This window comes from Rutidosis leptorrhynchoides, chromosome 2 (assembly GCF_046630445.1).
Source record: "Rutidosis leptorrhynchoides isolate AG116_Rl617_1_P2 chromosome 2, CSIRO_AGI_Rlap_v1, whole genome shotgun sequence".
NCBI lineage: Eukaryota > Viridiplantae > Streptophyta > Magnoliopsida > Asterales > Asteraceae > Rutidosis > Rutidosis leptorrhynchoides.
Window position 1 is genome coordinate 517587309 of NC_092334.1, and position 72089 is coordinate 517659397.

The following is a 72089-nucleotide window of genomic DNA, read 5'->3' on the forward strand; positions in this document are numbered from 1 at the left end:
GTTTTTATAACTGTTTTACGAAATAGACACAAGTAATTGAAACTACATTATATGATTGAATGATCGAAATCGAATATGCCCCTTTTAGTCTGGTAATCTAAGAATTAGGGAACAGACACCCTAATTGACGCGAATCCTAAAGATAGATCTATCGGGCCTAACAAACCCCATCCAAAGTACCGGATGCTTTAGTACTTCGAAATTTATATCATGTCCGAAGGAGGATCCCGGAATGATGGGGATATTCTTATATACATATTGTGAATGTCGGTTACCAGGTGTTCAATCCATATGAATGATATTTTTGTCTCTATGCATGGGACGTATGTTTATGAGAAATGGAAATATGAAATCTTGTGGTCTATTAAAATTATGAAATGATTATTTATGTTAAACTAATGAACTCACCAACCTTTTGGTTGACACTTTAAAGCATGTTTATTCTCAGGTATGAAAGAAATCTTCCGCTGTGCATTTGCTCACCTTAGAGATATTACTTGGAGTCATTCATGACATATTTCAAAAGACGTTGCATTCGAGTCGTTGAGTTCATCAAGATTATTATTAAGTCAATTATAGTTAGATATATTATGAAATGGTATGCATGCCGTCAACTTTCAATGTAATGAAAGATTGTCTTTTCAAAAACGAATGCAATGTTTGTAAAATGTATCATATAGAGGTCAAGTACCTCGCGATGTAATCAACTGTTGTGAAACGTTTATAATCGATATGGACTTCGTCTGGATGGATTAGGACGGGTCTTCACAGTTAATGTCGGTTACCAGGTGTTCACCATATGAATGAATTTTAATTCGCGGGTTACGCGTGTTATTATGTACTCGGGTTACGTGTACAATTAAATATCTGAAATCTTGTGGTCTATTAAATTGATTAAAATGAATGATTTTGATAAACTAATGAACTCACCAACCTTTTGATTGACACTTTAAAGCATGTTTATTCTCAGGTATTAAAGAAATCTTCTGCTGTGCATTTGCTCATTTTAGAGATATTACTTGGAGTTATTCATGACATATTTCAAAAGACGTTGCATTCGAGTCATTGAGTTCATCAAGATTATTATGAAGTCAGTTATAGATTGGATATATTCTAAAATGGTATGCATGCCTGTCAACTTTCGATGTGATGAAAGTTTGTCTTTTAAAAATGAATGCAATGTTTGTAAAATGTATCATATAGAGGTCAAGTACCTCGCGATGTAACCAAATGTAATGTATTCGTCTAGATGGATTAGGACGGGTCTCTACACTGCTGCTCTCTTGCCGATTTTAATCTGCTAATCAATTCCTTAACTGCTGCTGACTTTATGCTTTTAAACTGTTGTGTTGCTGCGGTTTCATTGTTGTTTACAACTTCTGATCTTCCTGCTTTGATCATAATGTTGTCTGCTTTTTTGCTACGTTTTTTGACTGTTGTCTGCTGCTAATGATCACTCACTGCTTACGGCACTTGTGTTTGTTCTTCTTGCAAGCTGATGTTGCTTTACTGTTGTGCCTGCTGCACTTTTCTGAAGATCATACTGTTGATCTTACTGCTACATTTTTGATGATCAAATAGATCATCCCTACTACTACCTGATGCGCTTCTCTGCTACACATTCTTTTGTTTCTTTCCACTTTCTATCTTGCTAGGCTCTGGAATCGTGCTGCTTTAGATACTAATTGTTGGAACATATCTTCACATACTCAATATTAAATAAATATAAATAGTAAAAGAACAAAAAAAAAAAACTTCATGGACTACATTGCTAATATCTCTGCTATTTCATAAATTAATCAAACTACAATTTATAGCAACAATAAGGGGAAAAACGTGCGTGCTAACCAATTAAACATGATGTTAACCAACTACATAATATAAGGGAAATAATGCAATCATGCAGCTACATCGTGAGAGGTGGAAGACTCCTTCCAACTGCACGTGCTTAATTTATTCTCTTGACCTAAATGCAATTGTTACATAAAGCCTTGACTTGTGCCGATCTCCTTCTATTTAATTTCTGTGGGACTTCATTCCTTTGGACCCAGACTTCATTCCTTCAAACGGGCCTGGTATCACCTTCTTACAAACGAGCCTGATGTTAGAGTTGTATGTACGTAATTGGGCCATCAAAATTACCCAACACATTGTATATGCCAATATATATGGATACATGTATACAACAACCCTAGTTAGATTGTGATTTGTATAATTTAACTAGATAAGGATATCTCGTAGTAGGTGATTTGTACCTTAATCTCGTATTTCGTAATCCCTTTGAATTTCTAATCAACTCTCTCTTCAATTGTACTTGGGGGACGACGAACCGGGCGTTAATCTTCCTCAAGTGGATGCATTGCAAGACTGTTATCCTCTGTAATCATATTGTATTAAACGACACGAGTATACATAATCAATGGATTTTTTTGCATGTAAAACAATTTTTCCGGTTTTTTTGTTATTGCAAAACGACCTTGTAAGACACCGATTTCTCGTTCAATATCTTTTATTTCCGATTCTTGATATTTTTTTGGATTTCAAGGACTTTGGGTCAATCGTGATTTTAGAAGATTTAACAATTGTTGCCCAATCAGGAAAAATTCCATCGCCCAAATAATAACCTTTGTTGTAGTTACACCCGTGTACCATAAAATTACAAGGTGTAGCTCTATCTTGTTTCAAGTCGTCAATAAATTAGATAGATCTAGTATGTTGACGTCGTTGTTCGAACCTGTGGGGCCGCAAAAAAAAAAGCATGTCAAATTCACAAATCGCAAGAAGCCACAACTTCTAGCATAATACTCGGGTAACCTTTGCCACCTAGAGTATAATGTCATTGTCAAGCAGTATGACTAATTTCCAACCCAACCCAATGCATACAATCGAGGCATCTTAACGTCCCTGGAAAATCATGCAGTTCTTGATGTTCAGATATCAAGCGTTGCACATCTTGTACATTCGGTTTTCGCAAATAAACCAAAGCATACAACATAAACACACATTTACAAAAATTATCCAAACAATCATAGAAGGTTTGTTCGCTCATATGTAAATACTCGTCAAATAAATCGGGTGCATTACCGTATGATAATTGTCGTATAGCCGATGTACATTTTTGAAGACATTGAATTTAAGTAAACCGATGGCACCACATTTTTTTTATGAAAAGAAGTAAAATGAGGTGGAACGAGTTCGTTAGAATAATTAATTATACCTTGACAAATGCGGATAAAGAGTGACTTGTTCATTCTAAATCTTCTACCGAATTTATCATCGGGAAAAAAGAGCGTCTCGGAAAAGTAATCATCCCACAACCTTTTCGTGGTACCTTGCCGATCTCTATAAAAATACCTTTTTGGTGCTCTTGGTATTGGTGTGCGATTTTAGACTTCATCATCACTTACTTGATCCAAATTATAAATTATGTCAAGTGTACCGTATAATCATAACTATTAGATAACGCGTTAATTTCTTCCGCTTCATCGTTACGATTACAGTTGTGATTGCGACTCATGTTATAAAATATATAAAATTATAGAGAAAGATTTAGAGAGAAAGATATGAAGAAATGAAGATTGTGTGTGTAAAAATGAATGAAAAATGGATATATTTATAGATTAATTAAATATGTTAAAAAAAATTAAAGAATTAAAAACTATCCGTTGCAAAAAGCAAACGGTCGTTTTTCCCTCAAATTCCCTGTGCTCGAATCATATATTAAAATGACAAAGTGAGCATGATGCTCGGGAGGGCGACGAGGACGGCAGGCTGGCTATTGCCGTCGTGCCTGGGTGACGAGCTGGGCAACCTAGGACGATATCGCGTTGAGAATCACCTTATACTTATACTCGATGTTGTAAAAAACTCCGATTAATCCCATTACTCATTTTTAAGAGTAGTTCATTTGATTTTTCAAAATCTGTCTAATTAATCAATCAACGTAGGGTTAATGTGTTAAAATCGAATTTAGTAATCATAGTTGGGCAAAGTCAAAATTTGTCAACATTTTAACATGAATTTAAATAGAATTTAAAACCTTTGAACAAAATGAACGATTTTAAACAATTATGTTAGAGTATATATGTTTATGTTTACGGTTTTCTTTTATATCTACACATATAATTTTTTGAAATACAATATTTAAGTGTAGAAAGTATAATCCAATTAATCCACGATTCACTCTCGAATTACCGATTACTCTACTAAGTACCGACCGATTATTCCCGGAGTAGCGAGTTTCTGCAACATCACTTATTACTATTACATTTTAGTCTCTTCTGTATTAGTTTTGTCACTTTCAACCCTTTTGACTTTTAGACAACTAAGAACTTTCTCCCTTTGTTCCAAGCTCACTGTCACTAGACCAACAAATACCATTACCATTACCATTACCATTACCATTACCATTACCATACAAAAACAAAAGTACCAAATTTAGATAAATTCCAAAATCTCCTTCGTTAGGGTTTCTAATCTTTATGGAATTCTACTTTTAGAAGGTAATTTTATACTTTATTTCCGATTGCATATGTTTATCAATCTGATCACTTCGATTTCGCTTATTCTATATATAAATTTGTTGATCTAATGTTTTAATAGTAGTACCTACGGTTTCTTCAACCGATGCTTAGTTATCTCCGGTTAGATCGATTAATTTTGTTATTTTGTTGATTGAATTTCTACTGCTGTGATTTGTTATTTTGTGGAGATTATACTTTAGGTTATCTACCGTAACTTTGTAAGTTAATTGAATTTGTTGCTGATAATGCAATATGAAGTCTAAAAGGTTTGATTTGATTTTTCATGTTTGCTAAGCAAGGTGTATATATATATATATATATATAGGGGCAGCATCAATGGGGAAGTAACCAATCGGGGGAAGCGGGGGAAGCAAAATTTTTTTTTTATTTTTTTTTCGTTTTTTTTGAAATTTTTTTTTTTCGACATCAAGATCACACGAAAATATGAACATTTAGAAGAGACACTTCATGATGAATGTTATTATTTAGGCGGGAAAACGATCGACAAACATAACATTCAAGATAATATTGTTCGTGAAGAATATGAACGTTTTTTTTTCATGTTTTGTGAAGTAAAATTTAGCCCGATTTAGAGTTTAGGGTTTGGTGTTTTGGGTTTATTCCATAAACCATAAACCCAAAACACCAAACCCTAAACCCTAAACTCTAAACCGTTCGTGTTAAAAACTCAATCTAAATCCTAAATCTAAACCCTAAATCTAAACCCTAAACCCTAAATTTCTAAACCCTAATATCTAAACCCTATAAACCCTAATATCTAAACCCTAATATCTAAACCCCAATAGCTAAAACCTCAAAATACGCTCGAAAAACACGATAATTGATATATATTATTTCTTCGAGCGTTTTCCCGCCAAAATAAAAACATTTATCACAAAGTGTCTCTACTAAATGTTCATATTTTCATCTCATCTATAATGTTCGTGAACAAAGTTTTTTCAAAAAACGAAAAAAAAAAAAGTTTTTGCTTCCCCCCGCTTCCCCCCGAATGGTTACTTCCCTCTTGATCCTACCACTATATATATATATATATATATATATATATATATATATATATATATATATATATATTGAAAATTTGAGATTGTAGAATGTTTATGAGATCATTGATGCCAGCTAGAACATGATTATGATAATCTAGCATTTTGAGCTGATTTTATTTTATTTTATTTTTGTAGTCAGTCACTGGATATCTTTTATGATAGTTTTCTGTATCAAGATGCAGGGTTATAAATGGATTTGCTAGTTAAGTTGTGAACTTGTGATTGTCCATGATGGACATGGATATGTAATACAAGTGAAATAATTGTTACAATTATGGTCCTTACGTTTTCCATGTTTATATTCTAGGAATACAATAATATAATGGAGGACTCAACTGCCAAGACAATTGATTACCTTCGGGCACAATTGCTGGCCGAGAGATCTGTCTCAAGAACCGCAAAACAGCGAGCTAATGAACTGGCTAAAAGGGTTGGCTTAATTTCAAATTTGATGTTTGAAAACTTACTTGCACTCATATACACATATACAAAATTTCGTTAGTCTTTTCTATCCACAATTCCTCAAGTAATGTTATCTGGTATAGTTGATACATTAGGGTGGTGAAACGGGTGAGTCTGGCTTGTTGTCGTGTCAGGTTGACAAACAAACAATTATGGGTCTTTTCTGTTCTTGAAGTTCATAAAATAAAAAATGTTATCAAATATGTTTTACATAGAATGATTTAGGAGGTTAGGGGATATTTGACCTGTATATGCAGTTACCAATGTAAATATTTTAGGTTCATTTGTTTTAACAATCAGAGGAAAAATATAACCCAAATATAGCCATACATGGGTCTAAATTGTATTGTATATTATAATGTTGATGAGAATGAGAATCTTATCACGTTCTTCTGCATTTTGTAATTTAAAAAGGTAACGGAGTTGGAAAAGCAGCTGAAGTTTGTGTCCTTGCAAAGAAAGAAGGCAGGGAAGGCAACAATCGATGTTCTTGCTATTTTAGAGAGTCATGGCAGAAATGATCTTTCTGAACCGTTTGATTCGAGCACTGATCAAGAAGGAACGTCGAGTGATTACAAGGATGGTAATCATGTGGAAACATCAGAAAATGGAAAAGTTCGGGAAAGTGATATGGAAGGTTTTTCAGGTTCCGAGGTTGAATCTTCGTCGGTTAATGGCAGGAGCCTGTCATGGAAAAGCAGTAAAAATTCATCGTCTCGTTTTCTTGAGAAGAAGTACATGGATGCTTCTAGAAGAAGACGCAATAGTTTCACGTCAACGGGTTCCTCTCCGAGACGTGTTGGTAAATCTTGTCGCCAGATAAGACACAGAGAACATAGGTGAGCTTTCATTCTCGTCTATACTGGGATTCTTTATTTGAAGTTTTGAAATATATAATATGATCCATTAATTTTGACCCATCTGAAGTTTTGAACTGTTAATATAAACAGGAGGTGACAATTTTGACCCACTGATTCATGAATGGGTTGACTTGTTTAGACTTGGGTTGAGTTATATCTATAACAGGTCAAATGAAAAAACTAGCTAATAGGGGAACATGTCAAATGAGTTACTAGTCACTCAAAGTTTATCTATAAGGCATTTAACCTTGTAAATCCTTTTATTCATTGATTTTATAATTATAATTATTATGTAATGTATATATGCATGTTTACGTTAAAACCAGCTAAACGTCTTAATTCAACTTCAGTGTTGATATTATCAATTTAGATATAGGTGTAAATTTGATGACATATAGTTTTCCAGCTAATGCTGAATATCATAACATTTCTACTACGTTTTGTAATGCTTTAACAAATTCGTGTCTTTGAATATAAAAAATCACATGTTTCACCTATTTTATGTATAGAGTAATATCATGTTTTCAGACTGGCAAGATCGACAACATATTATTATTTATTTTATTATTTATTAATAAAATAATATCAAACTGTTGTGCCAGGTCAAGAGTAGATGGTTCTCAAAATGAGGATTTGACTAATGGTCAAAATGAAGACCCAGGGCGAACCAATTCAGAAGATGTTCAAAACTCTGCTGATGTCGGTGCTGATGTCGGAGCTGAGACCTCACTAGAAGAACTCGATATTTATGAGAAGAAAGATACATTGGAAGTTCCTACTGCTTTGTGTAACGGGCGCCCTGTTCAAGTTTATGAAACCGAAAGAGCCATGGAAAAAGCTTTAAAACATCAAGCTCAATTTATAGCGCGATTTGAAGAAGAGGAAAAGGCTCAAAGAGAATGGGAGGATAAGTTCAGGGAAAATAACGGATCACCGCCCGTATGTTCTCTTGTTTCTTACACATGCAAGTTACTTTTTTTTTATCTAAAACATAGTCTAAAGTTGGATTTCGATCCTGTCGATCTTGAATGGTTTCAGGATTCATGTGACCCTGGGACCCACTCAGACGTAACAGAAGAAAGAGATGAAAGCAAGGCTCCGGTCCTGGCTACGCCTCCACTTTGCTCTACTGACAAATTTGCCCCTGAAAGTCAAGAAATTGATGCCAACTTTAGTGAACAACCCAAAACCAACAGTGAACCCATACCAGGTCAAACGAACAGTTACGTGATCAGTGAAACTTCAGATATTCAAAATCGTCCATCAGACTTGCAGGGTACCTTCAGAAAATTCAGCCCAAATCAAGTTTCATCTTCTCAAGACAGTAGCTTGTTATATAACGAAGAACAAACTTCAGGTAAGTTGTATGAACCCACTATTGGAACTCGGGAAAATTCTGCCGAATTAGGATCTGTTCTCGAAGCACTTCAACAGGCAAGATTATCACTAAAACAGAATCTTGACAAATTTCCATTATTACAAAATGGTCCTCCTACTCCCACTTATAGATCCCAGGACAACTTCACCGTTCCTTTTAACTCTGCTGACCTTTTTAAGTTGCCAACTGATTACGAATACAGAGGAACCACACCTCGAACCAACTCGTTGACTTTTGATCCTAGATTAAGTTTGACTAAATCTAGCCCATATAGAGAACCCCTTTCTAGATCAGCTACTTCTTTGGATGATCGTTATCGCATGGTCCCCACCTTCCCGTATCATGAAACCATGCCCAAAGTTCCTAGACTACCCCCATCTAGCTCTATACCAAGATCCATTATGCCCCCGTCTGCCCTTGACCCAAGAAATGCTATGCACCCATCTGCGCGTGATCCAAGATTGGATGTGGGTATGCCCTCGTCTTCCCTTCATCCAAGATCAGGTGTGGGCCCGCCCGTTGATCTACAATTAGGCGTTGATCAGTCTGCGTTTGATCCAAGATTGGGTGATGGGCCATCTGTTGATCCACGATTAACAGGTGACAGGTACGCGAGGAGTGCTGATCGCTTGCACCAGAGTGCAGGACTACCACCGTATATAAGATACAGTTCCCTTCCAGGTGGTGACGTACCTATTCGAACTTGTTCCTTTTATGATGATTATACCAGACCAAGTACATAAAGAGTAAAATTGTACTATAAGAGTAAAATTGTAGTATGTATAACCGAGTTGTATAGTTATATTTGGTAGGTAAATGTGGTTTTTGTGGGGGGTTGATCACTAAATATAGTTATTCACTGTGTCAAGCTATAAACAAACCAATTGTATTGTATATCGTAGGCTGGTGAGATTGATCTATTCTTGTAGTTTTTTGAGGTTCTCTTTACCAATTTTATATATTTTCAATTTTTTTTTTATGATACTAAATATTATTATTATTATTATTATATTACTATTTAGTTTATTTTTAATATTAGAATTAGATTAGAAATAGAAATTAGATTGAGTAAATAAACGCGGAGAGAGTAACAATTTAAAATAAAAAGTGAGCCCAAAATGTTTGATATAGCTCAAAGTGGAAGGTTTTGTTTTTGTTAAAATTATTGCTTTTACTTTTGTTACTTAAAATTATTATTAAATTTAAGTTTAAAAAAAAGTTATAATATTAATTAAATCAAATTAGACTTGCAATAGAAAAATAGAAAAATATTTAATATTCAATATAAGCATAAAATAAAGTTACTTAACTAAGAAAAGAGTTGAACAAAATACAAAATCTCTCTAAAAATCAAAGTTTGTCAAAGTGTAATCTATTGACCGAAATTATAATTTTATGTTTTTTTTTTATTGATAAAATCGATAAACTTTATAGGATCTAGGGATTTCCATAAAAATAAAAACACCCTTCAAAAGAGCACACAATCAAGACTAGTGAAAGAAAGGAGGGGCAATCACCCCATTGCCCTAAATCTTCTTAGTAGCATTTGATTGTGATTATTTACCATTTTTCAACCTTATGTATGATTTGCCTTAAGTTCAATCATCTTAAGTTCAATCACAAGAATGCCCTTTCCGAATTCAATTTGAGGGTTTTATTTAAGAGCTTTCAAAGCTTTTATTTAAATGCTTTAGTAGTCAAAATCTAATTTAAGGGTTTCTATATATTTTATGACGTTGAAGACGATTTAACTCTTCTATTATAATGTTTTTCACTAATTACTCCTAAAGTTATATAGTATTTACACTTTAGTTCTTACACATGTTATACTTGATACAAAACTGAGATTTGATATTTTAGTAAAGTAATACAACACAACTCTTATCTTAGAATGTTTTAAACAGTATTGTATATTACAATTTTACAATTATTACAATATATGTAATAAAATGTATACAACGTTGAAATCTATACATAAAATTTTAATTAATTAATTAATTTATTGGCATTTATATCTGATATATTTCATATAAGTCTATTTATCGTTTATTTTATTATATATATATATATATATATATATATATATATATATATATATATATATATACATACTAGCCTTTAAGAGTCCGTGCGTTGCACGGCGACCCTTAATCAAACAAAATGGAAACGTACATGTTATATTAATTGACGGTATGATAAAGAGAGTATGAAAACTATTCTTGTAGATGAACTAAAGATAATATGTCTAAGTTTTTTTGCTTTACACATATCACATGTAAGGATTACAACTGTATGTGAACAAAAGCACTCATGTCGCTTCTATCCAACTCCATTCTTTACTATAATGATAGTTGAAATGTCCCGTTCTTATTGATTAAAAACGTTCCATATTAATTGATTTCGTTGCGAGGTTTTGACCTCTATATGAGACGTTTTTCAACGACTGCATTCATTTTTAAAACAAACCATAACCTTTATTTCATAAATAAAGGTTTAAAAAGCTTTACATAGATTATCAAATAATGATAATCTAAAATATCCTGTTTGCACACGACCATTACATAATGGTTTACAATACAAATATGTTACATCGAAATCAGTTTCTTGAATGCAGTTTTTACACAATATCATACAAACATGGACTCCAAATCTTGTCCTTATTTTAGTATGCAACAGCGGAAGCTCTTAGTATTCACCTGAGAATAAACATGCTTTAAACGTCAACAAAAATGTTGGTGAGTTATAGGTTTAACCTATATATATCAAATCGTAACAATAGACCACAAGATTTCATATTTCAATACACATCCCATACATAGAGATAAAAATCATTCATATGGTGAACACCTGGTAACCGACATTAACAAGATGCATATATAAGAATATCCCCATCATTCCGGGACACCCTTCGGATATGATATAAATTTCGAAGTACTAAAGCATCCGGTACTTTGGATGGGGTTTGTTAGGCCCAATAGATCTATCTTTAGGATTCGCGTCAATTAGGGTGTCTGTTCCCTAATTCTTAGATTACCAGACTTAATAAAAAGGGGCATATTCGATTTCGATAATTCAACCATAGAATGTAGTTTCACGTACTTGTGTCTATTTTGTAAATCATTTATAAAACCTGCATGTATTCTCATCCCAAAAATATTAGATTTTAAAAGTGGGACTATAACTCACTTTCACAGATTTTTACTTCGTCGGGAAGTAAGACTTGGCCACTGGTTGATTCACGAACCTATAACAGTATATACATATATATCAAAGTATGTTCAAAATATATTTACAACACTTTTAATATATTTTGATGTTTTAAGTTTATTAAGTCAGCTGTCCTCGTTAGTAACCTACAACTAGTTGTCCACCGTTAGATGTACAGAAATAAATCGATAAATATTATCTTGAATCAATCCACGACCCAGTGTATACGTATCTCAGTATTGATCACAACTGAAACTATATATATTTTGAAATCAACCTCAACCCTGTATAGCTAACTCCAACATTCACATATAGAGTGTCTATGGTTGTTCCGAAATATATATAGATGTGTCGACATGATAGGTCGAAACATTGTATACGTGTCTATGGTATCTCAAGATTACATAATATACAATACAAGTTGATTAAGTTATGGTTGGAATAGATTTGTTACCAATTTTCACGTAGCTAAAATGAGAAAAAAATATCCAATCTTGTTTTACCCATAACTTCTTCATTTTAAATCCGTTTTGAGTGAATCAAATTGCTATGGTTTCATATTGAACTCTATTTTATGAATCTAAACAGAAAAAGTATAGGTTTATAGTCGGAAAAATAAGTTACAAGTCATTTTTGTAAAGGTAGTCATTTCAGTCGAAAGAACGACGTCTAGATGACCATTTTAGAAAACATACTTCCACTTTGAGTTTAACCATAATTTTTGGATATAGTTTCATGTTCATAATAAAAATCATTTTCCCAGAATAACAACTTTTAAATCAAAGTTTATCATAGTTTTTAATTAACTAACCCAAAACAGCCCGCGGTGTTACTACAACGGCGTAAATCCGGTTTTACGGTATTTTTCGTGTTTCCAGGTTTTAAATCATTAAGTTAGCATATCATATAGATATAGAACATGTGTTTAGTTGATTTTAAAATTCAAGTTAGAAGGATTAACTTTTATTTGCGAACAAGTTTAGAATTAACTAAACTATGTTCTAGTGATTACAAGTTTAAACCTTCGAATAAGATAGCTTTATATGTATGAATCGAATGATGTTATGAACATCATTACTACCTCAAGTTCCTTGGATAAACCTACCGGAAATGAGAAAAATAGATCTAGCTTCAAAGGATCCTTGGATGGCTTGAAAGTTCTTGAAGCAGAATCATGACACGAAAACAATTTCAAGTAAGATTTCCACTCGAAATAAGATTGTTATAGTTATAGAAATTGAATTAAAGTTTGAATATGATTATTACCTTGTATTAGAAAGATAACCTACTGTAAGTAACAAAGGTTTCTTGATCTTGGATGATTACTTGGAATGGATTTAGAAAACTTGGAAGTAAACTTGCAATCTTGGAAGTATTCTTGATTTTATGAAACTAGAACTTTTGGAATTTATGAAGAACACTTAGAACTTGAAGATAGAACTTGAGAGAGATCAATTAGATGAAGAAAATTGAAGAATGAAAGTGTTTGTAGGTGTTTTTGGTCGTTGGTGTATGGATTAGATATAAAGGATATGTAATTTTGTTTTCATGTAAATAAGTCATGAATGATTACTCATATTTTTGTAATTTTATGAGATATTTCATGCTAGTTGACAAATGATGGTTCCCACATGTGTTAGGTGACTCACATGGGCTGCTAAGAGCTGATCATTGGAGTGTATATACCAATAGTACATACATCTAAAAGCTGTGTATTGTACGAGTACGAATACGGGTGCATACGAGTAGAATTGTTGATGAAACTAAACGAGGATGTAATTGTAAGCATTTTTGTTAAGTAGAAGTATTTTGATAAGTGTCTTGAAGTCTTTTAAAAGTGTATGAATACATATTAAAACACTACATGTATATACATTTTAACTGAGTCGTTAAGTCATCGTTAGTCGTTACATGTAAGTGTTGATTTGAAACCTTTAAGTTAACGATCTTGTTAAATGTTGTTAAACCAATATTTATTATATCAAATGAGATGTTAAATTATTATATTATCATGATATCATGATGTATTAATATATCTTAATATGATATATATATACATTAAATGTCGTTACAACGATAATCGTTACATATATGTCTCGTTTCAAAATCATTAAGTTAGTAGTCTTGTTTTTACATATGTAGTTCATTGTTAGTTTACTTAATGATATGTTTACTTATCATAATATCATGTTAACTATATATATATATCCATATATATGTCATCATATAGTTTTTACAAGTTTTAACGTTCGTGAATCGCCGGTCAACTTGGGTGGTCAATTGTCTATATGAAACCTATTTCAATTAATCAAGTCTTAACAAGTTTGATTGTTTAACATGTTGGAAACACTTAATCATGTAAATAACAATTTCATTTAATATATATATATAAACATGAAAAAGTTCGGGTCACTACAATAGTTGTAGTACCTTAACTGAAATCAATATTGCATGACTTTCCTGCTTAACTCCATTCCTCATTTCCATTCCTAAAAGATAACTCAACATTACTTTATCCTAATACCTGTCCAAAACAAAGTCGATTGTGCAATTATTATGAATAAATTGTGACACGACTTAGCATGTCGTTCAGAATTAAAAACAAAAAACAAAAACGGAAAAATATAATATTGATCTCTGGACCAAAAAGACGAATATATACCTTCTCATAAAAGTTCACTGACTCATTGTATCGTTGCGCATACATTCAGGTATTGGATACTAGTAACATCAGGTCCCACTTTATTAGTTCTAATCATCGACTGACAGAATCACAATGCACATCAAATATTATATTATTGAATTCCTTTTCTAGAAGCAAAGGGTTCAGAAAATAAGATAACAATTTTTTTTTATTGGGCATGATCGTCTTTTTATGCCCTGCATACGCTATGTGTCCTTGAATCGCATGACCCATTTTCCTCCGCGCGATGGCATGAAAATTTCATTGTTCTCTGAAACAATGTAATCAAGGGCACCCATAATTGAAGCTTTGTTTGCAATGGTCTTAGCTCTCCGGGTTTAAAAAGATCTTATTTATTGTAGAAATTAGGGAACGCTTTTATTAATGGTTGCAATGCCTCTTCAGCGAGTGCTAGGTCAAAGTCAGCTAAAAATTGGGTTTACTCAGAAAATCGGTCAAAACTTGGCCTAATCCCAGGATTGCTTAAAAATCAGTAAATATTGGTCAAAACTCGATATTTTATGGTTAAAATCATACTTGGTCAAAGTCAAACATGGTCAACATTCGAGTACTCCCTGAGATACAAAGAAGTCCCGACTGAGTACTCCCCGAGTAGCGATTATTCCAAACTTTGAAAGACTTCCGTCTCATATCACAAAACATCTATTAAAAGACTTCAGTCTCATATCATTATTACAGATATTAATTTGAGAGAAAACGGGTCAAAATGATAAAAGGCTGCTGAAAGTATAGGTTTATATTATTCTGAAAAATATTGCCTACCTGTGCTGTTACTTCTTTCCTTTTAAAAACCTTATTCAAATATTCATCAAAAAGAAGAAAAATGTATTAACAGGGCATATTTATATTCTACTAACGAATATAAGGTATAGGCTTAAAGGCTTTTATATAACAAAACTTGGAGGTTGAACTGCTTTTTTCGTTGCAGTACATGTAGAAAATAGTTTTCACCAGGTTACCTACAAGTTTGGATCGATTCAAGCTAGATTCAATCATGCAGACACTTCAATTGTTTCGAAAATATCTATGTAGTAATTAGAGATGAGGTAGAACACTTGATCAACGGTAAAACGTAGTTCCAAAACCTTCACCAACAACATCAAACATAAAGAAAATAATGTAAAAAAGATAAACCAAATAGAGGTGGTCATTGGTGATTACCAATTGGCAACACGGTTCTCCCGGTAGCCTACATAGGTGACATGGGACATACCTTCACGATTAAGTTGATTAAAACATCCGTCCGGTGGACTACACGATATCACATTGACTAAAGGTCATCTGCAACAACATACAAAATTTAACGCAAAAATCAAACACATTCTAGCCATCTGAACTTGTAACTCTAACAATAATTTTATTGTACATTAGGAAAATAAAAACTCTAATTCACTGATCAAGTATGTAAAATTGGTCAGAATTTTGAAATAACAACTGTAACTCTAACTCAGTGATCAACTATGAAAAATAAATCATATTGGTCAAATTTGCTAAGTAAAACTGGTCAACTATGAAAACTCAAACTGATCAAACTTGTCAAGCCTAAGTGGTGTACAACCTAATAAATTGTTATATTTAAAAGTGTATGACATTTTGTTTTAGTAAAAAGTCAAAGTGGTCAAATGAGTTAACAAAGAAAATAAGTCTTAAGTGAAGATTGACTATTATTATAGCATAACAAATTGCCTTGCAGTTACCTTAAAAAATGCATTTTGCTCTACACATATCCGGATCCTAGGGTTAGTTAAGTTGGAAGAAATTTGGTAAGTAAAAGTAGTAAAACATGCTACATAAAACTGGACATATATGCTGAGTGGAAGTGGTCAAATTTGTCGAAACAAAGTGATATGCAACCTGACAAAATGTTATGTATAAAAGTATATGTTATTTTGCTTAAGTAAAAATTAACCTTTCTACAGTATTAAAATATGACCCGTTTCTTGTAACTCATTTTGACACCTGTAAAAATAGTCCATGGCAACTACCTGACTCACTGCTATTTTAACATTTTGACACCATTTCTTGTAGCGAACCAATTCACAACCTGGTCGCATAAATAACTTAAAGACTATCCTATTCACAATTCACAACACATATTACAAATAAAAATAAGAAAACCATTCTATTCACAATTCACAACCATCGTTTTCACAATTCACAACACGTATTACAAATAAATAATTTAAAGGAACAACGAACCAATTCACAAACATCCTATTCAAAACACCTATTAGATAATAAAATGTTTCTTTAGTCCATAACCAAACAAACTATAGAAGTCTAAACAAACTTAAAATAAAAAAGTGAACAGACCAATCACTCAGTCATGTACAATATGATGATACTATGACCCCAAGTTTTATGAAGATGATAAGAGGGTCAGACTGACTCGAAGCACTTGTACTGCAGTTTTTTTTTAATTTAAAAATTGGTATACAAAATATACTAAAATCACAATATTTTTATAAGAATCTGTATTTGTAAATTTTAAGCTAAATTCTCATTTGTTTCGATAGATAATAATAATAAAGAAACCATATGAACCCGTGCACAAGTAAACGGGTCGATATTACCACCTCTAACAAATTAAAACTGAACTACTAACCTTTACAGCTCTAACCAAAGAAGTCAAGGTTCCATCTTTTCTCAAGAAGCAATTTCTTATTAAAGCTGCAACTTTGTAAGAATCAAAATATACAATAAACTTTATTAACCTACATAAAATAAAGTAAATGAACCATGCTTTGTAACTAATATAAGCTGAAGTACACAACCATTTGATGCAAGAGAATTTATGCAAGAGAAGTATCATCATATAGTTCAAGGAAAATTGATGCAATGAAAATTGACACTAAATGGTCAAGGAAAATTGATGCATCATATAGTCAAGGTACCATTTGGAAAATAGAAACCAAATGGTCTTAGTATCATCATATAGTTCAAGGAAAATTGACGCAAGAGAAGTATCACATGTTATTCCATATATAATTTTCTTAAAAATATTAGTTCACACAACGTCAGGTAATATACAAAATCAAAAGCATTAACACTAAGAAGCAAGTAGAATACCTCAAGTAAGGTTTAGAATTATAAACAAACCTGGTACCTCCTGTCTTCAATAAAAAAAAAAAATTTGTCCCCAAACGCACAAGATACTTTCTGATAAAGAGCTTCGTCAAAATCATAAAATTTATCGATCTGAAAATTCATCTATTTGGTGAATAACACTATTAGGTGAATAACATGATTATAAACTACAGAATAACATGATTAAGTTATGGATAAGTTACCTTAGATTCTTTTTCGCTGATTCCTTCAACAGTGCTGGCCATGATTAAAATTAATTGCTTCAAAGCTTATTTAATCGACTGAACCGCGAATTTTCGCACAAAACTTCAGCCGATTTTAACGAATCAACCAGAAACCCTAATTTTGAGCCATCACCTATCAATTACTGCTGTGAGAATGGCGAAGAAGGTAGGTGATCATGTTAATATATAAAATTTGTATGGTTATGTAGAGAAAAACGTTGTGAATTCATTGGTGATAGTAGAGACGCCTAATACGGCGGTATGAACGCATAATCGATGATGAAAAGGGTATGGGGGTTTTCACTTTTGAAGAGAGAGAAGGGGACGGTTTTTGCAGGTTGACGGCTTTTTTATTTATTTATTTTATAATTAGGCGAAATAATCATGATTAAGTGGTTGATTAACACGTGGATGTAATTAGCAAGAGTCATTAGCAGAGTGACACGTCAGCATTAACTTTACGCTTTGTACGCTTTGTAAAGTGTATATATATATATATATATATATATATATATATATATGGGCAGGATCAATGGGGAAGTAACCAATCGGGGGGAAGCGGGGGGAAGCAAAATTTTTTTTTTTTCGTTTTTTTTTCTGGCATCAAGATTACACGAAAATATGAACATTTAGAAGAGACACTTCGTGATGATTGTTATTATTTAGGCGGGAAAACGATCGACAAAAATAACATTCAAGATAATATTGTTCGTGAAGAATATGAACGTTTTTTTTCCCCATGTTTTGTGAAGCAAAATTTGGCCCGATTTAGAGTTTAGGGTTTAGGGTTTACGATTTGGTATTTTGGGTTTATTCCATAAAACCAAAACACCAAACCTTAAACCCTAAATTCTAAACCGTTCGTGTTAAAAACTCAATCTAAATACTAAATCTAAACCCTAAATCTATGTAGTGACCCGAACTTTTCCATGTTTATATATATTAATTGAGATTGATATTTACATGATTAAATGTTTCCAACATGTTAAGCAATCAAACTTGTTAAGACTTGATTAATTGAAATAGGTTTCATATAGACAATTGACCACCCAAGTTGACCGGTGATTCACGAACGTTAAAACTTGTAAAAAAAACTATATGATGACATATATATGGTTATATATATAGTTAACATGATATTATGATAAGTAAACATATCATTAATTATATTAACAATGAACTACATATGTAAAAACAAGACTACTAACTTAATGATTTTGAAACGAGACATATATGTAACGTTTATCGTTGTAACGACATTTAATGTATATATATCATATTAAGAGATATTCGTACATCATAATATCATGATAATATAATAATTTAAAATCTCTTTTGATATTATAAACATTGGGTTAACAACATTTAACAAGATCGTGAACCTAAAGGTTTCAAAACAACACTTACATGTAACGACTAACGATGACTTAACGACTCAGTTAAAATGTATATACATGTAGTGTTTTAATATGTATTTATACACTTTTGAAAGACTTCAATACACTTATCAAAATACTTCTACTTAACAAAAATGCTTACAATTACATTCTCGTTCAGTTTCATCAACAATTCTACTCGTATGCACCCGTATTCGTACTCGTACAATACACAGCTTTTAGATGTATGTACTATTGGTATATACACTCCAATGATCAGCTCTTAGCAGCCCATGTGAGTCACCTAACACATGTGGGAACCATCATTTGGCAACTAGCATGAAATATCTCATAAGATTACAAAAATATGAGTAATCATTCATGACTTATTTACATGAAAACAAAATTACATATCCTTTATATCTAATCCATACACCAACGACCAAAAACACCTACAAACACTTTCATTCTTAAATTTTCTTCATCTAATTGAACTCTCTCAAGTTCTATCTTCAAGTTCTAAGTGTTCTTCATAAATTCCAAAAGTTCTAGTTTCATAAAATCAAGAATACTTTCAAGTTTGCTAGCTCACTTCCAATCTTGTAAGGTGATCATCCAACCTCAAGAAATCTTTGTTTCTTACAGTAGGTTATCATTCTAATACAAGGTAATAATCATATTCAAACTTTGGTTCAATTTCTATAACTATAACAATCTTATTTCAAGTGATGATCTTACTTGAACTTGTTTTCGTGTCATGATTTTGCTTCAAGAACTTTGAGCCATCCAAGGATCCATTGAAGCTAGATCCATTTTTCTCTTTTCCAGTAGGTTCATCCAAGGAACTTAAGGTAGTAATGATGTTCATAACATCATTCGATTCATACATATAAAGCTATCTTATTCGAAGGTTTAAACTTGTAATCACTAGAACATAGTTTAGTTAATTCTAAACTTGTTCGCAAACAAAAGTTAATCCTTCTAACTTGACTTTTAAAATCAACTAAACACATGTTCTATATCTATATGATATTCTAACTTAATGATTTAAAACCTGGAAACACGAAAAACACTGTAAAACCGGATTTACGCCGTCGTAGTAACACCGCGGGCTGTTTTGGGTTAGTTAATTAAAAACTATGATAAACTTTGATTTAAAAGTTGTTATTCTGAGAAAATGATTTTTATTATGAACATGAAACTATATCCAAAAATTATGGTTAAACTCAAAGTGGAAGTATGTTTTCTAAAATGGTCATCTAGGCGTCGTTCTTTCGACTGAAATGACTACCTTTACAAAAACGACTTGTAACTTATTTTTCCGACTAGAAACCTATACTTTTTTTGTTTAGATTCATAAAATAGAGTTCAATATGAAACCATAGCAATTTGATTCACTCAAAACGGATTTAAAATGAAGAAGTTATGGGTAAAACAAGATTGGATAATTTTTCTCATTTTAGCTACGTGAAAATTGGTAACAAATCTATTCCAACCATAACTTAATCAACTTGTATTATATATTATGTAATCTTGAGATACCATAGACACGTATACAATGTTTCGACCTATCATGTCGACACATCTATATATATTTCGGAACAACCATAGACACTCTATATGTGAATGTTGGAGTTAGCTATACAGGGTTGAGGTTGATTCCAAAATATATATAGTTTGAGTTGTGATCAATACTGAGATACGTATACACTGGGTCGTGGATTGATTCAAGATAATATTTATCGATTTATTTCTGTACATCTAACTGTGGACAACTAGTTGTAGGTTACTAACGAGGACAGCTGACTTAATAAACTTAAAACATCAAAATATATTAAAAGTGTTGTAAATATATTTTGAACATACTTTGATATATATGTATATATTGTTATAGGTTCGTGAATCAACCAGTGGCCAAGTCTTACTTCCCGACGAAGTAAAAATCTGTGAAAGTGAGTTATAGTCCCACTTTTAAAATCTAATATTTTTGGGATGAGAATACATGCAGGTTTTATAAATGATTTACAAAATAGACACAAGTACGTGAAACTACATTCTATGGTTGAATTATCGAAATCGAATATGCCCCTTTTTATTAAGTCTGGTAATCTAAGAATTAGGGAACAGACACCCTAATTGACGCGAATCCTAAAGATAGATCTATTGGGCCTAACAAACCCCATCCAAAGTACCGGATGCTTTAGTACTTCGAAATTTATATCATATCCGAAGGGTGTCCCGGAATGATGGGGATATTCTTATATATGCATCTTGTTATTGTCGGTTACCAGGTGTTCACCATATGAATGATTTTTATCTCTATGTATGGGATGTGTATTGAAATATGAAATCTTGTGGTCTATTGTTACGATTTGATATATATAGGTTAAACCTATAACTCACCAACATTTTTGTTGACGTTTCAAGCATGTTTATTCTCAGGTGATTATTAAGAGCTTCCGCTGTCGCATACTTAAATAAGGACAAGATTTGGAGTCCATGCTTGTATGATATTGTGTAAAAACTGCATTCAAGAAACTTATTTTGTTGTAACATATTTGTATTGTAAACCATTATGTAATGGTCGTGTGTAAACAGGATATTTTAGATTATCATTATTTGATGATCTACGTAATGCTTTTTAAACCTTTATTGATGAAATAAAGGTTATGGTTTGTTTAAAAATGAATGCAGTCTTTGAAAAACGTCTCATATAGAGGTCAAAACCTCGCAACGAAATCAATTAATATGGAACGTTTTTAATCAATAAGAACGGGACATTTCAGTTGGTATCCGAGCGTTGGTCTTAGAGAACCAGAAAATTTGCATTAGTGTGTCTTATCGAGTTTATTAGGATGCATTAGTGAGTCTGGACTTCGACCGTGTTTTCTTTAAAAATGATTGCTTAACATTTTTGTTGGAAACTATATATTTTTAACATATGAATATTATGTGATATATTAATCTCTTAACGTGTTTGATATTATGTGATAGATGTCTACCTCTAGAACAAGTCCCATTGACTCACCTAATAATAATGAAGAGTCAAATGTAAATTGGAATGATTTGTGGACTGATTCACAAGTTCCCGAAGAGGAACCGGAAGAAGAGTCGGAACCGGAAGAAGAATCGGAACCGGAAGAAGAATCGGAACCGGATGAAGAAATAGAACCGGTGGGGGAAATAATAAAACGGTTAAGTAAAAGAAAATCCTCAACCAACCGACCAAAGTTAATTATGGTCAATGGTGTTTCCGCCAAGGAAGCAAAATATTGGGAGGATTACCAATTCTCCGATGAATCGGATTCCGACGAAAATTCCGATGATGTTATAGAAATTACCCCAACTGAATTTAAAAAGGCAAAAGAAAATAATAAGGGAAAGGGCATAAAAATAGAGAAATCTAATTCCAACCCCGATGAACTTTATATGTATCGTCAACCCCCGAAGTCCCTAAGTTGTAACAATGACCCGGGAACCTCTAAACCACCAGGTTTTTCTAAACCAATGTGGACAACGACGGCTCGTATTAGGGGAACATCATATATCCCTAGAAACTTGGCAAAAAGAACCAAAACCGAAGAAGAAGAAACGAGCGAGTCGGAATAAGATAGTTGTATTCGTGTGGTGTAATATATGGAATATAGTGTTCTTATGCTTTATGATATATGTAAAAATTGCTTGTATTAATAAGTATTTTTTTTATGAATCTAACTCTTGTCTATTTTACAGTTTAAAAACACAAAATGGATAGACAACCCAATATTTTAAGAGACCTACCCGGAGACATGATTGATGAAATCTTGTCTAGAGTCGGCCAGAATTCTTCGGCACAACTATTTAAGGCGAGATCAGTTTGTAAGACATTTGAAGAACGTTCCAAGAATGTCTTGGTTTATAAGAGACTTTCGTTTGAAAGATGGGGGATATCACATTGGGAAACCCATAAGTTACGATGTGTTTACTTTGACGCATATATTGCGGGGAACCCAAATGCTATTTTACGCAACGGGTTAAGAAATTATTTTGACTCAATATATCCGAATATTGGACTTCGTGATTTAGAAAAAGCGGCTAACATGCAACATAAAGAAGCATGTTATGCTTACGGATTAGTAATGTTCGCTTCTCACCAAAGTGAGAACAAGAACATCGGGCTACAACTATTAAACAAAACGTTTCCACAAGTGACGGAGTCGGTAATTGGGGTAAGAAATGAGGTTTTTAGATTATTACGGGACTGTTGGACATTACGTAACCCTCGTCCCTTTGATGACGTTACAACACGCTGTCTTATCAACGGCCATAACGGTTATGTTGCACAAGACCAAGGATGGGAAGTAGTCCTAGTAAAACTAGAATGCATGACTTGTTTCTGGACGTATGAATTACGTGTCTTTATTGCCTTTGCTGAACGACTTGTGTACTAGCTAGAATTGTCTTCACAACTATATTGTATCAAAGTTATTGTGTGCTATATTTCATGCTTTATGTAAAATAAGCGGTATTGTAAGTTTGTAAAATATTGTATAAAAGTTTGAACGTGAAATATTATTATAATCAGTTTTTCATATAGAATTGTAGTAGTTGAATTGTATATTAGCTACTAAGTATGAACTTAACGGGTAGGTACTACCCGAATTTAAACTTATAAAACGCTAATATGAAGAAAAAGCTTTTATAAATGAGTTCATATTATGCTACGAAATACTATTAACTACTCTTAATATTCTGTATGATTAACTTGTTCCATTTAACTATTTTGAAGAAAATGGCACCGACTACTCGACACACCGTGAATATGAATGAAGAGGAATTCCGTACTTTTCTAGCTTCAAACATAGCTGCAGTACAGGCTGCGCTACATACCAACAATAACCTTGGATCTAGCAGTACAGGAAATCGTGTAGGATGCACCTACAAAGAATTCACTGCCTGCAAACCTTTGGAATTTGATGGAACCGAAGGACCGATCGGATTGAAACGGTGGACCGAGAAGGTTGAATCGGTGTTTGCCATAAGTAAGTGTACTGAAGAGGACAAAGTGAAGTACGCTACGCATACCTTCACAGGTTCTGCGTTAACATGGTGGAATACCTATCTAGAGCAAGTGGGACAAGATGATGCGTACGCACTACCGTGGTCAGCATTCAAGCACTTGATGAACGAGAAGTACCGTCCCAGAACCGAGGTCAATAAGCTCAAGACAGAACTTAGAGGGTTACGAACCCAAGGATTTGATATTACCACGTACGAAAGACGATTCACAGAATTGTGCCTATTGTGTACGGGAGCATTCGAAGATGAGGAAGAGAAGATCGACGCGTTTGTGAAAGGATTACCGGAAAGAATCCAAGAAGATATAAGTTCACACGAGCCCGCCTCCATACAACAGGCATGTAGAATGGCTCACAAACTAGTGAACCAGATTGAAGAAAGAATTAAAGAACAGACTGCTGAAGAGGCCAATGTGAAGCAAGTCAAAAGAAAGTGGGAGGAAAACGGTGATAAGAATCACCAATACAACAACAACAGCAATTACAACAATAATCGCAACAATTATCCCAACAATCGCAACATCAATCGCAACTACAACAAACGGCCCAACAACAACAACAACAACAACAACCACCACAACAACTACAACAATCATCCCAACAACAATAATAACCGCAACAACAACAACAATCAGAAGCAACTATGCCAAAGGTGTGAAAAGAATCACTCGGGGTTCTGCACCAAATTTTGCAACAAGTGTAAAAGAAATGGTCATAGCGCGGCGAAGTGTGAGGTCTACGGACCAGGGGTTAATAGAACGAAAGGAACAAATGGTGTCGGAACGAGTAATGGCGGAGCAAGTAGTGTCGGAGCAAGTTATGCCAATGTAGTTTGTTATAAATGTGGAAAACCAGGCCACATTATTAGAAATTGCCCGAACCAGGAGAACACGAATGGACAAGGCCGTGGAAGAGTTTTCAATATTAATGCGGTAGAGGCACAGGAAGACCCGGAGCTTGTTACGGGTACGTTTCTTATTGACAATAAATCTGCTTACGTTTTATTTGATTCGGGTGCGGATAGAAGCTATATGAGTAGAGATTTTTGTGCTAAATTAAGTTGTCCATTGACGCCTTTGGATAGTAAATTTTTACTCGAATTAGCAAATGGTAAATTAATTTCAGCAGATAATATATGTCGGAATCGAGAAATTAAACTGGTTAGCGAAACATTTAAGATTGATTTGATACCAGTAGAGTTAGGGAGTTTTGATGTGATAATCGGTATGGACTGGTTGAAAGAAGTGAAAGCGGAGATCGTTTGTTACAAAAATGCAATTCGCATTATACGAGAAAAAGGAAAACCCTTAATGGTGTACGGAGAAAAGGGCAACACGAAGCTACATCTTATTAGTAATTTGAAGGCACAAAAACTAATAAGAAAAGGTTGCTATGCTGTTCTAGCACACGTCGAGAAAGTACAAACTGAAGAAAAGAGCATCAATGATGTTCCCATTGCAAAAGAATTTCCCGATGTATTTCCGAAAGAATTACCGGGATTACCCCCACATCGATCCGTTGAATTTCAAATAGATCTTGTACCAGGAGCTGCACCAATAGCTCGTGCTCCTTACAGACTCGCACCCAGCGAGATGAAAGAACTGCAAAGCCAATTACAAGAACTTTTAGAGCGTGGTTTCATTCGACCAAGCACATCACCGTGGGGAGCTCCTGTTTTGTTTGTCAAGAAGAAAGATGGTACATTCAGGTTGTGTATCGACTACCGAGAGTTGAACAAACTTACCATCAAGAACCGCTACCCACTACCGAGAATCGACGACTTATTTGATCAACTACAAGGCTCGTCTGTTTATTCAAAGATTGACTTACGTTCCGGGTATCATCAAATGCGGGTGAAAGAAGATGATATTCCAAAGACTGCTTTCAGAACACGTTACGGTCATTACGAGTTTATGGTCATGCCGTTTGGTTTAACTAATGCACCAGCTGTGTTCATGGACCTTATGAACCGAGTGTGTGGACCATACCTTGACAAGTTTGTCATTGTTTTCATTGATGACATACTTATTTACTCAAAGAATGACCAAGAACACGGTGAACATTTGAGAAAGGTGTTAGAAGTATTGAGGAAGGAAGAATTGTACGCTAAGTTTTCAAAGTGTGCATTTTGGTTGGAAGAAGTTCAATTCCTCGGTCACATAGTGAACAAAGAAGGTATTAAGGTGGATCCGGCAAAGATAGAAACTGTTGAAAAGTGGGAAACCCCGAAAACTCCGAAACACATACGCCAGTTTTTAGGACTAGCTGGTTACTACAGAAGGTTCATCCAAGACTTTTCCAGAATAGCAAAACCCTTGACTGCATTAACGCATAAAGGGAAGAAATTTGAATGGAATGATGAACAAGAGAAAGCGTTTCAGTTATTGAAGAAAAAGCTAACTACGGCACCTATATTGTCATTGCCTGAAGGGAATGATGATTTTGTGATTTATTGTGACGCATCAAAGCAAGGTCTCGGTTGTGTATTAATGCAACGAACGAAGGTGATTGCTTATGCGTCTAGACAATTGAAGATTCACGAACAAAATTATACGACGCATGATTTGGAATTAGGCGCGGTTGTTTTTGCATTAAAGACTTGGAGGCACTACTTATATGGGGTCAAAAGTATTATATATACCGACCACAAAAGTCTTCAACACATATTTAATCAGAAACAACTGAATATGAGGCAGCGTAGGTGGATTGAATTATTGAATGATTACGATTTTGAGATTCGTTACCACCCGGGGAAGGCAAATGTGGTAGCCGATGCCTTGAGCAGGAAGGATAGAGAACCCATTCGAGTAAAATCTATGAATATAATGATTCATAATAACATTACTACTCAAATAAAGGAGGCGCAACAAGGAGTTTTAAAAGAGGGAAATTTAAAGGATGAAATACCCAAAGGATCGGAAAAGCATCTTAATATTCGGAAAGACGGAACCCGGTATAGGGCTGAAAGGATTTGGGTACCAAAATTTGGAGATATGAGAGAAATGGTACTTAGAGAAGCTCATAAAACCAGATACTCAATACATCCTGGAACGGGGAAGATGTACAAGGATATCAAGAAACATTTTTGGTGGCCGGGTATGAAAGCCGATGTTGCTAAATACGTAGGAGAATGTTTGACGTGTTCTAAGGTCAAAGCTGAGCATCAGAAACCATCAGGTCTACTTCAACAACCCGAAATCCCGGAATGGAAATGGGAAAACATTACCATGGATTTCATCACTAAATTGCCAAGGACTGCAAGTGGTTTTGATACTATTTGGGTAATAGTTGATCGTCTCACCAAATCAGCACACTTCCTACCAATAAGAGAAGATGACAAGATGGAGAAGTTAGCACGACTGTATTTGAAGGAAGTCATCTCCAGACATGGAATACCAATCTCTATTATCTCTGATAGGGATGGCAGATTTATTTCAAGATTCTGGCAGACATTACAGCAAGCATTAGGAACTCGTCTAGACATGAGTACTGCCTATCATCCACAAACTGATGGGCAGAGCGAAAGGACGATACAAACGCTTGAAGACATGCTACGAGCATGTGTTATTGATTTCGGAAACAGTTGGGATCGACATCTACCGTTAGCAGAATTTTCCTACAACAACAGCTACCATTCAAGCATTGAGATGGCGCCGTTTGAAGCACTTTATGGTAGAAAGTGCAGGTCTCCGATTTGTTGGAGTGAGGTGGGGGATAGACAGATTACGGGTCCGGAGATTATACAAGAAACTACCGAGAAGATCATCCAAATTCAACAACGGTTGAAAACCGCCCAAAGTCGACAAAAGAGCTACGCTGACATTAAAAGAAAAGATATAGAATTTGAAATTGGAGAGATGGTCATGCTTAAAGTTTCACCTTGGAAAGGCGTTGTTCGATTTGGTAAACGAGGGAAATTAAATCCAAGGTATATTGGACCATTCAAGATTATTGATCGTGTCGGACCAGTAGCTTACCGACTTGAGTTACCTCAACAACTCGCAGCTGTACATTACACTTTCCACGTCTCGAATTTGAAGAAATGTTTTGCTAAAGAAGATCTCACTATTCCGTTAGATGAAATCCAAATCAACGAAAAACTCCAATTCATTGAAGAACCCGTCGAAATAATGGATCGTGAGGTTAAAAGACTTAAGCAAAACAAGATACCAATTGTTAAGGTTCGATGGAATGCTCGTAGAGGACCCGAGTTCACCTGGGAGCGTGAAGATCAGATGAAGAAGAAATACCCACATCTATTTCCAGAAGATTCGTCAACACCTTCAACAGCTTAAAATTTCGGGACGAAATTTATTTAACGGGTAGGTACTGTAGTGACCCGAACTTTTCCATGTTTATATATATTAATTGAGATTGATATTTACATGATTAAATGTTTCCAACATGTTAAGCAATCAAACTTGTTAAGACTTGATTAATTGAAATAGGTTTCATATAGACAATTGACCACCCAAGTTGACCGGTGATTCACGAACGTTAAAACTTGTAAAAAAAACTATATGATGACATATATATGGTTATATATATAGTTAACATGATATTATGATAAGTAAACATATCATTAATTATATTAACAATGAACTACATATGTAAAAACAAGACTACTAACTTAATGATTTTGAAACGAGACATATATGTAACGTTTATCGTTGTAACGACATTTAATGTATATATATCATATTAAGAGATATTCGTACATCATAATATCATGATAATATAATAATTTAAAATCTCTTTTGATATTATAAACATTGGGTTAACAACATTTAACAAGATCGTGAACCTAAAGGTTTCAAAACAACACTTACATGTAACGACTAACGATGACTTAACGACTCAGTTAAAATGTATATACATGTAGTGTTTTAATATGTATTTATACACTTTTGAAAGACTTCAATACACTTATCAAAATACTTCTACTTAACAAAAATGCTTACAATTACATTCTCGTTCAGTTTCATCAACAATTCTACTCGTATGCACCCGTATTCGTACTCGTACAATACACAGCTTTTAGATGTATGTACTATTGGTATATACACTCCAATGATCAGCTCTTAGCAGCCCATGTGAGTCACCTAACACATGTGGGAACCATCATTTGGCAACTAGCATGAAATATCTCATAAGATTACAAAAATATGAGTAATCATTCATGACTTATTTACATGAAAACAAAATTACATATCCTTTATATCTAATCCATACACCAACGACCAAAAACACCTACAAACACTTTCATTCTTAAATTTTCTTCATCTAATTGAACTCTCTCAAGTTCTATCTTCAAGTTCTAAGTGTTCTTCATAAATTCCAAAAGTTCTAGTTTCATAAAATCAAGAATACTTTCAAGTTTGCTAGCTCACTTCCAATCTTGTAAGGTGATCATCCAACCTCAAGAAATCTTTGTTTCTTACAGTAGGTTATCATTCTAATACAAGGTAATAATCATATTCAAACTTTGGTTCAATTTCTATAACTATAACAATCTTATTTCAAGTGATGATCTTACTTGAACTTGTTTTCGTGTCATGATTTTGCTTCAAGAACTTTGAGCCATCCAAGGATCCATTGAAGCTAGATCCATTTTTCTCTTTTCCAGTAGGTTCATCCAAGGAACTTAAGGTAGTAATGATGTTCATAACATCATTCGATTCATACATATAAAGCTATCTTATTCGAAGGTTTAAACTTGTAATCACTAGAACATAGTTTAGTTAATTCTAAACTTGTTCGCAAACAAAAGTTAATCCTTCTAACTTGACTTTTAAAATCAACTAAACACATGTTCTATATCTATATGATATGCTAACTTAATGATTTAAAACCTGGAAACACGAAAAACACTGTAAAACCGGATTTACGCCGTCGTAGTAACACCGCGGGCTGTTTTGGGTTAGTTAATTAAAAACTATGATAAACTTTGATTTAAAAGTTGTTATTCTGAGAAAATGATTTTTATTATGAACATGAAACTATATCCAAAAATTATGGTTAAACTCAAAGTGGAAGTATGTTTTCTAAAATGGTCATCTAGACGTCGTTCTTTCGACTGAAATGACTACCTTTACAAAAACGACTTGTAACTTATTTTTCTGACTAGAAACCTATACTTTTTTTGTTTAGATTCATAAAATAGAGTTCAATATGAAACCATAGCAATTTGATTCACTCAAAACGGATTTAAAATGAAGAAGTTATGGGTAAAACAAGATTGGATAATTTTTCTCATTTTAGCTACGTGAAAATTGGTAACAAATCTATTCCAACCATAACTTAATCAACTTGTATTATATATTATGTAATCTTGAGATACCATAGACACGTATACAATGTTTCGACCTATCATGTCGACACATCTATATATATTCCGGAACAACCATAGACACTCTATATGTGAATGTTGGAGTTAGCTATACAGGGTTGAGGTTGATTCCAAAATATATATAGTTTGAGTTGTGATCAATACTGAGATACGTATACACTGGGTCGTGGATTGATTCAAGATAATATTTATCGATTTATTTCTGTACATCTAACTGTGGACAACTAGTTGTAGGTTACTAACGAGGACAGCTGACTTAATAAACTTAAAACATCAAAATATATTAAAAGTGTTGTAAATATATTTTGAACATACTTTGATATATATGTATATATTGTTATAGGTTCGTGAATCAACCAGTGGCCAAGTCTTACTTCCCGACGAAGTAAAAATCTGTGAAAGTGAGTTATAGTCCCACTTTTAAAATCTAATATTTTTGGGATGAGAATACATGCAGGTTTTATAAATGATTTACAAAATAGACACAAGTACGTGAAACTACATTCTATGGTTGAATTATCGAAATCGAATATGCCCCTTTTTATTAAGTCTGGTAATCTAAGAATTAGGGAACAGACACCCTAATTGACGCGAATCCTAAAGATAGATCTATTGGGCCTAACAAACCCCATCCAAAGTACCGGATGCTTTAGTACTTCGAAATTTATATCATATCCGAAGGGTGTCCCGGAATGATGGGGATATTCTTATATATGCATCTTGTTATTGTCGGTTACCAGGTGTTCACCATATGAATGATTTTTATCTCTATGTATGGGATGTGTATTGAAATATGAAATCTTGTGGTCTATTGTTACGATTTGATATATATAGGTTAAACCTATAACTCACCAACATTTTTGTTGACGTTTCAAGCATGTTTATTCTCAGGTGATTATTAAGAGCTTCCGCTGTCGCATACTTAAATAAGGACAAGATTTGGAGTCCATGCTTGTATGATATTGTGTAAAAACTGCATTCAAGAAACTTATTTTGTTGTAACATATTTGTATTGTAAACCATTATGTAATGGTCGTGTGTAAACAGGATATTTTAGATTATCATTATTTGATGATCTACGTAAAGCTTTTTAAACCTTTATTGATGAAATAAAGGTTATGGTTTGTTTAAAAATGAATGCAGTCTTTGAAAAACGTCTCATATAGAGGTCAAAACCTCGCAACGAAATCAATTAATATGGAACGTTTTTAATCAATAAGAACGGGACATTTCAATCTAAACCCTACACCCTAAATTTCTAAACCCTAATATCTAAACCCTATAAACCCTAATATCTATACCCTAATATCTAAAACCCAATAGCTAAAACCTCAAAATACGCTCGAAAAACACGATAATTGTTATATATTACTTCTTCGAGCGTTTTCCCGCCAAAATAAAAACATTTATCACAAAGTGTCTCTACTAAATGTTCATATTTTCATCTCATCTATAATGTTCGTGAACAAAGTTTTTTCAAAAAACGAAAAAAAAAAGTTTTTGCTTCCCCCCGTTTCCCCCCGAATGGTTACTTCCCTCTTGATCCTACCACTATATATATATATATATATATATATATATATATATATATATATATATATATATATATATATATATATATATATATATATATATATATATATAATTCAATGAATAATTTAATCGTATGTAATTGGGTTCCTAATTAATTCGTATGCATTTTTTATATTCTAAGAACCAATTGAGAACACTGAGTACTAGTTTTATTGAATCAGCTTGTACGAGTAACTAATTATGCCCAAAGCACTAGTCGATGTAGTAGGATTCAAATGAAAGTTCAGATACACTATTTATAGACATAATCTTTCATTGTGTAATATATGTCGTATTTAATGTCTCATCATTTTCTCTTAAAGGTGTTTTCAACCTCTGTAGTAAGCTATCACTTTCTTTTAAAGTTGTTTTTATCCGCTTACCCTGTTATTTTTATTTAACAAGAGCATATTAATCACTTTTATTATTCATTGAATATTTTTTTTTGCCCCCGGTGATCTAAAATCCTGGTTCTGCCACTAAACAACAACAAACGACAAACCTCAACGAGAACGAAAACTAGCTAGAGAGAACAACAACCGACAACCTAGCTACCAAACTTAGGCAGCCAAAATAAACTCTAGACAAACACGTTAACTAGAAAGACCAACAAAGACACAGTCATGAACAAACAAGCATGACTAACAATGCAAACCAACCTACAAATGCACCAACAATGCAAACAAACCTACAAATTAGATATACCCCATAGTTGATAGTTGATAGATATATGGGCGGAGCCAGAAAATCTCTTCACTGATGACACAATCTTCTATAGTATCAAATAAATCTTTATAATGATAATGTCATAAATAAGGTTTATCTAAGTTTAAAAGAAATACAAAAAAAAAAGAGAGAAAAATTCTAAACCTCTCATGATGATGTCATTAAAATAATTAATTGTATTTTATAAAAATATTAATATGTTAATTGTATAACATATGAAGCATTATGTACAACCTTGTAATAAAACATCTCCATGACCATATGTACAATATTTGAAGCATTATGTATAACCTTATGGTAAAACACTTCCATGACCATATGTACAATATTTAAAGCATTATGTAAAACCCTATGATAAAACACTTTCATGACTATATGTACAAACTTTAAAATAAATTGTACAATCTTTTACAAAACACTTCATTAACACATGTATAAACTTCAAAACATATTGTATTTTAAAACACATGTACAAACTTTAAAACATATTGTACAACCTTCATATAATAATTGTAATTTAATTTAAAAAAAAATAAGATACATTTGTTATTACTAATAATTATTATTAAAAATATAAATCTCAATTTTTAAGCAAACGTTATTATTATTATTATTATTATTATTATTATTATTATTATTATTATTATTATTATTATTATTATTATTATTATTATTAGTACTACTACTACTGCTACTACACAAATATGAGTTCTCTTTATTACTACTACTACACAAATATGAGTTCTTTTTACGAGATTAATTATGTTACATATGTATGCGAAAAACATGTCTCAATAAAATGTTGTAATGTAGGCTTTTATGACAAGGAAAATAGTAATTGTGATGAAAATTGGAAGAGAGTGGTGGGAGAATAAATGTAGTTCATTTATTTTAATCATGTTAATTACATCAATATGTTTGTAAAAACAACGAGAAGTTTCTTAGTGAGAATTCGTGCTTCCAATGGTCATTAAACTAAATGACTTTAACATCTACATTCACTTAATAACTAAAATATATTATTAAACTCTTTCGTTTAAATGAACCAGTAGTTTCACGGGTCATTTCACTATTAGTATAAAATTTAACTGAAATAATAAAATTTACTAAATTTACATTATTACACGTTTTGGTATATCTATTTATATAGCTTAAACTAGTCCGGAACCGTCCCGCAACGTAGTTAGTTTCGTTTTATTGACAAAAATATTTTGAGTTTAACAGTGCCGGCGAAAAAATTTAACTCGCGGCGAGCGGGAAGATACGGGCTGTCGTTGTGTTTAGCGTTTTTTAAGAAGTATCCGTTTCGAACGTACTTTTTATCGTTTTATTCATAAAATTATTTCGAGTAAGACGCTACCGTCGAAAAAATGTAACTCGCGCCGAGCGGAAAGATACGGGCTGTCGTTATGTTTAACTTTTTTTAAAAAGTGTCCGTTTTGAATGTAGTTAGTTTCGTTTTGTTCACAAAAATATTTTGAGTTTAAAGGTGTGTTCGATGAAATTTAACTCGGAGCGAGGAGGAAGATACGGGCTGTCGAAGTGTTTGGGTGGAGTTTTTATTTCGATTTAGACTATTGACGGTTTACCCCCTGGAGGTTGGAGTATTTTATGTAAGCTGTTTATAGTTGAGGGGGAAAGAAGGAAAATTCAAGTGTGAAAAGGGGTTGGGAGAGTTGCCGTTTTGACCCTGAGGCGACGATCAAGAATGGCACTAGTATGTAAAAAAATTGGGTCTACAACCTCACATTTTTTGGATTGGTGTAACATCTTAAGCTAGCAATTATATATACGGAGTATGTTAGTTTTGTACTCCTAGTCTCCTATAAAATTTAAACCTGAAACATTTCCAAATAATATACAAGAATAGCTACACAAAATCAAGGGTTATTCGGCATATTTAAGTATGTCTTTGTGGGCTTTCTTTCCAATTTAATTTGGGCCCTATCCTATCTTAAGTTGAGATTGGGCTTTTAAACATATCTCATATCAATTTAATAAGTACTATTATCAAAAAGCTCATTATTTTTTAACTTTTTTTTGCGTGAAAGCCCAAAAAAGAGGATTCAAACCCGGTATGTTTGTCCCTCGTGATTGTTAAAGAATCGGGTTCCTGCAATTCGATTCGGGTTTTCTGCCGAAAGTGTTTGCGTGCAACGTACGTGGCAAATAAGAGTATTCGACGCCGACTGTTGCCTTTAAAAAAATATCAAAAATATTAATTATTTATTATTTATTGTTAATACTCTGTTCTGTAAATGAAAAGAAACAATCTTTTTTAATTTATTCGTTTATTTCTATTTTCTTGACCCAAATTTATAGATCAATGGATTGAATGTAAGATATATTTGAGTTCAAGTTGCACATGGACTGTCGATCTACCATAGGGTATCGGGACTCTTAATTCTCGTTAGAATCTTCTGTTATATTGTTTTACTACTTTTAATATTATATATTGATAATTTAATTTATTATTTACTTATTATATTATATTATATTATATTATATTATATTACTAGTTTATGAGCCCGTCTGTTGGACGAAAGTTTTAATATACGTTTTCGATAATGTCAAATATATGATAATAGATTATTTTTTTTATCTTTTTTTTCTAAAAAAATATTAATTCTGATAATGTTTTATGATCTATCCGTTGAACGTAAGTGTAAATTACGTTTTCGCTATTGTAAGATATATAATAATAGTATTATTTTCATGATTTTTAAAAAGTTCTTTTAACTCTGATAGTGTTTTATGCGCCCATCCGTTGAATAGAAGTTGTAAATATACGTTTTCGTTAATGTCAAATATATAATGATAGTAACTTAGTAAGTATTATTTTCATGTTTTTTCAGAAGTCTATTAATTCTGATAGTATTTTATGAGCCCGTGTGTTAGATAAAAGTATTAAATTTACATTTTCGCTAACGTTAAATATATAATAATAGTACTATTTTCATGTTTTTTAAAAGGCTGTTTTAATTTTAATAACGTTTTATGATCCCGCCTCTTAGATGAAAGTTGTACATATTATTAGTCAATAATAATCATCGAACTATTAGTTGAGTGATAAAAAGCCTCAGTTGGTCCGGGGTACATTGAAATCATAAGGGGAGAGTTTTCTCCAAGGTTGTGTGTCTGGTATCCTTCACACTGTGCGGGACAAGCGGTTAACCCAAAGCATTCCGATTACACTTTGCGCGATGAACATTATATATATATATATATATATATATATATATATATATAGTGGTAGGATCAAGAGGGAAGTAACCATTCGGGGGGAAGCGGGAGGAAGCAAATTTTTTTTTTTTTCGTTTTTTGAAAAAACTTTGTTCACGAACATTATAGATGAGATGAAAATATGAACATTTAGTAGAGACACTTTGTGATAAATGTTTTGATTTTGGCGGGAAAACGCTCGAAGAAGTAATATATAACAATTATCGTGTTTTTCGAGCGTATTTTGAGGTTTTAGCTATTGGGGTTTAAATATTAGGGTTTAGATATTAGGGTTTATAGGGTTTAGATATTAGGGTTTAGAAATTTAGGGTTTAGGGTTTAGATTTAGGGTTTAGATTTAGGAATTAGATTGAGTTTTTAACACGAACGGTTTAGAGTTTAGGGTTTAGGGTTTGGAGTTTTGAGTTTATGGAATAAACCCAAAATAGCAAACCCTAAACCCTAAACTCTAAATCGGGCTAAATTTTACTTCACAAAACATGAAAAAAAAACGTTCATATTCTTCACGAACAATATTATCTTGAATGTTATTTTTGTCGATCGTTTTTCCGCCTAAATAATAACATTCATCACGAAGTGTCTCTTCTAAATGTTCATATTTTCGTGTGATCTTGATGCCGGAAAAAAAAATTCAAAAAAAACGAGAAAAAAAAAATTTGCTTCCCCCCGCTTCCTCCCGATTGGTTACTTCCCCATTGATCCTGCCCCTATATATATATATATATATATATATATATATATATATATATATATATATATATATATATCAATGTGTCCAAAAGTTGAGAGGGTATAGTAAGTAAGGGGAATAGATAAGGACATGTAACAGGGAAATGGAAACGACAAGTCATGCGATTTTGGGTGCCCACAAACTAAACCATCCTTAACTTTCTTGGTCTCTTTCTACGTAATACAAACATAATGTTGCGTGTCTGTCTTATGGATTTTCACACGCAAAATGGCACCTTTTCGAACATCTTTTTTTAACGGTTGAAAGTTACAAAACCTACAAGTACATACTTCATTCATTATTACTACTAACTTAAAGTTTATATTCTTTGGGAACGAGCCAAACATTAAATTAAAATTAAAATAATAGTTGAAAAAGAGTTTTATTAATCTCACAAGATGGTCATAGAAACTTCGAAAATGATTATGAGATAACCCAATTAGCCAACATATATTTGAGTAATACGGAGTAATACTCTTTTCTTAAGATAGTTTGAATAGAAAAAACATATCCGTTTATAAGTTTATTCATAGGAATAGATCTCTAGTTGTTTTTATTCTCCTTATTGTATAACTTCTGGTATAATTTATACTCCGTAATTTATAATTTATGTTTTAAGAAGCTCAAATCTCTAATTGGAAGTTTATTTTTCATATAAAGTTTTGCAACGTGACAACATAGACAAATGTGATACTTTGGTGGCCTTTTGAACATTAATTATACACATCTAGCTTTTCCTAAAAATAAAATGCTTATAAGGGTATTTAGGTAGTGTGTGTAATAATATATATATATATATATATATATATATATATATATATATATATATATATATATATATATATATATAGAGAGAGAGAGAGAGAGAGAGAATTTTTGATAAAAGAGAACTCAGAGAACCAAATGAAAAACAAAATTGCGACCAATTACGACGGTCAAGTATATTGATTCGGGTGAAGTTACGAGTTCATGCACTTTCAGATGATACTTCCTTCATAAAATTTGCTCATGATGCTAATACAAAGCTTCGTATAACATTTTATAGAACTTGAAAACTTATTAATTTCTCCAATTGATTAGTTGACCGGTTTTATGAAATTTAACTTTGAGATTTAGCGTTCTGTGTTGAATTTCAATGTGATATGAAGATTAAGATAGATTTTCTAGATGAAAGGAACATTAAGCATCGATCAAATTTGTGGAAATTATCTATCAATTTTTTTCGTGGACCAAAACTCTGTATTGTTGCAATTTCGAGGCATTAATCTCAAATTTTGTTCAAATTGTTAAATGTAAATCCGATCTAATTACTGTCAAATGATGTAATTTAAGATGTTTCAGGCTTTGATTTGGAGAGATCAATCTACCATATTCATCTTTTTTCTGATATAGGTTGATATTTTTAGAATTATATACCATATGCATCTAAAATATCAGTCGGTATACAAACTGATCTCAATCTGTATACAGACTGATCTCGGTTTGTATAAATCTGAATATAGACTTTGATCAGTCTGCGTAGGCTTAGTTTAGTCAGTCTACAAACTGAGATCATTTTACGTGGACTAAGATCAGACTGTCTACAAACTGAGATCAGTCTTCGCAGACTGAGATCAGTCTTCGCAGACTGAGATCAGTCTTCGCAGACTGAGATCAGTCTGTCTACAGATTGAGCTCATAAACTGACCGAACTGCCGGCACGTTTTTTCTAAGTAAGCTCTGTTATTAAAAATACCAAATACGTATACATGATATTGTATAATTACTTGGGAGCGTGGAAATATATTGTATTTCATAATGTGCACAAGTGATGATATTGTAATTATTTAGGAGCGTAAAAATATATTAAATTTCTTAATGTGCACAAATGATATTGAGATTAATAATACTAATATATAGTTAAAGTTTTTTGTTCTTCCTTAGGTATAATCTCTCTTATCTTTAATAAGAAAACTATTATGATGCTATTTTTTTTTTCTTCCAAAAATCCCACTTGTCAAAATATTAGCCTTTAGATGAGAATATTAACTTTTAATCACAGCCATTTAAAGTGCTTATAACATCATTTACATTCATAATCAGCAGTTACCGTTTTTAATTACATTCATGCCCATAGTTTAAATAATTATTTACCCGATAGACTTGAAATAACTTATGAAACGAACGGTTGGCTCACTCACAACCACAACCGCAACCGCATCATCTTTCGTTTTTTCCATGTCTGCAAACGATCCTTCGAATAGCAAAGGTTGTACGATACGTAATTTGGCTCCTGATTCGACAAGGAAAACATCCTACCGCAGCAATCACATACGGATTTCACCCAATATCAAAGTGGAATTTCAATTTCAGGTAAACTAAATACTCAATTGTGTATCGATTGTTAAACTATTTTCGTATTTACTGATAAACGATGTAGTTTATATAATTTTTTTTCTTTCCATATTTGACTTATCTAGGGTTTTTGCCCGTATTTGAAGGTGATACAGTTGATCCCGAAGAACGCGATGATGAGGAAGACGAAGAAGACTGTATGGATTTCGTATAATTTATATGTTTAATTTGATTAATAATAGTTAATTGATTGTTTAGCAAATTTTATAGGGTTTATTCTTAGTTGAGTCTGATTTCCCCAATTATTCAAAAGTATTCTAGCATTAATTAACAAAGTTCTATTTGCTAACATCAGTATGCAGGATTGTGACACAAGTAGTTATGCTTTATCTGCTGATGTTTGATTTGTTATTGTTTTGTTTATTTGGTTAGAAGAAGGAGAAGATGAGTATGAGAAAGATGGTTTTATAGTGGACGATGTCGATGACGATGATCAAGATGAAGAGGACGAGGATAGGGCAGATAGTGATGAAGAAAAGCAACGGAAGAAGAAAAGAAAGAAAAGGTAGGTTTGCGTTTTAAATCCTCACTTTTTGATCATTAATGTGTGGTTGGGTTACCGTTATAACTTATGGTGTATCGATCTATGATTGTTGAAAAAGTCTAGAGATGATATTGTTTAGATCTATAAAAGATATGGATTTGTGTCAAAGACATTAATAGCAGCTAAAAAATCTGTATGCGAAGTGTTCATTGTATAGTGGTTATAAAATGAGGGAAAATGATTCAATTTTGTAAATCCGTTACAATATATTAGTTAATGAAATAGTTTTGTTGTCAAATTAATCAAACTTTTGTTGAGTGTTAACATGGCTTATAGAGTAATACAGGTAGGGATGGCAATGGATCGGATATGGATCGGGTGATGCCGTATCCATATCCATATCCATTTAATTTTTGCTCATCCATATCCATATCCATATCCATTTAGTATCAAGTCATCCATTCATATTCATATCTAGTAGATTAAGCGGGTTAATGGATATCCAATGGATATTAAAATTTTGTTATAATATTTTCCAATATGTCATTAAAATAACAACGTAGTATAGCAATAATGTATATAACATGAAATCATTAAGTTTATTTTTTCAGATATATGTGTTTTATTATAATATATTATAGTTATTTCATTATAGAGTTGAAAGCATAATGTAAATCTGACGGTAAATGAACTTGTAATAGTAAATATGTAAGCATATATCTATATTTATGTATTTGTAAACGTATTTCGGGTGGTAATGGATATATCCATGGATGAAACTTTTCATCCATGTCCATATCCATATCCATTTAGGTTCATCCATATCCGTATCCATATCCATTTAGGTTCATCCATATCCATTACAAAGCGGGTGGATCGGGTGGCCATTGCCATCCCTAAATACAGGTGACCATGAAAAATTGGCTTTGACATTAGAAGGATATGGTATTTCAGCTGAGGTGGCCAACAATTTCGAGAATTGACTAGCTCGGTGATGTTGCTGGTAAGCTTTACCTAACTAACAAAGTAAGCTTTACCTAACTAACAAAGTAAGTTCATATTTGCAACTTAATAGGTTAACTTTCATTAACGTATATATCTTCGTTTATATGTTTGCTCCTGTTTTTATTATCTCTACACAATGAACTTTGCTTATTTTGAGAGTTTTGTATGTGATGATGCTATAATTTGGGTTATTTTTGATGCCATAGAGATTCTAAAACTGTTTGATTACGATGTTGATGAAGCGCACCCCAGGTATTTTATGGCAAAATCTACGTAACTTTATGATTATATATTTATATTTGGGTTCTTCTTATTTAGATACTTTAGAAGCAAAGATGATTTAAATATCAATATGTGGTATTGTTTGTTCTTAGATGAGGCTAACATGGTGGACTGAACATGAGTATGTTGTTTTGTTCTGTTATTAGTGAAGTAATCGTTATATATTTGTAGGATAATTTAACCCTTATTAACGAAATCACATGCCCACCAATTCCCTTTCAGCTTGCCAAAACTTGATGACATGTGTTCAAGTTAGTAACATCGAATACTATATTACTTTATTTCCTTAAATACGCATTGGTAAGTTTGTTTAAGTAATGCACAATATACTTATAAGCTAATATGTTGCAAGTGTCGTTAACTCGGTCTATAATATCACAACCTCTTGGAAATTCAGTCGGTCAATGAATTTCGATTCTTTTATATTATTATATAAATACAACCTTAAAAACTTCTCTCATTAGCAATATAGTGACAATGGTGGATCTTGCTACTGTGTTGGTATAGTATTTGGATGTGATGTGATTGAGGATTATATCATCGAGCTACTGTAGAGATTGAAGATGAGTCGAAAGTTCCTCAAGAACAATAATCCAAAAGAGAGTGAAGGTAGAATCTCTTACTCAAGACCTTATAGCCAAAAGTTAAACTATATGTTGCAAACTGGGTGGGTTGACAATAAATATACTATGCTTATATAATCTATATACTGGAACAAATTGAGTTAACATGTTATATTCATTAAACTAAAAGTTTGGAAATTCGTGAGGTATTTTCAACTTTTTTCTGATTTTGAAGTTTTAGGATAATGGGAATGATCGAGATCAGTTGAAATCTCCGATTTTGATATCTTTTGGAGTAATAGTTTTATAATTTTTAAAAGTAACATTTATCTAATCTAGGTGGATATTATCTTTTGAGTCTGGTTGGAACTTGTTTATATGGCGGTTTCGGAAACTACTGTAAGGATGGATTACTGGAGGGAGTATTTTCGGAGTGCTGACGCTAACATATTCGAAATAATTGAAGGATCTATCATGCTAGCTACTTCTGATTGCCCAAAAGAGTTAAAAGCCAGGAGATATGGGATTGCTCAGATGTTGTTTTCTTGTAAATTGATTAAGTGTTCTGGTCGTGACAAAGAGGAATTAGCAATTGTGGATCTCAAACCCAATTATGGCGCTTTCGAATTCTGATATTAGAACTGGAATAGGTTAAAAATTGCTGCTGTTTCAAGTCAGTTGGCTTTGTTAGTAGTCTCAATCTGCTGCTATTTATTTAGAGTCATTTTGCTGCTTATATTGAGCCTTACCACTGCTGGATTTGTTAAGTATAGAGATAGAGATAGAGTTAGATGTTGATTTTTTTCATATTCTTCTCTTTAGTTTGTATACATAATGTACCAGTACTATGTTTGTACAGTCTCAATAGTAATAAAATTGTGCTTTTGTTTTTCAAAAAAATATAAGTTATTAAAAATATATATTTCTAAAACTTGTATGATAAAATACCCGCGAATGCGCGGGTTATAAACTAGTTAAAACATTAGAATCCCTAAAATGTTCTTTCTTTTAGGGAGGGATTGATTCGGGTAGCAACATGTCTTCGGTTAAATGGGTACATACCTTAAAATTTTATAAGGGTGGTGTCTTAATATTAGGTCTCTACATGCTAAAAACCTTGCTCTCGTCGGCAAATGATGGTGGAGCTTCTTATCAAATCACAATGCATTTTGGGTTAATATAATTTCTAGCATTTACAATGAAGGTGGTGGTACTTTTTCGCCTATTAACTACATAAACACCGTGGTGGATCTACAAGGCATGACATTATAAATGTGGGCAAGGATATGAATATATATAGATAAATTTCTCAACATCCTTTTGCAATAACATTGGCAACATGTCCCAATCAAAAAATTTTGATTGGACTGGTTGCACAATAATACGTGCCTTAAAGCAGGGCCGTCTGATCAACAATTTATAGACCCTAGATGAAAATAAATGTGGGCCCATATATACGTTAAAACTTTTTACTATGCATAAAAAATAATACTCCAATATATCTATTTATTTACTTAACTTGTATTTAACTATTAAAAACAAGGTATTTTAACTTTAATTGACAATTTTTATTTAATTTAATTAAATATATTGAGAAAAATATTTACATATTCAAAATTTTGGATCTTTCTAAATTTTTGAGCCCTATGCAATTTTCTATCTTGCTTATGCGCGAAGACACCTCTGCCTTAAACACAGCTTCAGGAGGTTGCTCGCTCTCTAAATAAATAAAGAAGCCCGAATCAACGAACAAATTAGCAACCCTATCACTGGCGAAGTTGCAAATTTGAATTGGGCCGGAATTCTTATTGGGCATGCAACAAGTGAACTCCCAAATTTAATCAGATAACTAAATTCTATCTCGCTTAGTGACAGGGAGGACACATGGTCGTGGAGCTTAGACAACGGTGTCAAATTCTCGACAAAGTTGCTAACTACCATTATCGATGAAAGTATATTAGTGGGTAGCTCCTTCATCCACCGATACCTCCGGTAACATTACAACACCTTGAAAATTCGGAACATCGAATACCTACCCGCTTTGAACTTGACGAGAGGGGTGTGGATCTTGATTTGTTTCTTTGTCCTTTATGCAAAACCAACATCGAGATTGTTGAACATATACCGGTACAAGGTACCCGTGTTGCTAGTTGTAATAACCCGACTTTTTCCGTTACTATCGTGACTTGTCCGTTAAATATTTAACGGTGATTACTTAGAAACTTTATGTGTTTAATGGATTTAAATGCATACTTGATCCTATTGGATTACTTGAATTAATATGTTATATTAATTGATGAACTTATTTCGAATAACGAAATACCTAAAAACGACACGATTAAGTTAATCGCCTAGAAAGCTTTTCAGTTTACGGAACTCCGAAAAACGATAAAATAATTATTTGTAATAATTATTGACTTTACAAAAAATGTATTTAATTTATTATTTATTTAATGAATTAAACCCAGTGATTTCATTTCAACGACTAGTTAACGTTCCGTAGACCTGGTACAGTTAACGGCACTCGAAACGGACCACGCGCGTACAAGCTTTTAGACTAAACAAGCTCAGGAACCCTCCTAGTGGGCCATTTGGCTGAATCCCCTCCCCATCACCTTATTGGATTTGTTTTGGACTTGTTGGCCCTTTTGTCTAATTAATTACTAGTGTTTTGGCCCTAACTATATAAGGTAATTATATCACTGCACTCATATTTTCCCCAACCCTAATATGAAAGACCAAAAACTCTGCTTCCTGGCCTCTTTTCAAGTCGATCATCAACATCACTATAGCCACCATCAAAACTCAAAATTAGATCAAACCTTCAACACAAACGTTGTTCTACGCATTGTTCTCTACGCGATAGTATAAATTAATTGATTGATTGAGGTATATTTGCTAACCCTAATTTTTCTAGATCATTTTTTAATCAATTTCATAGTGTAATCAAGTCTAATGTTCACTTAAATGCGATAAGAGTTGTCGTGTGTCGTTAATTTGCTCGATTGTTATCGTTTGCATGTATCACGAATTTGTATGCCATGGATCTCATCAAATTGGTTTACATAATAATCTTTTATGTTATCTAGATGAATAGGTGTCGAAAAATTAATAAGTTTGGACTTTGATTTCGCTTGATTTCGTTATCGTATGCTCACGTTATGTGTAATCGAAGTTTTGACTAGGTTATGTATGTAATCCGAATTTTATGATTTATGTGCTTTGTGATTTAGCTATTGAAATATGTACCATTGTATTCCCTGTGAAAAATCATGCATGTTGGACTTAAGATTTGCGTCAAAAGCTTTTGTAATGCTCTCGGTGCGTCAAAACAAAGATTTGTGTTTTCTAGTGAGCTGAATCTGTTTTCAAAGTCACGAGAAATGACCTAACATGAATTATAAGTTGGTTGAGACTTTTATCTTATGGAATATGATAGTTTATATATTCTTTGGTGTATTTCATTTGTAATCTAACCTCTAAAAATGTGACTTTCCATGAGTTATAAGCTTGATCAAACAATATGTCTGATTGAAGTCTAAAACTGAATGGTCTATAGTTTTTGGCTAATCTGTATAAACTAGATAAATGAATGTCTTTAATTATTTTATCACTAAAACTTTGAAGTTTTTGGAGTAAGCTCCAATTATCCATTCGTCAAAATCTATTTTCAATATTTTATGAAAAATGTTCTAAAATGGACGCGCGTGTAGAAACGGATTTGGTAAACCGTAATTAGACCCTTTCTGAAACCCTACTTGTAGATATCATATGAGGCCCTGTCCAGACTTTTTGGAATCAATTTTGAGTCTAATTGTTATCTGGAGTTTTTCATGTTTTCATGAATTATGTGCTAAGAGTTGTACCCGATGTTTTCTGTGATGCGCGTATTTTAAGGACTTGCGATACACTGCGAATGTGCAAATTGTTGAACTATGAGCTATAACATGTTACTTAACTTAGGTTTGACATGTTGACCATGATTGCATGACCTACTGAGATGTTTGACTTTAATTGACCATTGTGAACGAGTTGACTTTTGGTTTGACTTCGGTTGACTTTTGTTGACTTGCTTGGACTAGTTGGCTTTTACTTGCATATTAAGTCAGTCTGAGCACTAGGACTTTGCGTATACTGTGGGTTGACATAGTGTGACCTATGTATTTACTTAAGATGACCTATTTGACTAGGTTGCGTTTATCGGTCGTGATTGTCCGACTACCGTACGGTTTTACTAAGAGGTTTTTCAGTGCTTTGCTAAGGTGAGTCTACAGTCTCTTTTTCATCAACATTTTTGGGATGAGATACATGCTGCTTTTAAAACTGTTTCTTAAACTGTTTTTACAACTATTTTACATATTAGGCACGAGTAACTAAACGAATATACAGGGACGGTACCGTTAGGTTTGACAAATCTCGCCTCCACCTAGGAGGTTCTTATTCTGTTGTAACTTGTACACCTGATCAGTGTATGCTTAGAAAGGGTAAAAGGAAGACGCGTAGCAACTTAGCTATCCGCAGGGTTAAAGCCTCATAAGCAAGTGCTCGTGATAAATGTATAACTTTTAGGATGTTTTTATTTTAGAAATCTCGTGGCCTAACTTACGATGAATGTTACTTAAACTTGATTTTTACAAACTTGAAACTAAACATGGTAATGTCTATAAACAGATGAAACCAAAATAACTTTTTGATGTCACCCACAGTTGAAACTTGACATCGCTGATTACAAACAGTTTAACACTTGGCATTTGCCGTACGCAAACGTTTGAGAACTGATGTTCGACAAATGATTTATGGAAACTGTTTTATGAAACATACGAAGAACTATTACTTAAACCTGTAGATTCACTCAACTTTATGTTGACCCATTTTGAATGTTTTATCTCAGGTATTAGTTGCTTCCGCTGTAGAACATTGCTGTTACGTAGAAGTCAAGCCAAGCACTGGAACCAGAGTTAACATTCCGTTAATGAAATTTGACGGGGTGTTATAGTTGGTATCAGAGCTTTGGCAATAGGGAACTAGGATGCATTAGTGTGTCTAACTGTAGGGCGCATTAGTGGGTTTAGACTATAGCTGTATACTTGGAATGACTGCTATACACCATGCTTGCACTGTTTGCTCTGCTATGTTACACGTAAAGATACATATTATATCACATGCATATATACATCTATACCCATAACGATATGGACTTGGACTAGGTATAAGATATCACGAATCACATACGTACACACGACACGAAACTTAAGAGAATTAAGTTGACTACGCTATCTTGAACTTATAGAGTAATGTCAAATGGATATGTGAGATAGCGTAATGTGATGACCAGGATTACATTACGGTAACTCATATAGAAGTTCCGACATCCCAAAATAAGGAATTGAGAGCGAGTCAAGTAGGTTACTTGAATGAACACCGTTTAGAACATAAATTGTATAATCTCAAACATGAGTAGAAATTCATTTTGTGCGAATTAATTGTTATTATAACTTATAAGAAACGTGTAACCACGTCGCAACTCGTCACTACTTGACACTGTCCATCACCACCGAACACTACTCGGCACTACGAAGACACTGGTTGGACATACTCGTCATCTCATACCACTACTCCTTACCACTCATCGTTACTAACTACTACTCGACACCGCCTCTCACTGCTAGACACGACTGATCACTACTTTCTCACTGCTTGTCATTACTAGTTACTACTTAATGCTACTCGTTGCTACTTACCACTATTGAGTACTACTCATCTCTACCAGCACCTCTATGATTTACTACTAGCTACTATGCATCACAACCCATTGCTGATATACCTTTAAGGGTAAATTCGTGGTAACAGCCCGCACAATCCGTTGTAGATATTGTCTACTTGACTTCCGACTTACCTATCATTCAGCCACCCACTCTAATGACCCGTCCTAATCCATCTGGACGAAGTCCATATGGATTACAAACGATTCACAATAGTTTATTACATCGCGAGGTACTTGACCTCTATATCATACATTTTACAAACATTGCATTCGTTTTTAAAAGACAAACTTTCATTTCATTGAAAGTTGACGGCATGCATACCAATTCATAATATATCTAAACTATAAATGACTTAGTAATAATCTTGATGAACTCGACGACTTGAATGCAACGTCTTTCGAAATATGTCATGAATGACTCCAAGTAATATCTCTAAAATGAGCAAATGCATAGCGGAAGATTTCTTTCATACCTGAGAATAAACATGCTTTCAAGTGTCAACCAAAAGGTTGGTGAGTTCATTAGTTTAACATAAACAATTATTTCCATTAATTTAATAGACCACAAGATTTTCATTTCATTTCTCATAAACATAATCTCATATCAGGCATTTCGCAAACTGCATAGAGATAAAAATCATTCGTATGGTGAACGCTTGATAACCGAACTAACATGATGCATATAGAATATCCCCATCATTCCGGGACTCTCATCAGACATGATAATCGAAGTACTAAAGCATTCGTAACCCGAATGGGACGTGTCAAGGTCCATAGATCTATCTTTAGGATTCGCGTCAATTAGGGGCCATTTCCCTAATTCTTAGGCTACCAAGCTAAAAAGGGGCATATTCGATTTCGATAATCCAACCATAGAATGTAGTTTCGATTACTTGTATCTATTTCGTAAAACATTTATAAAGCAGCGCATGTATTCTCAGTCCCAAAAATATATATAAAAAAGGAGTAAATGAAACTCACTTAATGTATTTTGTAGTAAAAATACATATGACGACAATGAACAATGCAGGGTTGGCCTCGGATTCACGAACCTATATCATTTGTATGTATATTAAAAGGTATAGTCGTAATCGAACAAGTTTATATATTATTTTAAATTATATATTATACTTATTTAGTCTGTGTATATATTTGATATGTTTAATATCTATATATTTAGTTATATTAATATATCTATATGTATATGATTTGCATTATATAAAAATATCATTAATTTGTTATATATATGTATTTATATAAATATTGTTATTACGTTTAATATGTAGGTATATAAACTATTAATATAATTATAATATATGTATTAAGTATATTTTAGGTACAAAATAGTTATTTATATCAAAATGATAGTTTTGATAATAATAATTTACTAATAATAATAACTTTCTTAATATCGATAATACTAATAATAATAACGATATTGTTAAAATTGATACTTATGTTAATAATAACAACAGTAAAACTTAATAATTACAAAAATGATATTAATACTAATATTAGTGAAAGACTTGTGTTGTTTTTATACTGACAATAATAACAATCCTAATCATAATCATAATAATAATGGTTATACTTATAATAATAATTATAATGGTGATTGATAATGCTAAAAACGAACATATATTTCATAGCATTATTCCTCAAGAAAGACAAGCTTTTAGTTGCAATTGTTCTATTTACAAGAGATATTCGTTTAAATAATAAAAGGTGAAGACAAAAGGCAGATTCGACAAATTGAAGACAAAAAGGTCCAAAGAGCTAAAAAGTACAAGATACAATTAAAAAGGTTCAAAATATTGATGAGGAACGTCTCAAAATGACAAGAGTACAAGTTACAAGACGCAAAGTACGCGATTTAAAATAATACGCGAGGACGTCCGAAAATCCGGAACCGGGACCTGAGCCAAGAAGAAACGCCCGACGCAACGGACCAAAAATATCTAGTCTACTATGCACAAGAATATAATATAATATATATATAATTATATATTATATATATTATTATTATTATATTACGTCGGCAAGAAGAAAACAAAGTAGTTGGCTGGATCCAGGGTGGCCATGCGACTCGCATGGCCAGAAGCACAAATCCATGCGAGTCGCATGGTGTGAGATTGCTGGTCAGGTCCTATAAAAAGCCAGTTTTCTGCCGAGTTTTAATCATCCTTTTTCTCTTCCTCTTCATACGTAAATATAATTATATTTATAATTTATATTTTAATTTTAATTATAATTCTAATAATAAGGGTATGTTAGCGAATGTTGTAAGGGTGTAAGTCGAAATTCTGTCCGTGTAACGCTACGCTATTTTTAATCATTGTAAGTTATGTTCAACCTTTTTACATTAATGTCTCGTAGCTAAGTTATTATTATGCTTATTTAAAACGAGGTAATCATGATGTTGGGCTAATTACTAAAATTGGGTAATTGGGCTTTGTACCATAATTGGGGTTTGGATAAAAGAACGACACTTGTGGAAACTAGACTATGGGCTATTAATGGGCTTTATATTTGTTTAACTAAATGAAAGTTTGTTAATGTTAATATAAAGATTTACAATTGGGCGTCCCTATAAATTACCATATACACTCGATCGGACACGATGGGCGGGGTAATTATATGTACGAATAATCGTTCATTTAACCGGACACGGGAATGGATTAATAGCCACTAGAATAATTAAAACAGGGGTGAAATTACATTCAAGGGTAATTGGTGTAATTGTTAACAAAGTAGTAAAACCTTGGTTTACACGCAGTCGATAACCTGGTGTATTCATTAAACAAAGTATTAAAACCTTGTTACAATTCGAATCCCCAATTAGTTGGAATATTTATCTTCGGGTATAATAATAATTTGACAAGGACACTTGCAATTTATATTTATGACTGATGGACTGTTATGGACAAAAACCAGACGGACATATTGAATAATCCAGGACAAAGGACAATTAACCCATGGGCATAAAACTAAAATCAACACGTCAAACATCATGATTACGGAAGTTTAAATAAGCATAATTCTTTTATTTCATATTTTATTTCCTTTATTTTATATTTAATTGCACTTCTAATTATCGCACTTTTATTGTTATTTAATCGCACTTTTAATTATCGTACTTTTAATTATCGCAATTTAATTTTATCGCATTTTTATTATTCGCAATTTCATTATCGTTATTTACTTTACGCTTTAATTTAAAGTCTTGTATTTATTTTATATTTTACATTAGGTTTTAACTGCGACTAAAGTTTTAAAATCGACAAACCGGTCATTAAACGGTAAAAACCCCCCTTTATAATAATAATATTACCTATATATATATTTGTATTTTTATAAAAATAAACTAATATAGCGTTGAGCTTTGTTTAAAGATTTCCCTGTGGAACGAACCGGACTTACTAAAAACTACACTACTGTACGATTAGGTACACTGCCTATAAGTGTTGTAGCAAGGTTTAAGTATATCCATTCTATAAATAAATAAATATCTTGTGTAAAATTGTATCGTATTTAATAGTATTTTCTGCTAAAATTAATAACTATTTTATATACACCTCGCGAAACATCAAGTATTTTTGGCGCCGCTGCCGGGGAACATTCGCCGAAGCGAAACGCCATATTTTTTTTAAGTTATAATTAGTTTTTGTAAAATTTATATTTTTGTTTAAATATAAAAAAAAAAAAAGCTTTTAAAATCGAAAAAAAAAAATATTTTAAGTATATTTTTAAGTTTTTCTTTTATTTTTACAAAATTATAAAGTATTTTAAGTTATTTTTAAGTTTTTATTTTAATTATATATATATATTTTATTTAAATTTAAAACAAAAAAAAAAAAAAAAAAAAAAAGTAATCGGGCCAAGGTACTGTAGCAGCCCAACTTTTGGCCTGGATCCGAACACCATGCGAGTCGCATGATATTTCTACTAAACCCCATGCGAGTCGCATGAGGGGTCTGACAGGGCCACATCCAAACCCTAATTTCGCATTTATTACGGTTAATATAATATTATTATTATTAAACCCTAATTTGATTTATTATTATTAATTAAGTTTTTAGTTTAATTAATTACTTTTAATTAGTTTTATTATATTTAAAACTTAATACTTTAATATAATTAATATAAAAATAATATTTTAATAAAAAATTGTATTTTTTTTATCACTTTTTATTTCTTTTTATATTTTGTACCTTTTTAATCGTTGTAGTGTAATATTTGTATTTTTTAGCTCATATTTAATTTTAAACTTAGTTTTTGCTATAGTTATTTTTACTCCTAGATTTTTAGGCTTTGCCGTAGAATTCCTTAAGTGCTTTTTCTTTAGACTAAGATTTAGGTGCTTTAGAATTTTGCGACGCCTTTTTAAGTTTTAGTTTCTTTTTAAGTTATTTTCATTTGGGATTTAGTTTTTCCTTGTAAGCTTTAATATTTTTAGACCTTTTACTATGTATCAATTATCATTCCAATTAGTAATTTCAATTTGTGATTATAATTTTAAGTTAGTTGTAGTAATAAGGTTAGGTTAGTTAAGTATTTTTAAGTTTTTATAAGTTTCTTTTATTTTTCCGTCGTCTTTTATTTTTCAACCATTTTTTCTTTTTCAACCTTTATCGACAAACTCTTTTTCTCTCTTATTTCTCGCTATTCTAGTTTTAGGACTTAGAATTTTTTTTACTTCTTATCTAAATTTCTAAAAATTACGAAAATTTATTTTAAGTGGTTAAATTGATAGACATCAAAATTTTCTGGTTCGTAGTAATAGTTGGATTTGTACGTGGACCGGGTTATTGGAGCCAAACAGTCCTCAATTATATTGAGACCAAACGAATCCTGCCCCTCTGCTGCATCTTTTGGCTATTCGAAACGTGGGCAAAATCAGAAAAGTCTATTGATTGGATAACTTATTATAATTTTTCTTTCCTTTTAAAAACTAATAGGATATTCAGTGAATGCACCGAGCAAGACGTTCATCACCTTTTGTACGTTCACCACCTGTAACTCGATCAAGACATCGTTTAACAAATATAACCGCCGTTGATTTTTCTTTAGAATCGTCATCCAGTCGACCAAGTACTTCAGTTCAAATTTCCGATAATCCATTTTTTGAACCCAACCTCACAATTGAGAATCCAGAAAATATTCAGGAACGGTTCATAGATCCTGAACCATTAAACTTTCCTCCGGAACCACCAATCATTCAAACAGAGATTGTTGAGGAACGAACTATTAAATCAGAATCATCTAGTGATACCGAGTCAACAAATTCAATTATGGAAAATCTGGAACCTTTAAGTATGGAAGACCGAATGAGAGCTAAACGCACTGGCCAAGGTCACGCAATTACTCATCCAGACATTAATGCGCCAGATTATGAAATCAAAGGACAAATTCTACACATGGTGACTAATCAATGCCAATTTAGTGGTGCGCCGAAGGAAGATCCAAATGAACATCTACGTACCTTTAATAGGATCTGCACACTATTTAAAATCCGAGAAGTGGAGGATGAACAGATATATCTCATGTTATTTCCCTGGACTTTAAAGGGAGAAGCCAAAGATTGGTTGGAATCGTTACCTGAAGGGGCGATTGATACATGGGATGTTTTAATTGACAAATTTCTTAAACAATTCTTTCCTGCATCTAAAGCCGTAAGACTTCAAGCAGAAATTGTTACGTTCACACAGAAGCCAAATGAAACTCTATATGAGGCGTGGACAAGATATGGAAAGTTATTAAGAGGATGTCCGCAACATGGTTTAGATACCTGTCAAATAGTACAAATATTTTACCGAGGATGCGACATCACTACAAGGAAAGACATAGATATAGCAGCTGGTGGTTCTATTATGAAGAAAACCGAAACTGATGCTTACAAAATTATTGATAACACTGCTTCCCACTCACATGAGTGGCACCAAGAAAAAGATATCATTAGATCATCTAAAGCAGCTAGAGCCGATTCTAGCCATGACTTAGATTCCATTTCCGCAAAGATAGATGCTTTCGAGAGACGAATGGAAAAGATGACTAAAGATATTCATGCTATACGAATTAGTTGTGAGCAGTGTGGAGGACCACATTTGACAAAAGATTGTCTCAGTATTGAATTAACAATGGAACAAAGAGAGAATATTTCATACATAAACCAAAGGCCTGGAAATAATTATCAGAATAATTATCAACCGCCAAGACCGATTTACAATCAAAACCAGAATTATAACCGAAATATTCCATACAATAACCAACAAGGTCCTAGCAATCAACAAGTATCCAATAATACTTACAATCAGCAAAGACCAAATTTTCAAAACAAACCACCACAACAAACCGATGATAAAAAGCCGAATTTAGAAGAAATGATGACGAAGCTAGTTGAAACTCAAACGCAATTTTTCACATCTCAAAAACAAACCAATGAACAAAATGCTCAAGCATTTAGAAATCAACAAGCTTCTATTCAAAATCTGGAACAAGAAGTGAGTAACCTAGCAAGGTTAATAGGTGAAAGAAAACCGGGAAGTTTACCTAGTGATACAAATGCTAACCCCCGGAATGAAACAGCTAAAGCTATTACCACAAGAAGTGGTACAACACTTAAACCACCTGAAATACCTGTAACTTCTGATGAAACTATTCCTACTCCACAAGAACCACAACCCGATCAAGATAAGGAAAAAGAACCGGTAGTTGAAAAGGTTAATGAAGATAACACAGTTAAGGATAAACCTTATGTTAAACCATACCAACCACCACTTCCTTACCCGAGTAAAATGAAGAAAGAAAAACTTGAAGCCGAGCAATCCAAATTCTTGGATATGTTTAAACAGATAAATGTAAATCTTCCTTTCATTGATGTGATTTCAGGAATGCCAAGATATGCTAAATTCTTGAAAGATCTAATCACGAATAGAAAGAAAATGGAAGAACTCTCGGCTGTTACTATGAATGCCAATTGTTCAGCAGTGCTGTTGAATAAGATACCAGAAAAACTATCTGATCCAGGAAGTTTCACAATTCCATGTTTTCTGGGTAGTCTTAGTTCAATAGAAGCATTGGCAGACTTAGGTGCTAGTATAAATCTAATGCCGTATTCACTATACGCTAAACTAGACCTTGGAGAATTGAAACCAACCAGAATAAGCATACAACTAGCCGATAGATCAATAAAATATCCTAGAGGGATAATGGAGAACATGCTAGTTAAAGTTGGTACTTTAGTATTTCCAGTAGATTTTGTTGTTTTGGACATGGAAGAAGATTCTCAAGTTCCTCTCATATTAGGAAGACCATTCTTAAACACGGCTAAAGCAATGATAGACGTGTTCGGTAAGAAATTGACCCTAAGTATAGAGGATGAGAGTGTTACCTTTTCAGTTGATAAAGCAATGCAACAACCACAATCTGCAGATGATACATGTTATTATATTCAAACTATAGATGCACATGCAGAATTATTAGAAGAATTTCCAGAATTACAAGGAACAGGAGAATGTTCTTTAGGAGAAGGTAATGAACCAATTGATGAAGCTGAAATGTTAGCTACACTTATAGCTAATGGATATGAACCAACAACAGAAGAAATTCAAATGCTAAAAGAAGAAGACAGATATCGATATAAATCATCGATAGAAGAACCTCCGAAATTAGAATTAAAGCCACTTCCAAACCATTTGGAATACGCTTATTTACATGGTGAATCTGAATTACCTGTAATAATATCGTCTTCTCTTACTGAAAATGAGAAATCACAACTCATTTCTGTGTTGAAAGCTCATAAACCAGCCATTGCATGGAAGATTCATGATATTAAAGGAATAAGTCCTTCGTATTGCACACATAAAATCCTTATGGAAGAAGGTCATAAAACATATGTGCAACGCCAACGAAGACTAAATCCTAATATGCAAGATGTAGTTAAGAAAGAGATTATTAAACTGCTAGATGCAGGTTTGATATATCCAATCTCTGATAGTCCATGGGTAAGCCCAGTTCAATGCGTGCCTAAGAAGGGTGGCATGACTGTCATTACAAATGAGAAAAATGAGCTTATTCCTACTAGGACTGTAACAGGATGGCGTGTATGTATTGATTATAGAAAATTAAATGACGCCACCAGAAAAGATCACTTTCCCTTACCTTTCATAGATCAAATGTTGGAAAGATTAGCCGGAAATAGTTACTATTGTTTTCTAGATGGATTTTCCGGATATTTTCAAATTCCAATAGCACCCGAAGATCAAGAGAAAACCACATTCACGTGCCCTTATGGTACTTTTGCTTACAAACGCATGCCATTTGGACTTTGCAACGCCCCTGCAACCTTTCAAAGGTGTATGATGGCGATTTTTCACGACATGATAGAAGAATGCATGGAAGTATTCATGGATGACTTTTCAGTCTTCGGTGATACATTTAAATCATGTCTAGTTAATCTAGAACGAATGCTAATTAGATGCGAAAAATCAAATCTAGTACTTAATTGGGAGAAATGCCATTTCATGGTTAAAGAAGGCATCGTTCTTGGACATAAAATTTCAAAAGAAGGAATTGAAGTGGATAGAGCTAAAGTAGATGTAATTGCTAAACTTCCACATCCCACCAATGTTAGAGGAGTTAGGAGTTTTCTAGGGCATGCCGGTTTTTACCGACGTTTCATAAAAGATTTTTCTAAAATTGCCACTCCTATGAATAAACTCCTAGAAAAGGATGCGCCATTCATCTTTTCAGATGAGTGTATCAAATCTTTTAATATTCTTAAAGAAAAACTCACTAATGCACCGATCATGATAACACCAAATTGGAATCTACCATTTGAACTAATGTGCGATGCAAGTGATTTTGCAATGGGAGCCGTTTTAGGACAAAGGATTGAAAAACGATTTCAACCTATATATTATGCTAGTAAGACGTTACAAGGAGCACAAACGAACTATACAACTACTGAAAAAGAACTCCTTGCTATTGTCTTTGCTTTTGACAAATTTCGATCATATCTCGTTCTAGCAAAAACGGTGGTCTATACCGACCATTCTGCTCTTAGATACCTATTTTCAAAACAAGATGCTAAACCAAGATTAATCCGTTGGATCTTACTCTTACAAGAGTTTGATATTGAAATCCGAGATAAAAAAGGAGCAGAAAATCTCGCCGCTGATCATCTTTCTCGTCTTGAAAATCCCGAATTAGAAGTTCTGAATGAATCGGCCATACAAGACAACTTTCCTGATGAATATCTATTGAAGATAGATTATAAAGAAATCCCATGGTTTGCAGACTATGCAAACTACTTAGTTTGTGGATTCCTTGAAAAAGGATTATCGTACCAAAGACGAAAGAAATTCTTCAGTGATATAAAACACTATTTCTGGGAAGATCCACATCTGTTTAAAAGTTGTCCCGATGGAATAATACGCCGATGTGTATTTGGAGATGAAGCTAGTAAAATTTTAAACCATTGTCACACAGGACCAACAGGAGGGCATTATGGGCCTCAACTAACAGCAAGAAAAGTTTATGAAGCTGGATTCTATTGGCCTACAATTTACAAAGACGCACACCTTCTTTGCAAATCCTGTGATGCATGTCAAAGGGCCGGAAAAATAAGTCAACGTGATGAAATGCCACAAAATGTCATCCAAGTATGTGAAGTATTTGACATTTGGGGTATTGACTTTATGGGTCCATTTCCAAAATCTCATAATAATCTATATATACTCGTAGCCATTGACTATGTATCTAAATGGGCGGAAGCACAAGCTCTCCCAACTAACGATGCACGAGTTGTAGTCAACTTTTTAAAACGTCTTTTTGCAAGGTTTGGAACACCGAAAGCTTTAATAAGTGATCGGGGTACTCATTTCTGTAATAATCAACTTGAGAAAGTTCTTAAAAGATATGGAGTAACTCATAAAATCTCCACCGCATATCATCCACAAACAAGTGGACAAGTTGAAAATACCAACCGAGCTTTAAAACGTATTCTAGAGAAAACCGTAGGATCAAATCCAAAGGAATGGTCCATTAAATTGGAGGATGCACTCTGGGCTTTTAGAACAGCCTACAAAACTCCAATTGGAACCACACCTTTTAGACTTGTTTATGGAAAAGCATGTCATCTTCCAGTAGAAATTGAACACAAAGCATTTTGGGCTTTGAAGACATGTAATCTTGATTTACATGAAGCCGGACGTCTACGATTAAGTCAACTAAACGAATTAGAAGAATTAAGACATGAAGCATACGAAAATTCGTTAATCTATAAAGAAAGAACGAAGAAATGGCATGATAAAAGAATCAGAAGTTCAAAAGAATTTAAAGAAGGAGACAGAGTTCTTCTTTTCAATTCACGATTCAAGCTATTTCCTGGAAAATTGAAATCAAGATGGTCTGGACCATTCATAGTCAAAAGAGTTTTCCCATACGGAACGATAGAATTAATAAATTCAAATGGGATTGAATTTAAAGTTAATGGTCACAGAGTTAAACATTACATACATGGTCCGATGGAAGTCGACAACGAAGTTAATCACAATTTCGACACCACAGCTAACTAAGTGTGGGGAGAATCAAGTCTTTAAAGGATAATATGTATTTTTGTTAGAGTTAGATTGTCTGTTTTCGTGTAGTTCTCGAAAATGGAACACGTATGGTCTTTCCCTAGCAGACCCTAAAGAACTAGTCTTCTCCCCCCATTCTGAATTTTTATTTTTTTTAGGTTTTTACGAAATGAAGACTGCCTGTGAACTAAACCATGGTCTAATGCTACACGCTTTGATCACTAAACGTAATAATGACATACTCCCGAGTGAAATAGTATCAGTAATCAGAGAAAGAATGGACGGAGTTAGAAAAGGATCCAGATGCGAAGATAATAAGTTACAATTTGGTAAAGGAAAATCAAAATCCGCAACGAAAAGAAGAGCACGACACCTAGAACGATGTCACAAATGCGGAAAATGGTCACATGGAGGTAAATGTTCAAATAATCAAACCTATTCAAATACCGAATTTGTTACTTTATGCAGAGAAGGACCGTTCATATGTTTAGAAGAAAAGACACTGAATGCTCGAGGTTACGCCTATGGAGCCATGGAAAATCAATTAAACCGACTATCTTATGAATATAATAGATCATATAACTAAGAAATCTATTTCACAGGTATGTCTGTACAGTTTTTATTTTTATTTTTATTTTTAACCTTTTGATAATAAACGCTAATTTGTTCGCTAAAAAGTATTAAATTGGTATTAAATAAAATTAGGTTTGGCGACCGAAATTATTGATATCATTCAAAAATTTATTACATCACTGCGAAATTTAACGTTTATTCTTAAGGTATAAATATCTTTAATCAATCAACCCAAAATATTTCAAAAATTCGTCATGAGTTAAATTAGGTCTTGGAACCGAAATTACTTTACCGAAAAGAGGGGCGCATATTTTTGATAATATTTGATTGATTAAAGTGGGATAAAAAGACAAAAAGATTTTTAATTTTATTTTTACCATATTTAAAATTAATATTTAAATCTTAAATTAATATTGTAAACTTTGTAAAAACAATATTTTTAAAATTGTAAATATTTGAAAAATTAATATAAGTTTGGTGTGAATTTATAATATGAATTTTTAAATTAAGTTTGGTGTGAATTTTTAATTTTTAAAATATGAATTTTTAATTTTATGCATTTCAAATTTTAAGTTTGGTGTGATTTTTTTTTTTTTATTAATTTTGAATTTTATATTTAAGTTGTGTGAATTTAAAAACAAAAATTTACTTTATCTCATTAAGTTAAAAAAATGATTTTTAAAATTCGTCAAAAACATTAAAGTATGCCAAAAACATTAAAAAAATGAATTTAACTAGGTCTTTGAACCGAAATTGCTTTACCCGAGGGAGGGACGAGAACTTTTATTATCATTATTTTTAATCTTATTGATTTAAAGTATGCCAAAAACATTAAAAAAACCCAAAAATCTTAGCTTTTAAAACAATCGCTACAAAAAGACAAATTTTAAAATTTTGTCGAGGGACGGACTAGGGCATCGTCCCGAAACGACCTCGTCTTAAAAAGAAACAAAATTTTTAAAATTTTATTTAATTCTATGTTTTAAAAGTATAAGGTTTTATAAAAAAAAAAAAAAAAAAAAAAAAAAAAAAAAAAATTAAAAAATACCTGGAAAATACCCCCATGCGAGTCGCATGGGGGTAGGCTACAAAGTCATGCGACTCGCATGACAGATAAAAACTGGACAGGATCAAAAGCTCAGCCGAGTTCTGCTTCTTTCACAAATACACACACATATACACGAAAACTCTCCCAAATCCTCTCAAAAATCCGCCATTTTTCACCAAATTTCTTGCAAAACTCCACAACAAACATGCCTAGATTCAGTAGTCTCAACCCCTTCAGGAGAAAGGTAAAGATTTCACCCCTAATCTCTTTAAATTCGAATTTTTGTGTTCTTGAGCTAGAAAATTTATATTTTGATTTTGTTAAATTTAGGTGTAATTAGAGCTAAATTGTTGTTATATTATGCATGTATATCCTAGATAGAAGCTATTTAACATGAATTGAAGCTAAAAACTTCAAATTTTTAAGAATCTAGGGTTTGTGTTCTTGAGCAATTTGGGGCTTTTTGATATAAACAGGTTATGGCCGATTTTTGTCATGAATTGTTGCTAAATTAAGTAGTGTAACATGTTTAGGTAGTTAATTGATCCAAACTTTGAGCCTAAACATGTTTTTGAGAATTAAAGTGGACTTTTTAAGTCCAAAAATTCATGAACTTGGATAAATTGATATAAAGGCCATTTGAAACTTGTTTCATTGCTAGTAGTGATTATTTTGGCATGTTATTTAAGATAAATGCTTATGAACTTGATGTACATTTTTCGTATATGCTTATTTGACAAAGTGTAGACTTGACAAAAATATGAAAATGAGCACTAGTTTGATTTGAATGCCATGTAACAAGTGTTTAATTGCTATAATGATTATTGTTGACATGTTTAAGAGTTTAAATGTGATAAAACATTGTACACATTTTCGTATGTAAAAGTATATAATTGTTATTTTTAGGAAAATATGTATAAAATATGTTATGAATTGAACATGTCATCATAATTGTTTCAAGTTATTATTTTGCTAACACTAATGCATATTTGGATGCAAAAATTTTGTGTTTAATGTGTTTTGCAGAGAGCCGATACTGGAGGTTCAGGAGCATCATCGTCCAGGCAACCAGAGCCCGAACCGGAAATGTTTCATGAACAAGAACAACATATGCAACAAGAAGAAGAAGAACAGGAGGAGCAACATATTCCATATCACGATCAAGATCAATTATTCGTGAATCAGTTTCGTCAATTCGCTCCACATCAAAGGATTCTGAGCTTAGACATTAATGAAGATCAGTTACACCCAAATCTAAGATTTGATCGATGTTGGATAGAGTATCCAGATTATCAAAAGAACATGCACATTCTCTACTTTAAGGTTGTTGAAATGCCAAGGGCAATTGACTGGGTACCTTTGGAAACAGTTGACCTCGCCGAACCGATTCGGGAATTATTGGTGCAAAGGTATGGTAATTCTCAGTTTAACGATTGGATGCGCCTATTTTCCATTCGTAGAACCATATATAGGGAATGGTGTATAGAATTACTTAGTACTATTAAGTTAAACAGTGATGTTAGAAGGATAGATGATAGAAGCTTTATTAGATTTCTGTTAGGTGGACGCATGTACAGAATGTCCATGATAGATTTAGCTAGGGCCTTACAGATTTACACCCCTGCTGAACTTTTGAGCCCCGACTGTAATAGCTTGATTGCCCAAGGAGAAAGGGTAGATAGGGAATTTGATATTAACGCTGTCTGGAGGCGTATGTCCCACTTTAATGAATTTCACGCCAGTGGAAATCATACATACTTAGATATAGACAGAGCTGAACTCCGGGTGATTCATAGATTCTTAGCAAACACAATTACACAAAGGGGTAGGAATAAGGAGAAATTGACCGTAAACGATTTGTTCTACCTCAAGTGTATTAGAGACCCGAGGAGTTTCGTTAACATTCCCTATTGTGTTGGTTATTATCTCGCTAATGTAGTTTCGGGGATGAAATCAGGGAGTATTATAGGTGGTGGTATTTTCATTACTCTCATTGGAGAGTATTTAGGTGTGGATAAGCACCAAGGGGGTCCAATGAACGAAATAGAGGACGGAGGTGAAACTATAAGTTCAAACCTTTATCACGGTGCAAGGGTATTATTGATGAGACGTGGTCGGGTATATCGATACGAGGGACCTCAGCGACAAGAAGAGAGAGGTTCGGATGACGAGATGGAGGAGGCGAACAACATTATAGGAGTTGTTCGGGAGACTGCTCTTGATTTAGGCGTTCGTATGGAGGATGAATACATGACGAACTATGATAGGCATATGCAGTACGAGGCATGGCAACGCCGGAATGACTACGAGCATTCCCGGCAACGAGAGCATGGCCGATGGGATTATCATCAGCGCCAAATTATAAGCCAGTTGCAGCCTGGCGAGATGTATTATCCGACCCGACCCGCATACTATCCCGCACATCACCCAGAAATGAGACCACCCTATGATTCATATGATTATGACGCAGCATACCAGTTCACCTATAATCAGCCATGGAACCCGGACGCGAACATGAATTGGGATCCATATCCTAATTTTCCTCCTAACCCACCTCCTGATCAGTAGAGATAAGTTGGTAATTTTTATTTTTATTTTAAACACTTAACATTTTATTACGTTTATGTAATGTTTGATATTTCTATTATTATTGTGTACTAATATTTTTCTTATAGTTTGAAAGTGGGATGCCAAAGTTCCATTTCAAATTACATGTATGATTATATTTGTATTGTATGTATTCTATTTTATGCACAAAACAGGGTAAAACAAAGCGTTTTCAAAGACTGGCATTAAGTTCAGCAAAAGCAAGTAATTTTGACGACAATGATGCAAAATATATGTGAAATAACAACAAGACGGAATGAACAAATGACGTGCACCATTTATCATTCAGCAAACAAACGCCAATATATTTGGAAACTTTGGTAAAAATTTAATCATTTTCACACTAATCACCCTCAATAATTTAAATTGTTACTGATTTCTTGCAAATGAGGGCATTGCAAGATCTTAAGTGTGGGAAGGGGTTAAATTCTTTCGGATTTTAAAATTTTTATATTAAACACTTGGTTACCATTAAAAATACTAGTAAAGCAGTAGTTGTATTAGAATCTAGTGCTCTCTGATAAAAAAGAACAGCCCTAGTCTTATATACTGACTACCCAATTCTAGTAAAATTTTTCAAAATTTTCAATTAAATGAACTAAAAATCATGTTTATACATATTTATGAACGATAAAACTAGGTTTTAACACCGAAATTATTGTTACCTCAAAAAGGACATAAATTGAGAAACAAACTAAAATGTCAAAATTCATTTAAAATGGAATAGAGGACGATAAAAAGAAAAATAAAAAGCCAAAGTGTGGGAAAATTTATCAAGTTATTTTAAACATATGTCACATATATCTGTAACAAATAACTGAAAATACTTTTGCTTTGGACTAAACTAAACTGTTTTACCCGATGAAAGAAAAGATGGATCTACACGATGAATCAATTCCATCATTAAAAGGAAGTAAAGTCTTCCGAAAAAGACACGCGCTTCTTGATTTAGGTCATGAAGTTGTCGTTCAGACCAGCTGTAGGTTAACGAAAAATCTAGAAAAGTCATCACTAAAATCAGCTGGAAATTCACGGACCTCAGCATTAAACAGGGTCGCCAAGTGGTCAGATTTATCCTAACCATGAGAAGGATTTATCTCGTACAATGGGGAGGCACCATGCAAATTAGCTGGATAAGACTAATGAATCAGATCCCCAGAAAGGATAATCTCCTTAAAGATTAAAAATCAGCTTTTAAGACTGATATTACTCAATCCTAGAGATTGACCTTAAAGATTGAGAATTACAAACTCATGGAATTCGATGATATCTAAACTCGAGCTTGAACGAGAAAATATTTTGATCAAAAATACAAACCGATTTATTTTCTGAAAACCCAATTTTCAATGCGTTCATTACCATTGAACGTAAAATCCTAGGAATTCACCTGGAATTCACTAGGTCACCTGAACTAAATCGGGTGTCAACCGTAAGAACGGTGGTTGCATAGCATGGTCAAAGACAGGACCTTGTGCCAGACCGAAAAAATTATAAGGGTGAGCTTTACTATTGCTCCTACCAAGGATAGTAATTGCGTCCGACACGTTATAGACCATAATCAAAAGCATGTCACGGGACATTGCCTTAACAGTTGCTTGTTCAACGCTTTCCTTTACAACCGGACGGTAGTTTACCGAAAGGTAATATACGGAACAAGTAAACTGGACGTGTTGCTTTCCAAATACAAGGTTAGCAAGTGGGTGACACAAAACTGCAAGTTTTGAGCTAAATTTTCAAATCTGAAACCCACCAAACCCACAAAAATATTTTGCAAACACCGGTAAAGGGTTATTCCGGAAAACTTATCTAGGGTAAAAACTAGATTTCGAAAGATCAAATGTTTTCATAAAGATCCAATTTCCTTAATGGATCTAAATTTTTATAGTCATGTGGGACTGTAAACCATATCGTTACTACCATTGTTTATACCGCCGTATAGAAATCACTGATGTACAAAGTGTGAAGAATAAAGAAGTGATTCTAGTATTTCAAGACAATATTGCTTGAGGACAAGCAACGCTCAAGTGTGGGAATATTTGATAATGCTAAAAACGAACATATATTTCATAGCATTATTCCTCAAGAAAGACAAGCTTTTAGTTGCAATTGTTCTATTTACAAGAGATATTCGTTTAAATAATAAAAGGTGAAGACAAAAGGCAGATTCGACAAATTGAAGACAAAAAGGTCCAAAGAGCTAAAAAGTACAAGATACAATTAAAAAGGTTCAAAATATTGATGAGGAACGTCTCAAAATGACAAGAGTACAAGTTACAAGACGCAAAGTACGCGATTTAAAATAATACGCGAGGACGTCCGAAAATTCGGAACCGGGACCTGAGCCAAGAAGAAACGCCCGACGCAACGGACCAAAAATATCTAGTCTACTATGCACAAGAATATAATATAATATATATATAATTATATATAATTATATATTATATATATTATTATTATTATATTACGTCGGCAAGAAGAAAACAAAGTAGTTGGCTGGATCCAGGGTGGCCATGCGACTCGCATGGCCAGAAGCACAAATCCATGCGAGTCGCATGGTGTGAGATTGCTGGTCAGGTCCTATAAAAAGCCAGTTTTCTGCCGAGTTTTAATCATCCTTTTTCTCTTCCTCTTCATACGTAAATATAATTATATTTATAATTTATATTTTAATTTTAATTATAATTCTAATAATAAGGGTATGTTAGCGAATGTTGTAAGGGTGTAAGTCGAAATTCTGTCCGTGTAACGCTACGCTATTTTTAATCATTGTAAGTTATGTTCAACCTTTTTACATTAATGTCTCGTAGCTAAGTTATTATTATGCTTATTTAAAACGAGGTAATCATGATGTTGGGCTAATTACTAAAATTGGGTAATTGGGCTTTGTACCATAATTGGGGTTTGGATAAAAGAACGACACTTGTGGAAACTAGACTATGGGCTATTAATGGGCTTTATATTTGTTTAACTAAATGAAAGTTTGTTAATGTTAATATAAAGATTTACAATTGGGCGTCCCTATAAATTACCATATACACTCGATCGGACACGATGGGCGGGGTAATTATATGTACGAATAATCGTTCATTTAACCGGACACGGGAATGGATTAATAGCCACTAGAATAATTAAAACAGGGGTGAAATTACATTCAAGGGTAATTGGTGTAATTGTTAACAAAGTAGTAAAACCTTGGTTTACACGCAGTCGATAACCTGGTGTATTCATTAAACAAAGTATTAAAACCTTGTTACAATTCGAATCCCCAATTAGTTGGAATATTTATCTTCGGGTATAATAATAATTTGACAAGGACACTTGCAATTTATATTTATGACTGATGGACTGTTATGGACAAAAACCAGACGGACATATTGAATAATCCAGGACAAAGGACAATTAACCCATGGGCATAAAACTAAAATCAACACGTCAAACATCATGATTACGGAAGTTTAAATAAGCATAATTCTTTTATTTCATATTTTATTTCCTTTATTTTATATTTAATTGCACTTCTAATTATCGCACTTTTATTGTTATTTAATCGCACTTTTAATTATCGTACTTTTAATTATCGCAATTTAATTTTATCGCATTTTTATTATTCGCAATTTCATTATCGTTATTTACTTTACGCTTTAATTTAAAGTCTTGTATTTATTTTATATTTTACATTAGGTTTTAACTGCGACTAAAGTTTTAAAATCGACAAACCGGTCATTAAACGGTAAAAACCCCCCTTTATAATAATAATATTACCTATATATATATATTTGTATTTTTATAAAAATAAACTAATATAGCGTTGAGCTTTGTTTAAAGATTTCCCTGTGGAACGAACCGGACTTACTAAAAACTACACTACTGTACGATTAGGTACACTGCCTATAAGTGTTGTAGCAAGGTTTAAGTATATCCATTCTATAAATAAATAAATATCTTGTGTAAAATTGTATCGTATTTAATAGTATTTTCTGCTAAAATTAATAACTATTTTATATACACCTCGCGAAACATCAGTGATACTAATAATTATAATGATAATACTAGTATTATTAGTAATACTTTTAATTAATAATAATAGCACTAGAACAATGAACAATTTATAATTATATTTATAACTTAATAACTAATATTAACAATCATAACAATAATAATAATTATCACAATAATAATAATAAAAATAAAAGAGATTGTATATACCCTTAAAAGCTTTGAGTAAAAAAAATGCTCCAAACGGGACTCGAACCCGTGACCTCCTGCACACCCAACAACACTCTTAACCATGGCTCTGCTTGTTTCATTCTGATTTAAAACACCTCCGATATATATATAACCATATTATTATTCTGTTCCTATTTTTACTCTTCATCTTCTTCAATTTATTAAATCCACCGAATCCTTTTTGATAATCATAACAGCAATTAACAGTTTGACTTATGTTGTTATTTTGATTTAGAAACATCTAATAATTACGATTAATTGTATCAAAAAAAAAAAAAATTAAAAGAATAAGAGTGCTGCTGACCCGTCGCTAACTTTAAAAAAAAAAAATTGATTTCACATTCTATAAAGTTTTGGACAATGGTTACAATACGAACTTTGTTTCAAATCACTCCATTAATCTACCGAAATCGTCAATTTAACTGAAAACATCGAAACCATTACGAATTTTGCGATGAACACAAACTTTGACTTTTTGAAAATTAACATTGACTCGAAAAATTAAAACTCAATTTGAGGAATTGGAACTTGAATTTTCACAGATAGTTTAAGTAAATGATTCCTAACATGACCACATTTAAACATTTTGAAATTAAGATCGAATTTGGGTTTTGAATAAAAAGTTATGAAGAACAGGGGACTTTCTTATTTTTCTTAATTTTTTTTCCTTCCATCTCGAATTGCAGTTGATAAACTTATATAATGTGACTGAGTACAAGATGTAATAGCTAAATTCGTTCATAAGTTGATGTTTGAAGTCGACCTGTAACAACTTAGAGACAGGAAGTACCTAATTTTTCAATCAAAGAATATAAAATAAATAAAATAGATTATTTCATGTACTGATTTTTGGATCTGTTTTGACAAAGGAGTTCGACCCTTTTAGATTGCAGACAAAAATAAAAAAAATTTGATAGTGACTCTCAACTGATCTTGGAATTTGCTGTATGATGATTCTCTTTTTTTTTTAAATAACTAATAATTATAACTATATTTATAGTTATCTAAATACAAATAATATTAATAATTAATATTAATATTAATATTAATAATAATAGTAATAATAATAGTAAGTCACATTAATAAAATTTTAATGTAATTGATAATAATATTATTATTAAAGGTAATAATAATATGAGTATTAATAATACTACAAGAATTTATATATCTCGAAATCATATTTATAGATTATATTTTTAAAATAATAATATTAATAACACTAGTATTGATATTATTAATGAAAGTAATAATAATATTATAATAACAACTATATTTATAATTAAATTTATTATATTGGTATTACATTTTATTGATTTTCTAATATAACTATATAATATCTATTATGTAATAACATATATTGAGTATTAAATTCTTATACATTTTAATACATATACATTTTACATATAATAATTATATACAGAAATATTATATATTTATATATAGATTCATTTTAATAACATCATAATTATTTTATATATTATTTTACTGTTTTGATTCGAATGATTAAATTGTATTTCATTATCTCAAATTATTATTATATATATACTTACATTTATAGTTACATATTTATTTACACACAATTGTTCGTGAATCGTCGGGAATCGTCAATGGTTAAATGATTTCATGAAATAGTTTAAAAATCTTGAGATTCAGTTTAACAGACTTTGCTTATCATGTCAGATTCTTATAAAGATTAGGTTTAAATTTGGTCGAAAATTTCCGGGTCATCACACCCACGGCTTTACGACTTTGCTTTCCAATACGAGTCTATCAGAAGAGGTATTCATACCCTCCCTCATAAAGGGTATTCCATTCTCTTTCCCCACCGATGTGGGACAAGTCTGATAACTCACCCTGCTTTCAACATCAACTTCAATGAAGTTCGTCAAGAGTTTTTTCTTACTCAACAATCATAATGTTTATATCCTACTGACACCGGTGCTAATAGAAACTTTATTGCTAGAGAATTCTGTCACAAAATTTGGAATCCAATATCTGCCTTAGACAACGTGAACCCTATAGAACTATTAACTGGGAATAAAACGCATCATGATTGATGTCATTTTAGTTTAAGGAGGTCCAGTTTTAAGAAGGTTGATCGTACACTCCCATCGTAAACGTCTCTCACCCGAAACTCACCCCAAACTTTAATCGACGATTGCTCCTAATCCTTGGAAAATTAGAAGCTAAGACCCATACCGTTAAGCTCATAATAACTTTCCGGACTGAACAGTACTTTTTCTGAAAATTGGCGAGCTATTACAATAGAAATCCACTTGAGTGATGTTTGAGGTTAAATTATTTTACTTAGACTACCATATTTATTTTATTTGACCTTGTGGATGGAATGGATTGGTTATCTGACGACACAACCGAGGTCGTTGCAGCTAGAAGGCTATTTGAATTCCTTTTACCGAAGGCGAATCAATGATGGTGTACGGAGAGAAGATCAGTACACCGTTGCATTACATTAATTGCTCGAAGGTCTAGAAGTACATGAGATAAGGATGTCTCATAATTCTGGCACATGTGAACAAAGTTGAATCAGCACTGAAGAGGCCCAAAGATGTCCCAACCGTTCGAAGTTTTCCTTAGGTTCCTTCCGAGAGAATTACCATGTATGCAACCGCATGGAGACGTAGAATTTCAGATTGACTTAATGCCGGGAGCGGGGCCTATAGCACGTGCACCAAATAGACTTGCACTTTTAGAATTGTAAGAGCTGTCTAGTCAGTTACGAGAGCTTTTAGACAAGGGATTCATTTGACCGAGTTCTTCACCATGGAGAGTACCTGTGCTCCTTGTTAGGAAGAAGAATGGATCTACACGACTTTGCATGGATTGCAGAGGAATGAATAAGCTGACTATCAAGAATAGATATCCGTTACTGAGAGTCGATGACCTATTTGATCAGTTGCAAGGATCTGGAAGTTACTCTAAGATTGACCTGAGGTCAGGTTACCATCAAATGAGAGTAAAAGAGACTGATATACTGAAGACAGCGTTCAGAACACGCTACGAACATCATGAGTTTACAGTAACGCCGTTTAGATTGACGAACGCACCGGCAGTGTTCATGGATCTCATGAACCGTGTGTGTAAGCCATAACTGGACAAGTTTGTTATTGTGTTTATTGATGATATTCTGGTATATTCTATGAACGAGATAGAACATGAACAGCATCTCCGTTTGCTACTTGAGATGCTCAGGAAGGAGCAGTTGTACGCCAAAATTTCAAAGTGTGACTTCTGGCTTCAAGAAGTTCAATTTTTGGGTCATATCGTAGGTGTCAGTGGTATTCAATTTGATCCTGCGAAGATAGAAACGGTTAAGAAATGGGAGACTCATAAGTCGCCAACGCAGATACGACAATTCTTAGGTCTCGCCGGTTATTATAGAAGATTCATTGAGGGATTTTCTACTATTGCCCGACCGTTAACAGCATTGACTCACAAGGATAAGAAGTATGAGTGGACTGAGCAGAACGAGTCTGCATTTCAGTTGTTAAAACAGAAGTTTACTCCTGCTCCGATTTTGTCTTTGCCCGAAGGAAATGAGGACTTCGTGATCTACTGTGATGCTTTACGACAGGGTTTTGGTTGCGTGTTAATGCATCGAAAGAAAGTGATCGCCTATGGATCGCAACAGTTGAAGGTACATGAACAGAATAACATGACACATGATTTGGAACTTGGTGTTGTGGTCTTTGTACTGAAGACGTGGAGACATTAATTGTATGGTACTAAGTTTACTGTTTTCACAGATCACAAGAGTTTGCAGCATATTTTTGACCCAGCTCAATATGAGGCAGAGACGTTGCATAGAGCTATTGAATGACTACGACTGCGAGAGGCTAATGTGGTTGCAGATGCCTTAAGTAGGAAGGAAAAGGCTAAACCTCTACGAGTTAGAGCATTGAACATGACTGTCCGAACGAACCTTACTTCTCATATATACGATGCACAACTAGAGGCATTGAAAGAAGGGAACGTTATTACTGAGTCACTTAGAGGAGCAGATAAGAAGTTTGTCATCCGAGAAGGTGGAACCCGACAATTCATAGATAGAATTTAGGTACCGAGATTTGGCGGATTAAGGGAACTAGTGCTAGATGAAGCACACAATACAAGGTATTCCATTCACCCTGAATCCGACAAGATGTATCAAGATCTTAAGGCACTGTACTGGTGGCCTAATATGAAAGTCGATATTGCAACCAATGTTGGTAAGTGCTCAACGTGTGCTAAGGTAAAAGTAGAACATCAGAAACCGTCAGGACTGCTGACACAGCCAGAGATTCCCCAGTGGAAATGGGAATGTATTACTATGGATTTCATTACTAAGTTACCCAAGACTGTGGGAGGTTATGATACGATTTGGGTTATCATTGATCGTCTCACCAAGTCAGCTCATTTTTTACCAATTAAGGGAACAGATAAGATGGAGAAGTTGGCACATATTTATATCAAGGAAGTGGTTTCTCGACATGGAGTACCGATATCCATTATTTCTGACAGAGAGAGCAGATTTACATCTAGATTCTGGCAAGCCTTACAGGAGGCAATGGGAAACCGTTTAGACATGATTACAGTGTATCACCCACAAACTGATGGCAAAAGTGAGAGAACCATCCAGACATTAGAAGACATGCTGAGGGCATGTGTTATTGATTTCGAAATTGGATGGGATAAACATCTACCACTGGCAGAATTCTCATATAACAATAGTTATCATGCAAGCATTAAGGCAGCGCCTTTTGAAGCACTGTATGGCAGAAAGTGCAGATCACCCGTATGTTGGGCTGAGTTAGGGGATAGTCAATTGACTGATCCTGAGATCATAAACGAAACAAATGAGAAGATTGTGCAGATACAAGAGAGACTGAAACCGACGCGAAGTTGTCAAAAGAGTTATGCCGACGTTAGAATGCGAGATTTGGAATTTCAGGTTGGAGACAAAGTTATGCTCAAAGTATCACCCTGGAAGGGTGTAGTGCGTTTTGGTAAAAGAGGCTAAGTCCGAGATATATTGGACCATTTGAGATTATCGAGAGAATTGAACCGGTAACATACAGACTGAAACTACCGCAAGAACTCAGTGAATTCACGACACTTTCCATGTTTCTAATTTGAAGAAATGCTTATCGGACGAAAGTTCGGTAATTCCTTTAGAAGAGATACAAGTTGATCCTAAGCTTCATTTTGTTGAAGAACCTGTTGAGATTATGGACCGTGAGGTCAAGCGGCTAAAGCAAAGCAGAATCCCGATAGTTAAGGTTCGATGGAACGTCCGTAGAGGACCAGAATTCACGTGAAAGCGTGAAGATCAGATGAGACTAAAGTATTCGCAACTGTTTCCTGAGGAGACGAATACGGCGGACGTGTACTAAAATTTTGGGACGAAATTTTTCATAACAGGTGGGTAATGTAACAACCCAACTTTTTCCGTTACTATCGTTACTTGTCCGTTAAATATTTAACCGTGATTACTTAGAAACTTTATGTGTTTAATGGATTTCAATGCATACTTGATCCTATTGGATTACTTGAATTAATATATTATATTAATTGATGAACTTGTTTCGAATAACGAATACCTAAAAAACGACACGATTAAGTTAATCGCATAGAAAGCTTTTCAGTTTACGAAACTCCGAAAAATGATAAAATAATTATTTGTAATAATTATTGACTTTACGAAAAATGTATTTAATTTATTATTTATTTAATGAATTAAACCCGGTGATTTCGTTTCAACGACTAGTTAACGTTCTGGAGACCCGGTACGGTTAACGGCACTAGAAACGGACGATGTGCGTACAAGCTTTTAGACTAAACGAGCCCAGGAACCCTCCTAGTGGGGCATTCAGCCGAATCCCCTCCCCATCACCTCGTTGGATTTGTTTGGGACTTGTTGGCCCTTTTATCTAATTAATTACTAGTGTTTTAGCCCTAACTATATAAGGTAATTATATCACTGCACTCCATATTTTCCCCAAC

General features: G+C 33.1%; 1 protein-coding gene and 1 long non-coding RNA gene across 4 annotated transcripts; one reads left to right on the plus strand and one right to left on the minus strand.

Annotated features, from left to right (window-relative positions):
- The first annotated feature begins 4393 nt into the window (after positions 1-4393).
- LOC139892853 (uncharacterized) lies at positions 4394-9224 on the plus strand. The gene is made up of 5 exons (XM_071875983.1): positions 4394-4502; positions 5895-6017; positions 6464-6888; positions 7512-7848; positions 7948-9224. Exons 2-5 carry the CDS (start codon positions 5910-5912, stop codon positions 9028-9030), a joined length of 1953 nt encoding a protein of 650 aa, XP_071732084.1. The 5' UTR covers positions 4394-4502; positions 5895-5909; the 3' UTR covers positions 9031-9224.
- Positions 9225-13918: 4694 nt separating this feature from the next.
- On the minus strand, positions 13919-17749 carry LOC139892854 (uncharacterized). Of its 3 annotated transcripts, XR_011774268.1 has the most exons (6): positions 17489-17749; positions 17268-17396; positions 16804-16874; positions 15412-15479; positions 14157-15283; positions 13919-14018 (listed from the first exon to the last, which is right to left on the minus strand). It is a non-coding gene; the product is annotated as an uncharacterized lncRNA (long non-coding RNA). The 3 variants fall into 3 exon arrangements; XR_011774266.1 differs by having other exon boundaries at positions 14157-15479; XR_011774267.1 differs by having other exon boundaries at positions 14157-15479; positions 17268-17408.
- Between the last annotated feature and the right edge of the window lie 54340 nt (positions 17750-72089).

Bases quoted from the DNA above. Each gene is read 5' to 3' on its own strand.
- LOC139892853 (XM_071875983.1), top strand. From the start codon at position 5,910: ATGGAGGACTCAACTGCCAAGACAATTGATTACCTTCGGGCACAATTG. The intron at 6,018-6,463 runs GTTGGCTTAATT...TAATTTAAAAAG, and splicing joins CTAATGAACTGGCTAAAAGG to GTAACGGAGTTGGAAAAGCA. The intron at 7,849-7,947 runs GTATGTTCTCTT...GAATGGTTTCAG, and splicing joins AAAATAACGGATCACCGCCC to GATTCATGTGACCCTGGGAC.